Source organism: Manduca sexta, chromosome 14 (assembly GCF_014839805.1).
Source record: "Manduca sexta isolate Smith_Timp_Sample1 chromosome 14, JHU_Msex_v1.0, whole genome shotgun sequence".
NCBI classification, from domain to species: Eukaryota; Metazoa; Arthropoda; class Insecta; order Lepidoptera; family Sphingidae; genus Manduca; species Manduca sexta.
In genome coordinates this window covers 13,103,999-13,176,087 of record NC_051128.1, presented here as the reverse complement: position 1 = coordinate 13,176,087, position 72,089 = coordinate 13,103,999, and the positions used below count along the sequence as shown (strand labels likewise).

The 72,089-nt window shown below is 36.7% G+C and overlaps 1 protein-coding gene across 3 annotated transcripts; it reads left to right on the top strand.

The window, feature by feature from the left end:
• Positions 1–13,618: 13,618 nt before the first annotated feature.
• On the top strand, positions 13,619–59,857 carry LOC115449952 (membrane-bound alkaline phosphatase). 3 transcript variants are annotated; one of them, XM_030177849.2, is made up of 9 exons: positions 13,619–13,725; positions 39,620–39,918; positions 45,253–45,445; positions 46,719–46,888; positions 48,028–48,195; positions 51,347–51,512; positions 57,759–58,082; positions 58,780–59,031; positions 59,600–59,857. In XM_030177849.2, the coding sequence occupies exons 1-9, from the start codon at positions 13,668–13,670 to the stop codon at positions 59,647–59,649; spliced, it is 1,680 nt and encodes a 559-aa protein (XP_030033709.2). In that variant the 5' UTR covers positions 13,619–13,667; the 3' UTR covers positions 59,650–59,857. The 3 variants fall into 3 exon arrangements, with proteins under 3 accessions (XP_030033709.2, XP_030033710.2, XP_037294444.1); XM_030177850.2 differs by lacking the exon at positions 13,619–13,725 and adding an exon at positions 31,776–31,872; XM_037438547.1 differs by lacking the exon at positions 13,619–13,725 and adding an exon at positions 31,864–31,882.
• Positions 59,858–72,089: the final 12,232 nt, after the last annotated feature.

The window sequence follows — 72,089 nt, the reverse complement described above, 5'->3', positions numbered from 1 at the left end:
AGACGTAAACTAGGTTTTAATTTTTTAGGTCGGTCTAAAAACCGCTTCTTCATTCAGAGACGAAACGCAAGGCAGAACAGAGATCCAGAGAGAACGCCATAGCAGCTAAGTAGTTCAACTTTTATTTCTCTAAGTTTAAGGTTTATTTTTGCAAACGAAGTTGTATTTCGACAACTCAGTGTCAACTTTCAAAAAGCGACTAGCGAGGGCATGTCTCATACTCGCGATTAGGTTCTCTTTCATATCGTGGTGAAGTGAAATAGGCATGATCCCCGAATCATAATTATTTGGCGAATAATATAATATCAAACTAAACTCTTTCCACTTAAACTAAGTCAACCTTGTTAAGTTTTTTTTATATATGTTGACAAAAGAGCGAATGAGCCTGATTTTTATTAATTGATATAAATTCTGCATCAACTTTTTTTTTTTATTGCAACTGAATGACGGAACGTGCATGCCACTCGCCTGATGGGCAGCGATACGACCGCACATAACCAATAGCAACACTATTTTCTTCACAACAGTGAGTTCAACTGCTGCTTAGCGGTAGAAATAGATATTGCAATTGTACCTACCGTAGCCTCGCCGACATACTAAATACCACCAGTAAAACAGCCATAATTCTTGAAAAAACAGGGATGTGTTGTAACCTTTAAAGTGTGGGTTTATTGGAAATCCAAAAACAAGCTAGAAAGGTGTCCTTTTACGATTTTCCGTGAAATAGTTACCATGATGCGATCTTAGTCGTATTAATAAACTTATAAAGTATAATTAGAGTGAATATATTTTTATTTCGGTTATCTGTGTTGATAGCAGTCTCGTGGTTAAAAAACACTCGACGTTTCCGATAACAGATTTTCATTCAGAGATGAATTAGTCATAAAAATTATGAGTATGTTTGCTAAAAATTACCACATTTTTTTTTATTTTGATGAATTTTGGAACTAGAATGATATTTAGACGACATTATTACTAAACATATTATAATATTGTAAACTAATTATAATACCCATGTATTCTACGGCTAGGCACAGGCTTTCTTTACTATATAGAGATTAGACTTTACTCACTAAGATAGTGCGAGTAGAAACACTTTTGATTGCGACCATTTCGCAATTTAATCTAGAACATAATAAAAATTAAGATTTATATTATACAAATATATAAATACAGGGCTGTGCCCCCCATTCCAGCCTACGTCCGCGCCTGTACGCTGACGTCAGCAGATAGCACGTGCGTCGCCAGCGTCGACCAATCACAACACTCGTAGCAGCCACACCACACGTTGTTGTCACGCGTCATGCGCCTGAGGTGTGGCACTGGAATTTATTTAAATAATAAATTGAGTGGAATCGGACTTTTAAAAATGCATTTACATCGCTTTGTTCTGTGTGGTATGTTTATAGAGTTTAAGAGATTACTTCATAACACTTGGCATATTGAAGATGAAATCGCGTCGGTTTAGTGGGATCAGTTGTTGGACATTTTTAAAATCAAGGGCCTCTTTCACGACTGAGTAAATGCTACTCGTCACATAAATATATACAGAGACCAAATATAAAACTCAGACTCTAATGCTTTCAAATTAATAGTTATAAAATAAGTACTACACACTACTTTAATATGACAATAAATAAATAATATTTCCTTGAAAGTTGTGAAATAGGCCCTGACGATTGTAGATCGATTGCTAGATTACCACTAACTATCAAAGCGTTAATATCAAGCATCGGTCATCGATTCATAATTGATTTAAATCTTCCAAGAAATACCAAAGCAGAATCACGTTGTTGACATATATGTAGTACTATTGATTCACAGAAAAGAATTTCTAAGTGCTAGCTTGCTATTAATTTCGCATATTAGCTACTATTTTCGGAGCCCCAAATACCTCCTCATTCTTCAGTTTTCTGATACATATTCTTGGTGTTTAGATCGAAGAATAAAGAAGTTAAATCATAGATAGAAGCTGAAGAGCCCATTTAGTATCAAGGTAGACTACCATAATGCACGAAATAGATCTTGGCTTCTCCACTTACACATCTTATGAAGTTTTCGTCTAGCAGAAGTCTTCGACATTTATAATTAAATAGAAAGAAAAAAGATAGAAGTTTATTGTTGAAACAAAGATACACAATTAAAAACACAAAATCCTACATAATATAAACAATTATTGCATCAACAATGGGCCTCCCATTCAGCTATATACTGTAATACCACCTATGTAATACTGTAGCGCTGGTTTTCAATAAAATGCCCATGTGACGTACAGACATCAAATTGGTATTCAGTAACTTAATAATAAAAAAATAAAAAACGTGAAAACATGTCCAAGCATTCAGTATGGATGCCATACATGAATATAATAAAACTTAAATAAATGATACACTTACACATTAAAACAATAAGTGTATTCCATAGTTTTATATCTTCCTATCTGCCGTATAAAGGCGCGTCTCCGGCCCAAAAACATAATTTGCTTGATAAATCCTTGTCAAATTAGTAATAACTGAGTAAATGTTATCTTTAAAATAACAACAGATAAATCTACTAAAACTAAAGAAAATATTGTAGTTAATGTTATGTTCATAATTAAAAGATTATTAAAGGCTTGAACTGAGAGGTAGGTCGTCTGAAAAGTCAAAGTTACAAATCTACCTACATTTTACAATTATACATAATATAATTCAATACGCCTCGTGATCATGAGGCTGCAGTCTTCGAGACTTCGGGAAAGAAAATTACTATAAAGTATCGCGATACTAACGAAAATTAACTTCATTTCGATAGATAGCTAAAATATAATAAGCTAGGTTATAAAATTGGTATAAAAATTGAGGAAACATTTGATGAAACATGAAATAATGTTGATCCTTAATTTACCTGCTACTGGTGGTAGGATATATCTTATATCCGCCCAGATAGCGACCTCCGTACACAATTAAAACCCATCATAGAAGCCTAAGTAAGTGTCGCGGTCCGAAATCGGCCTGTGTATATCCGGTTCCAACAGGCCGGCATAGTTGTCTCAACTGCTGAGGGATCACCTCTAGTCAGTCGACATTCTATTGGAGCCCACTCCACTTACCATTAGATGCAGTAGGGGTCTCTGTTGTACACGTGTAAAAAAATCCTTGATAATATATTCACTCCTCGCATCTAACTTCCATTTAGCACATGGATTTAAGTACATTATTACCCATTGTGTACCAGATTGTCTAACCACTATAAACGGATAAACTTAGCATGTTATAGAGCTAAGATAATATTTGTTATATTAAACCTTAGAGACAGTCGCAGTGTGAATGAAGAATTGTAAAAGATTAATTAGTTACTTTATTATTGATGTTTGATTTATATTTACTGATGGCCGATGGGGCGAGAAGGTTCTGGAGTGGAGGCCACTAACTGGCAAGTGCAACATCAGACATCCACCCACGAGGTGGACAGATGATCTCATAAAGTTCGCAGGAGATCGCTGGATACGGGCCACTACCAACAGGTCGATTTGGAAGTATTTTAGGGAGGCCCATGTTCAGCAGTCGATATCCTGCGGCTGATGACGATGAATACATTAGTTAATATATTTAATGTTAATAATATGATGTTTACAATTTGATTACCTCGGAAGCGCAGTTGTATTACGGTACGACTGCTGGGCGAAGTCTCGGATTCGATCCCTGGGTCGAACAGTGAAATTGGTTGCCTTTTTTTCGCGAGAAAAGAACGCGTTACGGGCACTTAGCAGTTGAGTGGAACGGTTATGTTGGTTTCACCGGTCTTGCGGCCCAATGTCGACACTCGGGAGTATAACATCATCCAAGCGAACATTGGACTGAGTCCTTAACCCCTGTATACCACCGGCATACCAGCCAAAACCCGGTAGCCTTCTTCGGCACATACGGGACGGCCTTGGGATATCTTGTTACACTGAGATAGCTACGCGAAACTGTTGCTGACACCCTAAATTATCTACCAAAAACCATTTATCCATAATACAGACCTAAGGGTTTCAACTTCAATTTAATTTGAAGAGAAACATAGGTCCAGTTTTGTACACTAGACCAAATGTAAATAAGTGATTTTTTTTTTAAATGGCGTAAAATTAACATGATCGCAGCATATCAGGCTTAGTCTCATCATAAAATATGCAGACAAACGGTAATTAATGCAAGTGTCAATATTTATTGCAATACAACCACGTTTGTTATTTTTATTAGTACAATGTTAAACACGCGGCATCCTCATGCCATACTGACAGTATTGCTGCAATAAAAAAATATTGTTTAACTTCATTGATGTGTTTGTTTTATCTGACTCCGCAATCAACACCGGAGGAAACCTGCGAATGTGATGCTGCAATCCTTTGACTTAGCGACTCCAGGGATCTAGAAGAAAGTTGGAAGGGATATCTGTGGAAGGAAGTGTGGAGGAAAAAGAAGGAACCCTCTTAGGACGGGAGGAGGGAAGAAGTTTGCAATCTATTGTGTCGTTTCTTTGTACCCAACAACTACATCCGTAATAGAAGACACCCTTTATTTTCAATACCACCTTGCCGAACTGTTGCACGTACTAACTTTCCCATACCACGATCCGTAGCCGCACTAAATTCCTTGCTCAATGCGAGTCCCGACTGTGACTTATTTGTCGATGAATGGAAAGTGATACTGGCTGAATGCCTGAGATATTGTGAGATAAATGCTTGATTGTATTTTTATTGAGCTAATTGATTTTTTTTATTATTTTTCATATCATGGTTTTGAATCGAATTTTATTCAGTTTATAATAATATTTTGTAATTGGTGTAATTGTCTTTATGAGCCAATTAAATAAAAATAAATAAATAAATAGGTCGCATTGTGAATTGTAAACCACGAGGTATATACATTTAAGTGTATGCCTAGAGCCTCGACAAATTTCCCCCTTGGATGGGCGTGCATGCTTATAAATATGGTTGGAGCGTGCAAATTGGAGTCCGATTAAACAGTCTCCAGCATACTTACACGTCTTAGTAACTCCTCGGATACCCGGTGCACAATAGTACATCAAGTAACATGGATTGATGGACTGGCAGCATTTCTGAAATAAAAAAAATATACATAAATTTTCGTTGACTGATTGTTTGTTTTTTTTATCCGTCTAACTTTACCACCGCTTATTATTATTAAAACCAACCATAGCGGACAGGCGGTAACACAAACCCAGCAGTAGCAAACCCATATACCCAAATTCCTGTCGGCTTCTCTTTATTTAGAATCTAATTATCATCAGAACGATTTTCAGACTGCATTCTTACATAGTATTACTTGTAAGTTGTGTTGGGTTCCTTTTCGGAAAATTTCACCTTTCGCCACTAAACCCAGTAAGACAAGCCGGCATAATTCAGACTATTATAATCGAAGGACGCCAAGTCTCTTGACATGACTATATTTAACTACAACTAATATTAGATACATGTTACCCCCAGAGGCAATTCTTGTACTCTTGGTCTCCACACCAAATGCACGCCCATGCATGGGGGCACATTTGCCGCGACCCTAGGCGCACAGCTCGTGTGTATGCCTCTTGGTTGCTAAATTCACATTGAGGTCTGTCTAAGGGTTCGTGAACATTTCCATTCCCTTCCTTCCAACCATCCTAAGAACTCCTATTCCTTCCTCTTCTCTTCCTTCCCTCTATCCCCTCCCTTCTTCCTCCCGGGCCCTAAGACCGTCTAGCTGCAGGCTACCGAGGCTGCAGTGATAGCGGTAGGGCCCACCAACTCAACATGGGGCTGCCGTGGTTGCTAAGCCGGGGGATCGCTTGTACACCGTTAGCAGGGTACCCCCGGTGATAATAACGGCATTTCCACAACAAAAAAAAAATAGATCCAATATCTTCTATCTATACTTATAATAAATCTATACTTATAATAAATCTGTAGAGAGGTCAATTCTGTACATGAAATATATTTCCAAAATAACTATCAGGGGGTGATTAGGGATCGACACTGATGCCAAAAATGCAATTAGTAAAATTTTTGTCTGTCTGTCTGTCTGTCTGTATAACCGTTATAGAAACAAAAACTACTCGACGGATTTTAACGAAACTTGGTACAATTATTTGTCATACTCCTGTGCTGGTTATAGTATACTTTTCATCACGCTACAATTAATAGGAGCAGAGTAGTGAAGGGAAATGTTAGGAAAACGGGAGAAGTTATTCCATTTTTTAAGCTTCCGTCGCGTGTGCAACCTTAATGGTTAAAGCTACACAGAAATCACGTATGACGGAAATGTTCTCCTTAAAATTATGTAAAAAATATCCCACCACAGCATATGTCTATCTTTTATGGTTGACTCACAATAACACGTGTAACTCCCGATAGCTTAGCAGTTCGAAGCATTCTCATTATATTTGTCTACTCTTACGTTTATAACACTCTCAGTCATCCCTAATTATAAAAGTTAACATTATTAAATATTCCATAAAAAGAATCATAGAAATCGGTATAGAAACACCAAAGTTATACATGAAATACGCTAATAATAAGCCATCATGCGTGAATACTGAATCATGCTATAAGGATTATTTTTGTATATATATAAGGTCGCGAACGCACAGGCAGGCGGCTTGCTTGGCACCTAGAGGCTAGCGAATCACCTAGCGAGTAGCTTCGTAAAACGAACATTCTCGAACGTTCGCGACCGGCTCCATTTTTGAAGTCCGAAATCCACGCGGGCGAAGCTGCGAGCGGAAGCTAGTTCTACTAATATAATACTGAAAGAGATCAAGTCCCGAATAACTTATTATAGGCTATTTTTATCCTGGGAAGTACACAAAGGGACATTTGTCCCAGGTCTTAAGCGCAGGCAGACACATAAGCATCAGCTATTTTATAATAACTAAAATATATCAATCAAAATTAATAATTAAATTCTCACATGTCGCGGTCATTGAAATGATGTCAAGAATAAGGGCCAATTAATCAATCTAGGACTGCACTTGCGATGAATTCAATCACGCGTACGGTCAATGTCAAGTTTTTGTGACTACGGTACGTTTTGTAGGTCGCTCTATGGTACAATATGGAGCCAATGTTAGCACAAATATTGGAATTTTGACTAAATGTCATTGGTGAATTGGCTATTGTAGCCAATAATATTATCCCTATATTATATACTGTCCCACTGCTGGGCACTACTGAGAGAAATTAGGCCTTAGTCCACCATGCTGGCTTGGTGGCTTTATGACTGGTAGACTTAACACATCTCAAAATTCCAATAAACAACTTCTCAGGTATGCAAGTTTCCTCGCGATGTTTTTCCTTCACCGATAAAGCAAACAATAATTCACAAAGAATACACACATTATATAATGATTTCTTATGTTTACGCGAAAGTTTGACATTAAAATTAAACTACTTTCCGAATTCTATCGCGGTTTTTTGTTTTTTATTTTTCTCCCGACGTTTCGAAGACTGCAGCCTTCATGGTTACTTGGGGGGTGACCCTAGTATAATTTTAATACACACATTATTTTAGAAAAATCCAAGATGTGTGTGTGCCCTTGGGTTTTAAACCTGCAGACATTCATCTCGGCAGTCCATTCCACACTCGACTAGGCTATCGCCGCTTTACTGTTTTTTACTGTTGTTAGCTGGTTTGACGCCCGTAGATACGTCATTTAAGGTGACTATTGAAAATCAGCATTGTATTATGGTGTGCATTAAATAACTTTATGCTGAGGGGTCATCCACCGGTCACGGCCGCGATCAGCCATTTTTTATTATCTAGACACATTATAAAACAAAGTTACGCTTTCTGTCTGTATGTTATCGATTTTCTCAAAATTTACTGAACGCATTTTTATGAAATTTGGTATGGAGATAGTTTAAGATCCTAGAAAGGTTATAGAATACGTTTTATCCCGGAAAAATATATAGGGGAATTTTATACCGGAAAATTCCTTCACACGGATGAAGCTGCGAGCAAAAGCTAGTTTGTTTATATTATGTTTGTTTACGTTGTGACTGGAACTAATACATCATTTTTCCTCCTTTCTTACAAAAATTGGAGGAGGTATGGCATGTTGACAAATGATAAATGTTAGTTGCTAGACAAAACAGTTGAGATAAATGGACGCGTCTTTTCTAGAGTTGTAACATTTGTAGTAACATTGAACATTCTTCTTCTAGTGCCTCTTCATTGTTGAAGGTTGTCATTCAGCTTCCTGTATTCTTCTTTGTCATTGTCTAAGCGGAACAAATGATCAAACGGAGGTATTACCAGTCCATTCTGTGATGTTAATGGGTTAATTTTAAACAACTATTTACAATATTTAATCTTTTTCTTCCAATATACAAAGGGCAACAGCTGACGGAATGAACATCAGGTACCTTTATTAACTTACAATACAAAGTGTGAAATTGCTCGCATCCTCCTTAAACATTCAATGGCTGTTATTCATGCATCGAATTGTACCTTCGAGGTGAATGGACTGGCATTCTCTGCAATTCATCAGTGATATTGCAAGATATCGATAGAATGGGTCCTGACTCCTGGAGGTCCAGAATTCTAAGGTTTCGATCTCCGCGATACAGACTTGTCTAGTGACGTAATGGAGGGAAATAGTTCGCAGATACATTGTGATCAACAAACACATTGTTCTACTGCTTTAAGGTTTCATTTTGTTTGTATGTCATCTTTATTATGTTTAGCTGTAATAAAAAAAAATCAATTTCAATTTTAATTTCTAGCAATACTTTTGTGGGTTTTTCTAATTTTTGTATTGAAACTCCACAGGGTTTCATTCTGCTTTTACGAACTGCTAGATTTATTAGTCTTTAAATACTTGTTCTCCAGAAAATTCTAGTGTTTGTTATGTTAAAAACAGATTTAACATCAGGCTAACGATGTTCTTACCTTGTGACATAAATGATGGTCCTGAAAAGATAATAAGAGAAAATTAACTTCTATTACTCCACTGAAATAAGGGTACTTCTGTTATGAGTTCGCGTTGCTTTGAATTTGATATTAGTTTGCGGAACGTGTCTCAGAAAACACATAAAACTATGCTATAAGTTCTTAAGGTCCTTCTGCGCATGCTCAAAGTCGGATCTTGTAGTCCGCGTTTCCATCTAACCAGACATATTACGTTTGGGAAAACTGCAAATTCACTAGAAATAACTGGAGTCGTTTCATCTTTTACATTTTGGATCCAACACTATTTTATTGGTATGGCATAGTTATATCAACTATTACAATTATCTTTTAAGGTACGTCCCTACAAATGGGCTAATATCGAGAAGCTTAATACTTCTCTCACATTTTGACACGCATCCATAATCATTGATATCTCTCCCAGTGACCGTCCTGAGCCGAGGTTCGTAACCCGTTAGTGGGTTGCCCTCAGCATGGTCGCTTAATTTTCAAGGGTTGCGTGCGCCTAAAGCGCTTACCTAAACGTCCGATGTGTTTACGATGTCCTTGTCAGGCTAACAATCATAGTGTCATGTTATCAAAAAAAACAAAAAAGTCATCACACGGGCAATTTAGCTTCAGTCTTCAGTCCAATCAGTGACTTGCTCGAAATTTAAGAAAAAATTATTGATCCCTCACCTCTTCTAATTAAATATAAGCTTAGTCAATAAAAAAGCGCCACAAAAGATCGAATTCCACTTATAATTTATGAATAATAAGTGAAAAACGTAATTAAACGTGAACGGGTATGTATTTAGATACATTTAAGTATCTTTTGCCTCCTATACTTTTGGTTTAAACTAAACTATATCGCGATATAAAACGCGTGTAGCGCCATCTCTTGGAGGGAGATTTAATATCAACATTTATAAGCGTACTTTCAGTAATATTAAACTGTTGACTTTTATATTATTGTTTATGGTTTATGGTAATTATTTTCGTTACTATCCGGACCAAAGCAGCGGGTATTTTACAAATTAAAACTTTATATTATATTAAAATTCAAAATCTTGACATCATGATAAGCATAACTTTATTTTCCTTTTTCTTATTTTTATCGTTAAGGTTATATAGTGCGCTATTCATTCATTCAATCTATAGGTATATATTATATAACGCTGAAGAGTTTTTTGATTTGACTGCGCTAACCTCAAAAACTGCTTGTTCGAGTTGAAAAAATATTTTACTGTTCAGAAGTTCATTTATCAAGGAAAGCTATGGGGTATATAATATAACATTTTGACTAATGGGTGCGGTACATAAATAAAAATGTTGCAAAATCGGGGAAAATGTATGCTTTTTGAGAGCATTCGTTGCGTGCACTGAGTATTTTTTTTTGAACCTGGACATATGTTTGTTAGCCTCGCAGGGCCGGCTTATACAAACACTCCGCTCTTGCGGGTGAGTGCTTTAGGCACTGGGAGCTCTTAAATACCCATGCTGTGGGCGACTCTCTAAAGGGTCACGGCCTCGGCTCAGGACGGCCGCTGAGAGAGGATAAGACATCAGCGATTATGGGAAACGCGAGAGGTGCTGAGTAAACGTTTATAGTTACGCAACAAGTATGTATGACGGAATTGTTCCTCTTAAAAAGTTCTAAAAACATATATAATATTATATATACACATATATAATATAAAACAAAGTCCCTCGTCGCATCTGTCTGTCTGTTTGAACGCGATAAACTTAAAAACTACCCAGATTTAAATGAAATTTGGTATAGAAAATATTTAAGACCCTGAGAAGAAAATATACTACTTTCTATCCCAGGTACACGTATAGCGTGACTTTATCATCCCGGAAAATATTTTTCACGCGTGCAGAGCCGCGGGCAATAAGCTAGTCAAATATAAGCCTCGCCGTAACGAGCGCCACAAAAAATCGGATTCCACTTATTATCTATTAATAATAAGTGAAAAACACACTTGTATGCAAGATGCATGTCAGAATACATCAATCAGTATTTAAATACATATATCTTTCGCTTCCTATGCTTTTGATTAACACCGAACCATATCGCGATGTAAAACTCATGTGGCGCCATCTATTGGGGGAGCTTTAATATCAACATTTATGAGCATGCTTTCAGTAATAATATTATAAACTTAAACACAGTATAACTTACCTACTTCCTATTTTACTTTTATTGCCTATAGCGTTTACTTCTAGAAAGTCGTACACACAGTTCCGTTTCTAATGTTTACTTAATATAAAGTTTGTATCTTGGTTATTGCCTAGTTTCGTGGACCTAAAAAAAAACCTATGGCTTTTATATTTATGGTAATTATTTTCGCCATGGTACTTTTCGGGGGTAAAGCAGTTATTTTATATATAGATGGTATTAAAATTAAAAAGTCTTAACGTCACAATATGCATAATTTTCAATTACCTTTATTTTGATTACGTATTTTTAAATATTTATTTACCCGTAAAGAAGCAAATATATTTAGCCACGTATATGGTAAAAATATGGAAATTTGGAAACTTCTTTGGAAATTTCTATTTTAGCCTAGTTAACCCGCCAGACGTTGTCCCGTCTTAACTATGAATTTGCAGTGCGCATTCTGTCACTCGCTGACAGTTATTTCAAACAATTGACAGCTGTATAAAATGAATATTTTCGTTAAGTTTTCTTAAATTTTGTAATTTAACGCGTAATTTTTTAAATTTTTTCTTTCATAAGTACCTTCTCCTGACAATAACAAACACAACAAAAAAGTAATGAAATTGGTCCAGCCGTTCACGCGTGATGGCGTGACCAAGGGAAATAGGGATTTATTTTTATATATATAGAAGAATAGCTATATAACATAGTATTGCGAACTACCTAGACAACTTCAATCCAATATCCTTGCAAAATTGACTAGTTAGTGAGATGGTGATGATTTGCAACTATTTTTAGCATAGCCACCTGATGATTGCTTTTTTATACATGCACGCCAAAGTGACCTCACAGCACCTGATGATAAGTGGAGTGGGCTTCAATAGAATGTCGACTGACGAGAGATGATTACCCCTCGGCAGTCGACACAATTATGCCGGCCTGTTGTATAGGATATACACAAGCTGATCCTGAAACGCGACACGTACGTGGACTACGGGCCGATATAAAATATACCCTACCACCAGGAACCACTCTTAAATATAATGCTAGAAGTTAAAGGAAAAAAAATATTCAAGGCGTAACGAGGGTATTCTCACTTACCATTAATGCGAAAAAAAAGCCATTCATATTGCATTGGTTTCCTGAGAAACAGCAGCTCCACATATAATTACCATTTACTTTACCTTTACAACTATGATCCTAATTAAACAATACAATGACACAATTCACATTTCAGCACGAGACTTGAAAACATTATGTATAATAAGATAATTGGTTAAAAATGAAATAATCTGGAGAAGTGATAACGGTGTGCGTCAGCCACATCCATAGTTTAGGCCCACGGTGGTCGAGCGTGGGGTTATAGAGGGTGTTTCAACATATGATTACTTTAAAGTTATAAAGACTAGCATGAAAAGCGTGATGGACTTACGTAGCGTAACTTGCCATAGTGGGGCCCTATACCTTAATTTGTGGGGGTCCCTTCAGGGGAGTCCGAACTTTTGGGCGTCTGCTTAGTTTAATGTAGGTATGAGCCAAGAGGGGCCTCATAGCCCCGTATCAATGATGCGACTAATTCGGCAGTAGCTACGCCCTTGGCTGGACTATTGTATTAATAGTAAAGAAGACCAGTGTCCAGTAGTGGGAGAGTATCTAGTGCAGGGCTGGATACGGCCCTCCTTATTATCATTGTATATTATTTATGTTTTTTCACTGATGCAGTGCCCTTAGCAACATGGCGCGCAAACCCTATTTTTAGAAGCTATCGTATAGATTTTTATTAATAATAATTGATATGGAGGATGAGAAAAGTATGAATTGTAGGTAAAGTCGAGAGCACAATATCTTCCTAACCCACTCTCCCTCTCCCGCTATAACAATAACATAGGGCAGAGCGTAATTGAGCGTAAGAGTACGATTCATTCGAATTTCGACGTACGGGAATAATCGATCAAGCAAGTCAAGTCAAAGACTTAGGACTTTGGTTGCTTTACATTAGGCAACTTTATTAGAATCTCTAGGGGGGTGCAGCTGAACCTCCCTACCCCCTCTTGGCGACGCCCTTGATCTCTATAACGCCTAAACAGCCACAATAAAGTAACCCTGCTGCATCTCACGGTAAGCGAAGTATAGTCCAGGTAGAGTGTCGACTAACAAGATATGTTTGAATCGGATATACAAAAACTAATCTCGGAACGCAACATTTACTTGAGCCACTATGGCAGGTTTTAGCACCTTGGTTGCGATAGTTGCTAAAATGGTACAAAATGAAGCTTGCTATCAAAATGTATAGAAGTTAAGGTTATATGCTGCAGTATAAATATTTTATACAAACTGACTCATGAAGGGCAACAATACCACTCCAAAACAATTTTGCGTACTGCACGCGGCACCTAGAGAAAGATAAACCTCTGAATCCCTAGCTAACTAGTAATAAAATCCTTTCACACTACTCCAGGCGATAGAAATAGACAAGCTTGGGGATTTGCAAACCGTTTACTATATAGGAGCACCATGTATATACCCAACCAGTTCGCTATAAAGCTGGTTCATATGATAATCTGAACAGTCTGGCAGTACGGCTCGGCGCCGTCGGCACCATGTGGGCTGCTGTCCTTATCTTCTTCGCGCTAGTCTGCCAGTCCCTCTGTCTCACGGGTAAGTACTTTAAAGGCTTAAATAAGAAGCAATAGTTCATAAAAAATTCTAGTTCCATGATATCGCTCTGTGTTCAGTTTTACTTTCCCTCCATTTTCATGACTTCGTATAATGTAAGGAAGCTAGGAGAATTCATCTCAAGGGATGATTGAAAATCCAAATTAGTCCGTTGTGTTTTACTTTAAAGCGTGTGTAAATAAATTAAAGGAAAGTGATGGTACATGTATAAAGTGTAATGAAAGAGTTGAAAACTATAATTATAAATATAATTTAGCAGTCGATTTTGAAAAAGGTATTAGAGATAGACAGACTCCTATCAGCCAATGGATTCGGGGTAGATATACTTATTTCTCACAAAAACTCGCGTTTGGTAATTGCTTCCTATTACTGCAGAGGGCATAATATAAAATGTTTAAAGTGTAAATATAAAATAACTTGAAACCTGTGTATTTTATTAGTCAAGACAAAACAAATAAGACATTTGATAAATAAATTTTAGATTTTGGCTAAAATTCCAAAAGTTGGCAATTACTAGAAATTCTTCTGCAGTCACTTAAGAATATAAAAATAAATTAAATAATAAAACAGTTGTACGCGATAAACATAAAATATAAACAAAAATAGATTAAACAGCCATTCTACTCACGCACATGACATGGCAATTTTTGTTTACTATCTCAGCAAATTAAGTGTACTACATCGTTTTAAACATTTTCGATCTTTATTTACTAGCATTACTAGCGACTTCGTTTGCGTCAAATTTGATTTGCGTTATTTCAACGTTTTTTTTATATTTTTTCCAATAAAACCTACAATGTTGATGGTTTTTTTGGGTTGTAAAACTGGAACCAGCATTGAAATCTGTTAATTTGCTTTTAAGTGAAAGGCTAAGAACTGATTTAAATGTTGTAATTTCTTTATTTGTATCATATTTTGTAAAACGGATGAGAATTAGGATTCTATGTAAAAAATCCTTAATAACTTGTTTGTTCTAATAAATTATTTTCTCATATGATTTGTGCTTTACTAAACGAAAACCTTTCTAGAAAATTATTCTTTTAAACTAAATATGAATGCATTAATTGCATGACAGGCTTTATATTTTCTTTGGGTTACTTTTTCCTTCGTGGATGTAGACTTCGTTTCTTAGATATAGTGCATAAAATACGATTGCATTATCTGTTTTGTTTTTAGCAATTAAAACAAAAGTAAATACTTCATTTTTTATCGAACTTCCATTGAATTTGTATTTAAATTTCCAAGCGTATAATTTAAGTACTAACTCACTACGCATTTACATTGAGGATAATGTTTTTTATACTTTATCTACAACAGGTTATTTTGAAATTTATCCTGAGTGGAGCTGGTTTTGAAATTTTGTCATTCACGCGTTACGTTCATGTCGAATCAATTTCCATATGACAAAAACGAGATGATAACGAGTTATCATGGCTGATCTTACATGATCATTCATCACTTACAATGACAGAATTGAGTGCTTGTTGTTTTTCTGATCAGTGAACGGTGATTAGTTTATTTGGTTATCATCGAAAGTTGTTATCTTTCTGATCTGTGATTACTTTATTTGCTTATCATCAAAAGAGAAAAGCACGGGAAAAATATGTGAGTCAGCTGCCTTGCCTTCAGGATGACATTTGTAGTGTTTTGATATCTTGACAGTCATCTTTAATGCTTCTTATGAGCTGTTTTGTATCATTTTCTAGTTCTAATAGTTACAATTGCCTGTGAAAAGGTGAAGTAACTAGAGATCAATGAGTTTTCTTTTCTCAAAAATGCTATCAAATGAAATCAATGCTTTAAGAGGTTAAATCACGATTTCTCCTCAACATAATCGCAATGACCCCGAAGGTTGAATGTAAATATCCGCGTTGCTAATCTTTTGCTGAAATCGAAAACAACAACGATGTCACTGAAAAACAAACCAAATGTCAGCTTACTACAGTCTAAAATGTAAATGTTTAACATGGAAAAAATCTGAATGCGACAATTTTTAATGAAATGTGTGTTATTTGGATAAATACAACTCGTCAGTTATCTTTACTCAAATGTCGTGCATGGTGTGCATTTTATTACTTCCTGATGCATTGTACCTACATATATTATTTCAGTTATGTACGAAACATTCTCACTGTGGGGTAAAAGTTTACTTTGATTGAGAGTAATTTGTGCTTTCACAACCCTACCCTATCTAAGAAATGTATATGGAATATCTCTAGGTATTCTAGTTTCCTTGTATTTTATTTTGCAAATAAAATTGATTGAACAAAGACATTTTATACTTTATTTATTTCTAAAAATTAGGCGCCGCGCACATGTTAATTTGTTGCATCAGATACAGGACACAAAATGACAACAAGGATCTGCTAATATTTTGTTTTTAATACTATAAAGCTGACTATCTAAGCTGCCAAATTAATCAACAGTTTAATTGTAGATTAGTATTCCATACTGCATACTCAGCATCGCAAATTATAATAATAACATATTTTATTGAGTACTAGTTATTACAATAATATATTGTTATGGAACCATCTCCTGAACCAGCACTTAAAGCCGTTGGCCCTGCGCTTGATCTGTCTTTAGTCATGTCGGATTGCCGTCTCAGCGGACTATGAGAGTGAAGGAACAAAGTGTGCACCTATGTATTGCGCAAACACATTCTAGCTCTATAATATCTCCTGCGTACCTGGCTAATCTCCGTTGATATTGGCCGCCGTGGCTGAAACTGGCGAGGAGGGATTCATAATCTCCTGAACTATGTTTCTATATCTATATGTCAGGAGAGAGTTCGTTCCTAATATCTAGATATACACAATAATAATTAATAACCGATGAGCAGTTAACTAAATATATTAAACAATATTTCAAATCTGTTTCAAAAAAAAATCTGTTTCAAATGTGTTTTCAAAGCTGTGTTTGTCTCTCTCTCTCTCTCTCTGTGTGTGTGTGTAGTGTGCATATAACTACATAATACTAATAATAACCTACTAGCCTCATACATCTCAGTCAATCAACGAAATTGTCTACAGACAATCCAAAAGTTACTAGTACCTTGTTTACTATAGGTAATGAATGAGCTGCAAACTACAAAGTATTGAAAGCATAACACGACAAGGGTCATTTATTTTAATAGTTAAATCAAACAGATATTCAACTTGTTTTTATTAACATTTTATCTAAACGATGACAAATATAATTTACTTGCTCGATAATTTTTTACTTCTGTAAGATAAGTGTTGTAAGAACAAGATTTGAGCTAATATTTATATTTCTTTGCGATTAATTTCAAACATGACGTAATTTTAAATGTATATACCATAGTTCAAGGTTATTGGACGCAAAACATTTATAATATGACCCTTAATGGCACTGGTATCATACTGGCATTAAGCCGGATAGCGACTACGGTACTCAAGGTGTTAAAACCCGCCATAGTGGCCCACGTAATGGGATCAGCCTATATATCCAGTTTCAAATAAGCCGGCGTAATTATGTCGACTGGCGAGGGATAGACAGCTGTCATCAGTCAACACTATCTGAATTCCACTTATCGGGTGCAGTGAAGTCACTTTGGCGTGTCCTTATAAAAACGGTTAAGATTTGATCTAAAACGTAGACATTATTTCTGTCATCACTGTGTGTGCCATCTACATCACCGAATATTTTGAATCGAAATAATAATAAAGAACAATATATAACTTATTGAATTGTTAAGTCAGATAGACAAAAGAATAATTTTTTTAAACGTAAAATGTAAAATAAACCTATGCGTAAAAGACAATGTAACATAATTTACATAAAACGTAAAATGTAACGTAAAGTGTAACGTACAAATGAACAAGAATCATAAATAAGAAGTAATCTAATAGAAGAACAAAACTCGAATAATCAAATATACACCTCTAATCAAGGCTATTATAATATAATCTGCAATCAAGTTGATACAACTCACGATAATTAGACAGATACAGCGCACGTGTCAACATTATTGTTCATTTATCTACACCGTGTTTTATTTATATTTACATAGATAATCGCTGATGTGTCGTCAGACTGGTTTAATATCTTTTTCTGACGGCCAAAGTTCAATATGCGAACGCGATGTTTTTCTGACGGTTTAAACGTGATATTGAATTACGGTTATCGTTATTTTAGAATTAGAACTATTTTGGTATTTGATGGCAAAGGCATTGTGTTAACAATTAACTCTTGTAAAATGTATGTGAAGTCTACCAATCCATCGACCAAAACCCGCGGTGGCCTTCAGCGCTTACGAGACGGCCCGGAATATCCTGTTGAAAAAAGACAGCTGAACGAAGTCTGCCCATCTCACTTAGTAAGGGGCTAATGGAGCCCCCGAATTTCGAAAGACCCTCTTGACGTCTAGGATAGCGGGAAGCCAATCATCCGCATTGTCCCCCGAACCGGGGTCGCCTCATTGGAGTAGATGAGCAGCAGAATCCCCCCTCTGCTACCCTGCTCGTCCCGCAACCCCAAGTTTATCAACCAATATTGCGGATTAAACCTTATTCCTCCATTAGGACGAGGTCTGTTTTATTATTAAATTGACTAAGACTGATTCTGTATTGACTGAGACTTTGACATAGTCGCATTTGATACTGGAATATTGATTAAATTCTCAATTACTTGCACTATGCAGTAACTAGCAATGAATAGGTGTATGTATTCGCATACTGTACTAACAATGAATGCAATCCTAGTGGTCGTATTGGAGGTCAGTTGTCTAGTCATTCAGATCGAAACGATATAGTTTTGTTGCTTGACGAATACAAATGTCTGGTATGGTAACAAATTAGTTTCTGTCCTTTTTTATGTTAGTATCTTAAATTGTAAATATGATAAACAGCACGTCTAGTCTATTTTATCTGGGTAGGTACCGCAATGTCTATTTCTACCACCAAGCTACAGTGTGTAGTCATAGTTTCCGGATTGAAAAACATTATAGCCAGTGTAACTACTGGACATAATAAGACTTAACATGTCATGTCTCAAGATGGTGAGCGCAGTGGAATACCAAACAATACTTTGTAATTCAAAGGTGATGGATGGTGTATCTACTGTTTATCGGTCGTATCGCTTACCATTAGGCGAACGACAAGCTTGTCTCGTCATTCAAAGCAATAAAAAAATATCTGAACGACAAGTCGCTAGGTTATGTCATACTTGACGTACATGATACGTGATGGCATTAACGTTTGTAGATAAGTATTTTAACTACGGCCCGTGGCAACAATAGCAAGATTTATCCAGTACTAGAATGCACCTAGTGTGGTGACGTCATGCACCTGGTCGTGAAATTTACCCGAATGGTTCCTGCAACATGCATAAAAAATTAAGTTACCCTGATTAAAGTGAGATACCATTTGATAAAATAAGATACAAAAAAAATTTACTGTGTCATAAGAAACGCATTAAATAACAGCAACATTTATTTTATCAAATTAACAAATTATTTAACAAAACATTTTATCTAAGCCAAAATCAGAGATTGCTAGAAAATTTTGTAATTTATTAACAGTTATTCAGCAGTGAGTCGATCTATTTATTAATACCTATCTAAAATTAAGACTATGCTATTTAAATAAATTTTGTATTTACATTGTAACAAGTTACGCTGGGGTTGTCATTTCTGCTAAAAATAAAAACTCAGAAATTAAAACCAAGATTAAAAAACAGCAACATTATTGCGTTTGGCGTATGATTATTCAGAACCCTAAAAATGCCCTTTTTTGACCTTACTTTCCTTCCTTACAATCAGTTATATGTTACTTGTTTGGCTGTCCTTGTCCAATTGCATTGTCGTCTATATTTTGATTTGAATCAAATAACTTGACTCTATATCTTTCAACACAGTTTTATGATGGCTAATTACTTGTAATCAATTTAATTGCACAATAGATCCAATAGATCTTTAGATATACATTATTTGCTTAAGAAATCTAGTGATCGATTGATTATTATAGTGATAATAATGAGGCAATCGTAGATAGCGTAGTTCAATGTCTTGGATGCCTTTCAAGTTTTACGTAAGCAGAGTTTTATTATTTTCTACCCCCCCCCCCCCTTCCACTCCTCCTTCTGTGAATAGTAAAAGTAAGCTAAGTTCGCACTATCATCTCTAATGCTAACGTGATACGTACTAAATTTTATTATCAAAAAATAAGTAAATATTGCTGACGTAATTACTGTTCAAAACCACCTCTCCCATGTCATCGAAAAAAGTAAGCCATAGACCCCCCCTCTCCCAGTGCTTACGTAATACTTGTAGTCCTTGTTAGTGATAATTCGTTATCACTAAAACAAGATAAAACTGTTGCAACAGAAAACCTTCAAACTACTTATTTCATAGTTTCCTGTTATACAAGGTTGAAGTTTCCTCAACTACCTTTTGTAGTTACGTCAAAGTATCCTTACTTTATTATGATCTTTTAATAATGCTTCGATGGCGTAGTTTCATTACGCATTATTAATTTTTAAATAATTATTGCGGTACGACACTATTCTGAGGCCCCCAGTTCGAATCTCGGTCAGGCAAAGTGATATAAGGATTTATTGCTTAGTAAGCCATCACTATCATCGTCTCTAGTTCAAATCCCGGATCTGGCAAAGTGATATTAGAATTTTCTTCTTAGTAAGTTTTGTTCGATATGGCGATAAGATTGCCTCCTATCACATCATGGGACACATGAAAATTAAGTGTCCTTATTGCACTACTGTCTACCCCTTCGGAGATAAGAAAAGGTGTTTGTTACTAATATGTGTTTGTTTAAGATGAGTTTAACAGTCATTTTCAATAAACGATCCCGATCTCAACCTTTAATCCGATTTTTAGAATAATCGCTGATGCTGATGATGCTAAATATAAATGATATATGTATAATACATAATATTGTAGATCCAGTAGTTACGTATAAAAAGGCCCCAAACTGCAAATGATATTTGTTATTTGCGCATATTTAAATTAACTTTAAACTAGATAACTGCCTCGAAACGTGTTTAAAATAATATCTGCGTAATACAAAAGACATATTATTTTAATGCGTAATTCTGGGCAATAGTCGTGACGTTTTAACGTGTGCTCTCTGCGTCTTTTGTTACAAGTACTTTGGCCCGTAAAGAAAACAAATAGGTTGACAGTTTGTAGTAGCGAAAGGTGAAATTTTCTTTAAGACGACCCGACATAACATATAGGCACTAATATGCATAAATGCCGTCTGCAAGACGTTGCAATGATAATTAGATTCTACATAAACGGAAGCCGACAGGAATCGGGCTAGACACATCGCAATATGAAATTCCTTAGGTCTTTACAAAAGGCACATTTGCGTACGTTGGGAGAAACCAAAGGTTCGCTTAAGAAATTCATAGTTTTGTCCTTTTGTCGGCTATGTTCCTCACAAGAGACTACTCACTTTCCCTTCGTGAGAACATTTACATGTTACTTAATGGGTGAGAATGGATCACGGATCCTATGCAACAACGCGAAAGTACTTAAAACAATATATGAAATATTAATTTCAATTAGGCTTGTATTCGTCGTTAAATGGTATTTAATTTTAATAATTAATAATTTACCCATATTTCGTTTACGTGTAAAAAATGTGCAATTATCACAATTAATTAAAATACAAAAGGATTAAAACTTTATGAAATAATAAACAAATTACTTGTAAAATATTTATCTATATTCTTATAAGCTCTATTAAAATATAATAAATAGTTATAACTAAATATTCATAGCTGTATTAAAATATTTCAATGTCTACCTCTATGCCAAGTGTTGTATCATGATATGAACGCATAGCTGAGGTCTCAGATACGATACCCGGGTCGGGCAAAGTGATATTGAATTTTTCTTTCAGTATCGTCCCGGAGTCAGAAATTTGTGCCCGATTTAGCGATAGGCTTTGTATAAGACGGAATGCTCACACCGGAATGTGAGTCCAGTTGCGCCTCTGCCTACCCCTTTGACGATAAAAGGCGTGATTGTGTGTTTAATGTTTCTTGCCATTATATCTAAATGATACAACGTACATACCACACTAAACAATAAAAAAAATTATTCCAATGTATACAGGAAAATAAACTGAGAAATCTTTTCAAAGGGGAATCCTTGAAGATTTTCCTCTATGAAATAGTAATGTATTATTTTCCCGTATTTGATTTGAAAGAATTATAATGCTCTCTATGTATTCTGATCGTGTTAACCAGAAGTCTGACCACACATAATGATGGCATTAGAATGATGCATGAAACTTATTGTAAATCGAGGATAATTAGGACTAAGACGGTATAGGAAGTGAGTAAACCTGCACACCTGAGAAGTTTTCTATAGTAATTTTGAGGGTGTGTGAAGTCTACCAATCCGCACTAGTCTACTGGTGGACTAAAGCCTAATCCCTCTCAGTAGTAGAGAAGGCCTGTGCCTAGCAGTGAGACAGTATGTAATACAGGACTAATATTATTTCATTATTAAACTTAAATATCTTTTGTTAGGATTTCTAGGTTTTCTCGCGGCTTCGCTCTAAATGTCGCTTTTTATTGACTGATAAGACGAGCGTGCCGTTCGCCTGATTGTAAGCGATACGACCATAAACAGTAACACCATGTAAAACATTGAATTATTAAGAACTGCATCGAACTTCAAGGCGCCGCGCCGTCACTTTGTAACATAGATGTTAAGTCCCACAATGTCCAGTAATTATGCTAATTCCTTCCCAATATGAAAGTTCCACTGTGGCACCGAACTTGGTCAACATTTAAGCCAAATTTTATCTAAATCCATTCAGCATATTGCGTTTACTTGTAATGGAAACATCTTTACTATTGCATTTATAATCTTAGCAGGAAAGAAATTAAAACATATTTATTATTATTCGTGCTAAACAATTATAATTCTTCCATAGTATTATTAAAAGCGACGATAGCGTACTTGGTTGTGGAACGGACTGCCGAGACAAATGTCTGCAGGTTCAAATCCCAAGGGCACACAACTCTGACTTTACTCGAAAATTTTGTGTGTATTCTTTGTGAATGATTGCTTGCTTTAACTGTGATGGAAAACATCGTGAAGAAACCTGCATACCTGAGAAATTCGAACAGGACGGCATAATTGTGTCGATTGGCATATGAATATGACTAGCTTTTGCCTGCGGCTTTGCCCGCGTGGCAAGTGATTTTGGGATAAACAGTAGCCTATAGCACTCAGGATTAATACAACTGAAAAAAAAAACTGATTATAATTTCCTGAGATTAGATCGTTCAAACAAACAAACTCTTCAGTTTAATATTAGTAGACATATTACAATATCCTTAACTTCTGACGATTCTAGAAATTTCTATAACGTGAAGAATCATTTAAAATATGCATAAAATTATCGGGTACAAGCATATTTTAATGCATTATACGATAATATATGTACTAGTTATTGTATATACTGTTTCTACACGTGCAAACTTATATAAGACGATGTTCAGTTGTCTATATTTTATTTTAATACTAGCTTTTGCTCGCGGCTTCGGGATAAAAGTCCCACTATATATTTTGCCCAGGATAGTAGCCTATAACCTTCCCAGGGTCTTATACTATCTCCATACCAAATTTTGCTTTCTTATACCACGTCTTATGTCACGTCCCGTTCCCGTGGGAACGGGTTAAAAAGTATCCTATGTCCGTCTCCTGGTTCTAAGCTATCTCTCCACCAATTTTCAGCCAAATCGGTTCATCCGTTCTTGAGTTATAAATAGTGTAACTAACACCACTTTCTTTTATATATATAGATATTACTGTCTTGGTATATAGATACTTGGTATATATAATATAGTTAACAATTGAATTTTAAGTGATAATGGCGGGTCATAAAAGAGACTTTACTTATGTGGTATGAGTTTGTCTTTAACATAGGCATAGCAAAGTAAAATCTACTCCTAAACGGAACAGGTTCCAGATAAATAAGAGATGGTTATTCCTCGTCAGTCGACATAATTATGCTTGTTGACTAGGCTTGTTGGAACCAAATATATACAGGCTGATCCTAGAACACGACACGCTTTTTAGGAAACTATGGACATAATTATTCCGGGCTGTTATAACCGGATATACACAGGGTGATCCCGAACGCGACACACTAACGTGGGCGAGTATAGCGGATTAAACACCTTGTGTACGGTGGTCGCTATACGGATGGATATAAAATCCTAGCACTAGCAACTACCACAGAAACTAAAGAAGAAACGTCACTGATCAGATGATCTTGTTCATTTGCCGACCTATTCTAAAAAGTACATTTGTACAACTTTGTACATTTAAAAAAAGTAGTGTTCAATAACTGGTGTTAGTAGGGGAATTCCCGTGGTGAATAACATGTTACTTTTACCTCCAAGCAAGATTTTCTCAAGTATGCATTCAATATGAAGTTTATATATTTACATACATTATAATTCAATTGGTCAATTTATGTTCCATTGATATAAATACTTTTCCTTGTGATAAAATCGAGAGGGGTTGTCATTTTAAGGCTTCGCGCAGACGTTGTGAAATTGTTACCAAGAACACACAAACACACATCACGTATTTCTCCCCGAAGGGGTATGCAGAGGCGCAACCAGGGCCCCCTACTTTTCCACCAAGTGTGTTCCGTACCATGATGTGATAGGGGGCGAGCCTATCGCCATATCGGGCACAAATTCCAGACTATGGGCTGATACTGTGTAGAAAAACCCAAATTTGCCTTTGCCCGACCCGGGATTCGAACCCAGTACCTTAGCGCGCTACCCTACCATGCAAATGCCACCAAAGCAGTGTTACCAAGAAACACTTCTCTAATATGAAATTGGCTGTAAGTAGAATATTTGTATCCATCCAGATAGCGACCACAGTTCACAAGACAATATAAAACTCGCTATAGTGGCTCACGTAAGTGTGTCGCGTTCGGGAACAGCCTGTATATACCTATATTATGCGGTTTTGAACAAGCCGGCATAATTGTGACGGCTGGCGAGGGATGACCATCTCTCGTCAGTCAACACTTTATCTGAATACCACTTATCAGATGCCTTACCATTGGTTGCAATGCGGTTACTTTGTTGTAGTGTAGTTGTAAAAGTGTTGCCAATAAATTGATAGCGTGTGCGTGGTGCCTAAATATTAAGTGAATTTATTTTCATATTTTATATAGGTTATGCCTACGAATATGTGTATATAAAAATTTCCTGGCCTAAAAACAGGGTTGACGTATATTAATCTAGCTTCTTATAAACGAAGGAAATATTAGAATAAGACAGTTGATTTATTCATACCAGTGGCGAAGTATGAAGTTCTGAAAGGTAACCCGACACAACACGTAGATACTTATATGCATAAATGCGGTCTACAAATCATTCTAATAATTAGATTTTACATAATTACGAAGAGGAAGCCGAAAAAGGGGACCCTTAGCCAACATTTGATATTAGCAAAAACTTGACCATTTTATGAGGATATACATTGTACGAAATCATTTATATCAGCTCATTTTGCGAAGTAATAAGGTTTTAATTAGCATGGTGTGTTGCTAATTTCAAGGCTATGCTTCAACAATTCTATTCGGCAAAACCCCTGAATAAGTTATTCCCTTTTGTACAAAAAATTATGATCATTATTATTTTAAAGAAAATTCTATGAAACTTATTTGGAGGCAATTAATGTTTATTTTAGGCGTATTAAGTTTCAAAGTAATTGCAACATTTAGATGATATCTAGTTAAAATAAGAAAAGCTCCTTAAACTAATCTGATTTGGATCCCGTCTAAACAAAAAATTGGTAACCATATTATATAAAACTTCAAAATAATATTTCCAAAATTGATATACCATAAAAACACGCCATTAATCACAGCAAAAATAATGAATAAATTAAAAAATATTAATCATTGTTGCCAGTTACCAACGAGGTTGAATAATGAAAAATAAATTAGTTCTTAGCGGCCAGTATCCTCGAATGACGTAATTATTTTTACAGAAATACGCAAAGGAAACGTAACGTACAGCCTCAGCTGTCGTCCTATATTTCTTCACGCATTACGTAAGACAATAGCGTGAATCAATACAATGCATTGGATGTAGTCAATACCTTCCGACAAGCCTTCGAACACGGCCTTCCTTCATTGATTCATACAAGGAAACGCTAATACTTTTAATATAGTCTTAAAACATCTGACGGAGAGGTAAAAGATTATGGATTTGGTTCCCGTCGAAAGAATACAAATTATATTATTTTGTATTACTAGTATTTCTTATGAGTAGTTTTGGTAACAAAACCTGTTGTAACAATGGGAATTTCAAATATCCGTATGTTTCTTATTTTTTTAATGTAACAAGACATCCGTCGCACACAATAAGTGGAAGTGCAATTAGTCCAACCACTTTTCGCAATGTGTAAAAATCCGATTTTATTTCCGATTGGAATTTAAAATAATTATTCTACATAAAAAATTACTACCTCGGCGGAGTACTTGTATTATACTGTGTGTATATAGAAAAATAATGGACATGTTTATGTCAAGATTTGACTGTTTGTCAAAGGTAGAAAGAGCTATTATTTGTGCGGAACGCTCTACACGTGTGCGCAGACAAATATTTGGCCGTGAAAAGCACACAAATCAATTTGGACATGTTAATACAAGATATGGTATTACTGATAATAATAATAAATTTTGTAAACCCAACTAGAGTAATGTATCTTAAAGGGACCTCTACGTGTTGGATCCAGGTCCCTACGCAAGCCAAAGGAACCAGCATTTATGCCGTGTTTCCCGCAGGAAAATACAACATAAATATTATATTTTTTATTTTCATTATAATTTATCGTAATTAACGCTCATTTTAGCAACGAAGGAATGTTGGATTTCTTGATGTTATCTGTAAGAATTTTAAAGACATAATTATGCATTTTAGCGTGATACGGCAACAAATATTTGGGCAAGCAAGTAAATAGATAAAAGATTCCGAAGTTATTGTTTCACATTCTATTATTCTTACCGTTGAAGTTTCTATATATTATGGGTACCATTTTTTGTTTATACGGGTCCAAATCGTTTTAATATGCGGAGTTTATTTAACTAGATATCTATAAGGATAAAATTGTAACTACAAAATAAATCGCGCCTTCCAGATTTTTATATTTATATATATATATATATATATATATATATATATATAATTATATTTTATTGTATTCATATTAATTAATAATATATGTATATTATTTCGGCGTCATGGCCTTAATTTCTTCAAACCTTAAGTTAATTTCCCCGTGGTGGGACATTTACATAATAAATATATTACAAACTCAACGAGAAAGTCATAATTCGTTTCGTTAATTTGCGAACGGTAGGAATCCATGGCATTGAGAAGGCACTCCATTGCCAAAAAGTGCCGCGTGGGCTCAGAGTTCGACGACCTTGATTGCAAAAACGAACGTTATGGAGTGAATATTTCCAGAGGGGACTTACCGTTTATACTAAACAAGAGAGACCGCTAGAAAGTGAATAATACCGCAAATTAGGATAAAAATATAAGTTGGCAGGGGATCTAAGCATATTTTTTAGGTAAACTTATTATTAGATCTGATGATATACTGTTTAAAAATGGAAAACAAGCCGAATATATGATATGGCTGGATATCGCATCCTATTTTTTAACAGTAAAGTTATTACTAAATCAACTACAGAATATTGCGTCTTGACTGATAAGCCAGCTTGTCTGATTGGATGCCAACAGATCCTGGAGCGTGACTCATCGGAACGAATTTAAGACAGATTTTTGAAACACATGTGATATAAATTACAGCAAATATGATTTAAAAATTATAACAAAAGTTGATAACAGTCCGTATGAAGACTGTATCGCTATTACTAAATTACAAAAAGAAACACACACACATCATCCCTTAATCCTCGAAATGGCGGGAAGTTGTGCAACCAAGGCATCCACTTTTCATAGCATGTGTTCCATCCCATGGTGTGAATAAGGACGAGTCTATCGCCATTTTACAGAACAGAAAACCCAAAGATCACTTTGTCCTAACGTTGGAATCCAGGACCACCGAGCGGTGTCGTATCACGCATACATTATAACAACGCCTCCGAAGCCCTAAAGTAGTTTTAAAAACTAACCTCTCATAACATCAATGATTTGTCGCATCTGTTCAATGTGAATTCTTTGTAACCAGTTTATAAAGACTTGTTCGGAAGAAAGATGATTAGCAATCAAGTAATATAAGTCAAGGTGCTTAGAATCTAATTTAAAAGCAAATTAGCACGATCCGCGGTAGCGAAGTTCAAGAAAAACTGGTCAAGTAAGAGAAATCTTCAAGGGCTTTAAGGTTAAATATATTATTGCACTATTTCATCATACTTCGAACAATTTAATATTACTTAATTGTCTAGGTGGCGTAGTAGTATTGCGTACACGGTAAAGTAAGACTGCCGCGCTTGTGTTTCGAGTTCGAATCTCGGGTCGGGCCAAAAATAGTTGTGATTGGATTTTCAATCTTAAAAATCACTCAGTTGCGCCTTAGAGTCAGGAAGTTGGCAGTCTGATACATCCGTGTCTCGGAAAGCACGTAAAGCACTTGGTCCTGCACCTGATCTCGCTCCGGTCATGTCGGATCGCCATCACCGAACTATGAGAGTGAAGGAACAGAGAGTGCACTTGTGTATTGCGCACACACTTGTACTCTATAATATCTCCTGCGTACCTGGCTGATCTTTGTTGAAATTGGCCGCCGTGGCCGTAATTTGCCTAAGAGGGATTTTTTTTTTTATTAGGTACTTTGAAATCAAATACGGTATATGATGTTCATGGGTAGTCAAAGCTTGCAGGCCTGTGTATTACTTTAAACGTCAACCAGCTGTAAAGGGACCAGATTCTTAATCACCGTTCAACGTTAACCACTCTGGGTCTTCATAGACTTAAACTTACAAATGCAATAGCCATTTGACTTGACTGCCTCGGTGGCGTAGTTGTATTGCATGTCCGGTACAATAGCGCTCTGAGGTCCTGGGTTCGAATCCCGGGTCGGACAAAGTGATATTTGGGTTTTTCTGCTCAGTATCAGCCCGGAGTCTGGAATTTGTGCCCGATATGGCGATAGGCTCGCCCCCTATCACATCATGGGACGGAACATACTTGGCGAAAAGTGGGTGCCCTAGTTGCGCCTCTGCATACCTCTTCGGGGATAAAATGCGTGATGTTATGTATGTATGTATGCAATAGCCATTGGTCGATAATTCTTACACTGACTTCCAAAGGAAAGTGGAAGCAAATAATTGATTTTTTCATCAATTGTCTAGAATAAATGACTAAATTTACTGATTTGTTAACCATTTCAAAAATCGACATTATATTATTCACGACCGAAAACCCAACGTTTTCAAGGGAAAATTGTTAAAATAGGTACCGATTCATTAACGTCCATGCATGGCATAAGCGATATCCTAGTTGGGTGTGAAACGGACTGTCGAGACGAATGTACGCAGGTTCAAATCCCAAGGCACACATCTCTGCCTTTTCTAAAATGATGTGTGTATTCTTTGTGATTTATCGCTTGCGTTTATGGTGAAGGAAAATATCATGACGGAACCTGTATACCTGAGAAGTTCTCTATATGAATTTCGAGGATGTGTGAAGTCTACCAATCCGCACTAGGCCAGCGTGGTCGACTAAGGCCTAATCCCTTTCACTAGTAGAGAAGGCCTGTAACCAACAGTGGGTCAGTATATAATACAGGATTGATATTAGGACATAAATAGGTATTAGTTTACGTTTTGTTATACTTTAAAAGGTCACTTTAACATCTGTGACTGAATCAAGGTATTACCAGAACCTACGATGCGTAAAACAAAAACCCTAAAAACCCTAAGTGACTAGTCTTTTTTCCTGTCAATACAAAATTACTTCAATATACCCAATGTTCATAGCATCGTCAAAATTATACCTCCAAAGAAAGACATCTCTCTTGAGGTTCTCCAGTACTATTAAACACAATGTTCATAGGAACGTCCAAATAAAATACCTCCAAAGAAAGTCATGTCTCTTGAGGTTCTCCAGTACTATTAAAAGTATTCATCGGCTGAGTCCGAAATACTCTTCGTGACGAGACTTTCGCGGGTACTTCTCCACGTGATTGTTATCGAATACAATATTAAACTCCACTGTTTATTGTGAATTATTTTTCACAGAATTCATATTGGAGAACAATTTCCGTCATCCCATTTCTTATCAAGGACAATCGGTCACCTTCATTGCATCTATCTTTTTGCAGATAAAGACGCACGATTTTAATATTACGTAGCTGCGTAATATTAAAAATATGCATTCAATTTATACGGTGCAATATTTCGAGCATTATAATGCCGTAAGATCATTGTAATCGATTATGTAATATCGCACGTAAGTTACCAGTTATCGAGATTACCCATGTCTCACACGTCTCCGAGAATCGAACACGCTCTGTTGGCATGTGAGTCTTTCAAACCCGTTTTACGATACTCGCATTCAAAGTGTGTGGTGTAGATATGATTTTTGAAAACGGTGGATTTTCTAATTTATTATTTATATTAAGTATTTAATAGTTTAACAATATGACTGTTTCGATGGCGTAGTTGTATTACGTTACGACTACTGTGGTGAAGTCTTGGATTAGATTCCCGGATTGGGCAAATTGATACTGGGTTTTTCTACTCAGTATCTGTCTGGAAGTATGGAATATGTGCCCTATATGGTGATAGTCTCTTCCCCCGTCATGGGACAGAATATATAGGCGAAAGGGTGCCCTAGTTGCAGCTCTACGTACCCCTTCGGGGAGAAAAGCGTGATGTGTGTTTATATTTGTTTGAGGTCCATCTGCATAATTTGGTAGCTAATGAAAATCTATAGATTCCAGACTAACGGTATCTTATATTTTAGGCAAGCGCCAATGTATTCAAATAAAAAGAAAGTTTGGTGAGATTTCTAGTCCTTGTTAGACATAAAAAGCTAGAGGCTGCCTATAGTTGTGTAGTGCCTACCAATGGTTGATTTTTTTGGGTAGACATCCCTGCAGTCTACACCGGGGAAAACCTGCGAAGGGGATGCTGGAATCTCCTACTTAGATATTGGGATCAAGTGGAGAATGAAGAAGAAAATAGGAGAAAGATAGGAACTTACTAAGATGAGCGGAGAGGAGACGGAGGAACCAATAGTCTGTTGTTCGCCTAACTATTTAATGACATGGAAAACCTTACATGAGTGATTAACAGGCCTTTTTCAACAATAGAATATTTATGGACTGATAAAAATATGTCCCCGTCCTTTACGTTTGTACAAACTAATTAGAAGTACTCTATAAAATATATTATGTTGGTAACCTACTTTAAAACACCTTTACGATCTTGAACATGGCATTTTTATAGCATAAATTATAATTGTTTAAATTAATCAACAATAGGCTCAGTTTTGTGTAACATATTCTAATACTTTATATTTGTATGTGCTCAATTTATTGAAAGGAAGCAAGAAACATATTTTACTGAGGTAGTAGAAGAATATATTAAATTATCAAACAATAATAAAAATAACTGTATAAAGAGATACATAATATAGAGGTATAAAGAGAAGATAAAAATATATAGCTATACATATATAATTGTAAATTTATGTGTATATATTACTTATAACAATTAGCTTTAATTAACTAAAACAGGTTAAATGTTTATTGCCTAATTTATATGACAAAGTAATAAATTCAATATGTAGATAGAAAATAATTCAAGCATAAAAATTTAACCTAAAAACAAATGAAAAACATACTTTTAATTTCTTTACGATAAAAGTTATTTAACTTTAACAGTATAATAAATTTCGCCAAAGAATGTTAAGCTATTTTTTTATTTCTTCATACTAAATACGAAAGTCGTAATATAACTGAGAAAATCCGAACAAAGTCTGAATGATATCCATCACAGCAGTATTCGGGCGCAAAAATCAAGCGAAATGCAGTTGATATAAGCAGGTGGGCGGCAAGTCTCAGGCCAGTAATGGCGCGTTTGTTGTTCACGCTACTGGCCTGCGCGATCGCGACGGCAGGTACTGTCACGTGAGTTTAGACTCCACGCGGAATACGCAACGAGTCTTAGTGATTATAAAAAATACTCCATGCGAAATTCGTATTTGTGAAATTTGTGTTTAGACGTGGCAGTCTCGTTGCGTATTCCGCGATGAGTTGAGTGGATGTGAATTTGTGGTATTTTTATTGTATGTAATTAGTGTATTTTTCGCGTACAGCGAAAAAACAGGTTTTTCACGTTAAAATTTAAATATGTGCAAAATTATTTGTTTCAACAAAAATACATTCACGATTTAGATTAAAATTAATAAATGGGCCTAATATGCACAATTAAAATATTATGTTAATATGTTATAGTCGGATAATATTAATTTCGAAATATAAACAAAACAAAAAAATTTTTTTACACCACATTAAAATTTTATTAAAATGTCACGTCCTTGTGTGCTATTGAACCTCATGCATTTCATTTGTCTTGTTTATTTTTATATTTATTTCAAAACTTTTTTGTTCTAACGGATTTTTTTTTAAATAGTATCATTTATATTACACAGTACAATAGATAATCTCCTAATTGAAATTATTCTCTCACGGGATCATTGCTATTTTAGCAACATAAACGCGTAGAATACAAAAATATTAAAAATAATAAAAATAATATTCATACGTCCAAACTTCGTAACTAAAATAAATATATTTACTAAGACGTATAATAGCTATTAAAATAGTGTTTGCTTAGCTGTTAACATCCAACTACAAAGTGATGAAAAGTAGTATCAAAATATGTAAATGCAGGAAGTGTAGGAGTTTTCCGGGATAAAATTCCCGCTCAGGGTTTTAAACTATCTCCATACCAAATTTCATAAATATCCATTCAGTAGATTTTGAGAAAATCGATAACATACAGACAGAAAAGGGGACTTTGTTTTATAATATGTATAGATTTTAGAAGTCTTGTACATAATACTAAAATAGATTTTATGGAATTGAGAAAGGTCCCAAGTTTTAATTAAACAAAAATGTACCTTAAGCACCCTGCCTAAAGTTTACTTTAAAATGTATAATACAATAAAAAGACATTGACTTTTAACAATACTAGTAAAATATTTAATATGTATATCTACATATTTTTTCAGTAGAGGCCATCTTGACGCTAATGATGATAATGTTCTAATATTATGTTAGCTAGCGTTTAAGTCATTGGAAACCTCCCAAATAAAGCCTTATTTTCCACAAACAACATAACTTATAAATATTAAAAATATATAAAATAATTTATTACTCACGTAGGCCAATATAGTTGCACTTATGATGGGTCTATATACATGATAATACAAATTAAGAGTTACGCTTATAACTATGTATACACAAACATTTAATGCTATAAATAAAATTATAAAAGCAATTATTGTAACTAAAAACCAGCTCGCACTAAGAGGTAAGAGGAAAATATATATAACTTCTTTTTTGTCCAATTTGTACTTCTCTGGAATGCGCTCCCTAGGAATTGGAATGTCTACGAATCGTTACGCATGTAAAGTTAAAGTTCGAAGAACTACTTGCGAGTGAATTGATGGCATCATCGTAGATTTCTAGTTTGTGAAAGATATTGTGGCGATCCTTTACCAGTGAGGATATATAATATATAAACAATACTAGCTCTATATTATATACTGACCCACTGCTGGGCACGGGCGTCTACTACTGACAGGGACCTTAGTCCACCGCGCGGGCCTAGTGAGGATTGGTAGACTTCACACCCCTCAAAATTCCTATAGAGAATTTCTCAGGTATGCAGGATTCTTCACGATATTTTTATTTAATTTTTAATAATTAAGCAAGAGATAATTCACAAAGATACACACATAAATTTTGAAAAGTCAGAGATGTATGGCCTTGGGATTGAACCTACGGACATTCGTCTCGGCAGTCCGTTCCACACCCAACTAGGCTATCGTCGCTTTTACCATCTACCAGTGAGGATAAATAAGCCATAACTTAGCTGATTTACCAGTCTGTCATTAGCTACCTAAGTAATGACTATCAAAAGAAGAAAAGCAGAAACTCCGGCCTTATTTCCTTCTTTTACCTTCCTTTTAATATCACAATAGTTATATAATTTATTGCACGTATATCACCTGAGACAAGCATATAAATTATATATAAAATATGACTCACCTTGAATCCATCGATATTTAAATCTTATCTCTATAAGTTAGTCGAAGATATAAACGTTAAATTCTGATTTGCATCACGCCTACGATCATGTTGATATAATATTAACATGGCGTGACTCCGAACGGGTATGTAAAAAGGTAATTTGCGTTTAGTGAAAAATATTTATGTTAAACCTTGAATATTTATAAAATTTTGTTATGCCTATATTTTTAGTAGCATTTGCTCGCGGCGTCGTCTTAGTTAAAGAGTTTTCCCGGAATAAAAGTCCAGTTATATAAATTTACAGGATAAAATTAGCCTTTCCTTCCTAGGATCTTAAACTATCTCCATACCAAATGTCATCAAAATCCTTTGGGTATTTGAGTTTATAGGATTTAGACAAGCAAACAAATGCAAGTGATTTTATTTTGTAATATATTTTTTGGACTTTTTAAGATGAATAATTCCGTCATACATGATCGTAGCGTTAACTTAACCGTTTACGCAGTGCACGCAACAGAAGCTCTCACAAGGAATAAATTTTCCCCGTTTCCGTAAAATTTTACATTCATGCCCCGCTCTTATTAGTCATAGCGTGATGTTATAGCCTATAGTCTTCATTGATATAGGGCTATACAATACTAATGTCATTTTACATTTCGAACCAGTTGTTGCTGAGATTAGCGCGTTCAAACAAACAAACTCTTCAGCTTTATATATTAGTATAGATAACCAAGTGACTGGTATAATCGCTTGCTTGAGTTTCAAGATAAGATGTTAATGCAGTCAAGTGGTGAAGTGACTTCGCTACACCTGGTGGTAAGTGGAGTGATCTTTTACCGTCTGGGGTGTTAGTGTCTAGATTATTGATCCCCAAAGTAGTCCAGAGGGACCACCAGGGGTCCACGGGAGACTTGACGGGGGTCTACGTTGGCGTGACCGAAAAATGAGGTTCACAGTTCGTAAGCGGGGGTCCACGAAAATTCTAGAATTCATAGTAAAGAACTGAAACGTTGGCTTAACTTCACCTTTTAATGTAGGCAGATATTTTAAGTAGCTCAGCGACTAAACTAAGCTTACATATGCTGGGGAAGATGAAATTATGCTTCAGGGGATCGGATCAGCGGTCTATGAGAAAAAATGCTTGGGAATCTCTGGTCTAGATAGAGCATTGCCTGAGAGATGGTAATCTACAGGAACCAACAAATTTTTGAAAGCGGTCTATGAGAAAAGTGTGTGAATGTCTGGTCTAGATAGAGTATTCATGTTAACCTTCGCCAATCTCAAGACTTATATAAAGCTAAGCATACACAGAATGCTCCAGGAACACGACACGTTTAAATAGGCCAGGATAGCGGGTTGTACACCTTGTGCGATGGTCTATAGGTGGACATAAATATCACGTCACCAGCAAACATTTTGCATGTAATCAACTGTCAGTTTCAAAAAAGTGTCGTGTCTTTAACATCACCTTAACGGCGCCTGCGCAATGACCTAATCGAATACAACAAATACATTACAAAAAACGTTAAAAATACCAGTATTTTGCAATTATATACGAATGTTATCATGATTTTTAATAATAATAATAATAATAATATCAGCCCTGTATTATATACTTGCCCACTGCTGAGCACGGGCCTCCTCTACTACTGAGAGGGATTAGGCCTTAGTCCACCACGCTGGCCTAGTGCGGATTGGTAGACTTCACACACCTTCGAAATTCCTATAGGGAACTTCTCGGATGTGCAGGTTTCCTCACGATGTTTTCCTTCACCGTTAAAGCGAACGATAAATTCACAAAGAATACACACGTGATTTTTTTTAGAAAAGTCAGAGGTGTTGTTTCCTTGGGATTTGAACCTGCGGACATTCGTCTTGGCAGACCGTTCCACACCCAACTAGGCTATCGCCGCTTCCGTTCCGTTCGTATGATTTTTAAATATATTTTAATTGCTTTGCAACAACCATAGTTTAATAATGACATATTTTATTTTACACTTCATAGTAAATTTCGCGCAAAAAATACTATTATCATTCCCTGTAGTCAGACTGTGGGACTGCCTGGCGCATCCAATATAAGTTTGCCAGTCGTATTCCTATCAATAAGTCTGTTAGTAGGATATGTCATTTTCATACATAACGTTAGCGTTAACGATTGTAGAAAGCCATCTTAGTTACGGCTCCTGGGCTAGTTTAGTTTAGCTCGCATAGCTTAGAAAATTATACGTAGTAGACAGATGCGATCTGCGCATATAATATATAATAATATTTGCTCTGTATTATATACTATTCCACTGCTGGGCACGGGCCTCTCTACTACTGAGAGGGATTAGGGTTTAGTCCACGCTGACTTAATGCGGATGGATAGATTTCACACACTCACAAAATTCCTACACAGAACTTATCAGGTATGCAGGTTACCTTACGATGGTTTTCCTTCACCGTTAGAGCAAGCGATAATTCACAAAGAATACACACATAATTTTAGAAAAGTCAGAAGTGTATATAATGCCCAATACCGTAGTGGAGATATTTTTGCTTACTTATACGTAGACCGATACACAGGAGATAGCCTAGTTGTGCGTGGAAAGGACTGCCGAAACGAATGTCCGCAGGTTCAAATACCAAAGGCACACATCTGACTTTTCTAAAAAATTATGTGTGTATTCTTTGTGAATTATCGCTTGCTCTCACGGTGAAGGAAAACATCGTGATGAAACCTGCATACCTGAGAAGTTCTCTATAAGAATTTAGAGGGTGTGTGAAGTCTACCAATCCGTACTAGGCCAGCGTGGTGGACTAAGGCCTAGTCCTCTTCTCAGTGATAGAGGAGCCCCATGCCCAATAGTGGGACAGTATATAATACAGGGCTGATATTTTAATATTATTATATTACGTTTTAATCAATTATTTATGATTCTGGTTAAATAATATGTTATTTATATTGCTTTTTATTTAACAAGATGATGAGAGCAAATTTCAGACCTTCCCCTGAGCAACTTATATCCCGGAAAAACTCTTTCACTAGGCTAATAAAAACTAGTAGAAAAAAAATTAATAGTCGATTATAATTTTTTATTTTATGTATGAATTCCAATATAATTGTTTATGTCACTTACACAATTTTGTAATATTACCGACGTAATGTTTGGGATGATATCAATCGCAGTCATGCCGTTTGCCATCAGACGAACAATATGCTCGTCACGTACAATTCATAAAATACAATGCAGTAAACGGTATTGCAGCGCTCTGAGGTCCTGGGTTCAAATTCTGGGTCGGGCAAAGTGATATTTGAGTTTTTCTGCTCAGTATCAGCCTGGAATTTGTACCCGATATGGCGATAGGCTCGCCCCCTATCACATCATGGGACGGAACACACTTGGCGAAAAGTGGGTGCTCTGGTTACGCCTCTGCATACCCCTTTGGGGATAAATGCGTGATTATGTGTACAATGTAGTAAAATGTTAATATTATTTTTCTATTATGAAACGTTATCAATGTCTTATCTTTTATTTCCAAAGGTTTTCTTCCTTCGTGACTAATCTAGTTTTAAAACAACGTGACTGAATACTGATTGAATTTATTCTTATATTGTATTACGTAATTTATGTTTGTCGATTTTGTAATAATCTTTATACTATTTATTTTCGTAATGAATCCGCAGTATTTTGTTTTCCACTATAAATAATGACTTCAGACTTAGTGCAGGTTTAATGTCACGTAAGCAGAATTCTTGTTTTATTAGGTATGAAAATCAATAAATATTACATACAAATGCATATTACGCCTTTTTACACGAAAGAGTAGGCAGATAGACAATCCCGGCACTTTTCACTTCCACTCTTCCACTTTTCGAAGCACAAATTACGCCTTATACTCTAAGTGGAGGGCAGATATGCAACCAAGGGACCCACTTTTCATTTTGACTATTCCACTTTTCACTGTATATGTTTCGTCCCACGATGTGATAGGAGGCAGGCCTATCACCATATTGAGCACAACTTCCAGATTGATACGAGTAAAAAATTCAGTATCAATTTGCCCGACCTGGGTTTCGAACTCAGAACCGTGTCGTACAGCGCATGCTAAAGAATTTCTCCACTGAGCAATGACTAGGTATAGGGAGGAAGTATATCTATATAATGCAAATAAAACTAATGAAGGACGAAGACCTTGGCACAGACTAATAGATAAAACCTTTGGCTCTCATCTTTGTCCGTATGTAAATAATTTCCGCAAGTATAGTATATAAGTCTCATTACTTACGCAAATTTTCGGGAAAAAGATAACTTAAGTCATACCTTACTACGGACACAATCCTTACTGTCTACCTTTAAAATAAAGAAATAATAATATCAGCCCTATATAATATACTGTCGGCACAGGCTTCCTCTAATACAGAGAGGGTTCAGGCTTTAGTCCATCACGCTGGCCTAGTGCGGATTGGCAGACTTCAAACACCCTCAAACTCTTATGGAGAACTTCACAGGTATACAGGTTTCCTCACGATGTTTTCCTTTACCGTTAAGGCAAGCGATAGTTCGCAAAGAATTAATCTATTAAAGTCCTGGGTTAGGATCCCGAATCGGGCCAAAATAATTGTGACTGAGTTTTTCATATTAAAATTACTCAGTCGCAGCTCGGAGTCAGAAAATTGGCGATATAATGCTCTCGTGCCTCGGAAAGCACGTAAAGCCGCTGGTCCTACGCTTGGTCTCTCTCCGATCATGTTGGATTGCTGTCTCACCGGACTGTGAGAGTGTAGGAACACAGTGCACCTATGTATTGTGCACACACTTGTGCTCTATAATATCTCCTGTGCACCTAGTTGATCTTTGTTCAATTTGGCCACCGTGGCCTAAGCACGGCTAGAAAAGATTAAAGTATAAAAGCACTTGTTCATAAGTATTAAGATTCCCTATTTATTAAGATTGATGAACCTATTCTAGCCAGCCTTCAAAAATCTATAAAATACGAGTATGCAAATGTAACCTTTATTAGATACGCAATACAGCTTTAAAATGCAAATTTAAATTTTAGCGAATGGACTTTTACGTAACCAGACACTAAGTTGGCTTTGTGATTGACTTGAGCCGTGATTGTAATAGCCTAAGTAGGAATCCGAGTTAGATAACTTTAAGAGATAATTTGCATTCAAAAACAAATACGACAAACAGTAAATTTTGAGCAATTTTTCGTTAAAATATTATTAACATGGAATCATTGAGCACGCGGTTCGACTTTCGCGCTAAGGCCTTGATTAATCTCGAATGTTTTAATTATAACCTTCTATTTGTGAGAATGATTTTTTTATTTAAGTAAATAAAATAAATTTTTTATTTTATTTCATTAGGGAAAGAAGGTGTTAATATAAAGTTAAAGTAACGTCTAACACATAATTAAAATATACATAATTAACACAAAACTTATGTTTTCACAAGTATGAAGTATGCATTCACTAGTTAAGTCCCTAGGCTACCCTTAATTACTACATTCATTTTTTTATGTAAATCGTCATCATCATCATCATCAGCCACCTAAAGTTCACTGCTGAACATATAAATCCTAAAATAAACAAAATAATAAGAACCAATCCTTTCACAGAGGATGTCTCCACGCCGAAGCCCAAAAAAATCCTGGACACCATCATGAACCCAGCATACATACCTGCTGAGGAGAAGCATGGCTCTCACTGGCGGAAGTCAGCCGCTGCAGCGCTGAACGCTAAGCTCCAGGAGAAAATTAACACGAACAAAGCAAAGAATGGAATCATGTTTATTGGTGATGGCATGTCGCTGGCAACTGTCATGGCTGCCAGGACGTTTGGAGGGCAGCTGGAGCGAGGGTTAGGGGAAGAGAACGTGCTGGATTTCGAGAAGTTTCCAGTCTGTGGATTGGCTCGGGTGAGTGTTTTGTATAAAGTGACTCTACACCAGTTTATCATCATAAGATTAAAAACTAAAAAACACACATCACGTATACTGAAAGGGTATTTTTTTTATTTTTGAGAGCCACCGTGGTTATTACCAGGGGTATCTAGCGAACGGTCTACAGGCGATCCCCTGGCTTAGCAACCACGGCAGTCCCTAGGGGAATAGGCAGGGGTAGCTGGGAAGGAAGGCGGGAGGAGAAGGAACTGTATTAGGATGAGCGGAGGAGAGAAGAAGGTAGATGTTCGCAAGCCCTTATAGACCTTAATATGAATTTGTCAACCAAGAGGCATACACACTGAACTATGTGCCTAGGGCCGCTACAAATGTCTCCCTTCGCATGGGAGTGCATTCGGTGTGGAGACAAGAATCACTTGGAGGGAGTTTCTGAAGGGGTAGACAAAGGTGTATCCAGAGCCGATGTGACAATAAATATTTTAAAGGGCAAATTAAATTCCTTTTTTTTAGAAACGGGCTAATAGATTACCGCGGTAAATGAAAACAATGCAATCGTTGTAATATAGCGAGCACGTTAGGATAAAAAAAGTTCGGAAGTTGTGCAAAAAATCTCATTCCAACTCTAAAGGAAGTTAGATTATGTAAGCATTGTCCCAAATTTCTACAAAAAACTGGTTTACAACAATTTTAATGGGACAGTCGTGAATAAAATTGTAACAAAATTTAAAATCTATTTAAATAAATTCTAAAATAAAGACGAGGCTTCAAAATGTTAATTTACCATTAGAGATAGAAATAAAATGTACGTGTGTGTGATACAACTTTGATAACCCTTTAAAAGAATAAAAAAAAATAAAAATACTTTATTTATCACGTAGGCGAACAAAGTTGCACTTATGATACGTCAAAACAAAACAAACAATAGCCGAAAACAACGGAAAAACATAGCTAAAAACGTCTCAAGAAAGCATAATTCGCAAATCAATCTGATGTTGATGAAAACGAACAAAATAATAAAGCATTTAAAGTACGCCTTTTAAACTCAACTGTACCCACCAACCATTTTACGTAAACACCGTTTTATTCATTGCGTTTTTTCTTTATCAAAGTATTTTTTATGCGATTGTACAACGGTATATCTGTCAAAGATCATTGCTCTAATATTTATTGTCGAACCAAATTAAACTTTATTGCACACATTTACGGTTGAAATTAGGTTACAAGTTGTTACGTATTGTTGAAATTATTGGCTATTATGTGATTTCCTGTAATCTATGCCGTTAGCAATAGTACTATGTACTAAAAACCTAAATTTAGTTCTTCCTTTTGCTATTTTTGATGTAAGAATGCGGATGTAGACTATTCTTTTTGTAATAAAATTGCAGCAAACAGTATCTTAAGAACAGAGTAGGTACACATATGAATTAGACACTTTCCTGTGTATTCTTTTCCCGAAGTCCGGGATGTTAGTATTATTAATCAACTCCTGCGCAGCTTTAAGTTCACGAGATATCGATTATCAATATACTAGCGACTCGCCCCGGCGGCGACCTACCAATCCGCATTAGGCCAGCATGGTGGACTAAGGCATAATCGCTCTCACTGGTAGAGGAGGCCCGTGCCAAACAGTGGGCCAATATATAATACAGGGCTGATATTATTATTATTATATCCGCTAAATGATCTTTCGCCATAAAAAAAAACTAATCCGGTCTAAACCACACAAAACAAACGTCAATCGCTAGTCACAATACTATTTTACAGATAAAAACTGTCTTCAACAAATAAGTATTATGCGGTTAACCAAATAACTGCGCGTTCACATCACGTTCAAGGAAAACGTTAACGCAAGGCCGCACGTTTCGATGACGTTACACTCTCTTCCTACAATATAATATCAGCCCTGTAGTATGTGACTGACTGTGTCCCACTGCTTAGCACATAACTACTGAGAGGGATTAGACCTCAGTCAACGCTGGTCCAGTGCCGGATTTATATTTTTTTATGAATGTAGGCCATTTTATTTCCGCCATGTAGGTAGGTTTATATATGTATGTAGATTTCTAAAATACTTAATAATTTTCTTTGTATTTGTATTGTGGAAGGCACTAAAGTTAATTAAACGTATGATTAATTTAATCGAGTGAGCGTCCTCTGAAATCTGCCGTCCATAGCCCGCGGCCTATACGACCTATTTACAAATCCAGGACTACGCTGGTCTAGTGGGGAACGGCATTTTTTTTAATTTATTATAATATTTTAAAGCTTGTAATAAAGGTTTAAATAAGTATAACATCATCGATATCTAATGTATAACATCCGACAATAATTAAAGTTTAAGGACTCGGTCTAATGCTCGCTTGGATGATGTTATATTCGCGAGTGTCCACATTAGGTCGTAAGACCGGTGAAACCAATAACCGTTCCACTCACCCTCATGCGATGGTAGCGACAACACATCTTTGCACGCGAAAAAAAGTCCTTGAAAAGATAATCAAACTAACAATTTTAAACAATTTCAAACTATTCAACAGACATGTATTACCTACTCTCTAATTCTATTATAATACATAGTAATTTATTTCGACTCTGTAATATATTATTTTAAATATCAACGGAAGGAAGTGATCTATGACAATTAGCTGTTATCTGTGACCGCGAGGCTAGCAATGTTATTGTAAAGACGTTGTGTCAGGGACGTACTCGGTGTAACATAATGGGGGCCATATTCCTAGGGCTATGGCCCCCATTATGTTACATTGAGGACTAGTCCCCCAGGACTAGTCCTGCCGGGTCTGACAATGTAAAGTGGCATCTACTTTTCAAGGTGAAATGATCTGGTCCTTCAGTGTGCCAAAAACAGGCCACCTACCGTTTCATTGTGATTGGTCGAGAGATTAACACGTGACTCACGAGTTGGTCACTCGACCAATCACGATCATTATAATTGAACAAGGCCCTTCGTGTTGTTTGTTATACTAGATTTTGGGGCCATTGATAGTACTCAATGTTATTGAGGACATAATAAGTCTGAGTTGAGCGGGAGGCAGAGAGGGGTGGTTGATATTTATAGGTTATAAGCTTACCATATCTCCTAGTTAAGCCTCTGCCTCTTTTTCGTACGGGGACAGCGAAGTGACCGCACTGAATCTGATGGTGGAATGGGGTCCAATAGAATGTCGACTGACAAGAGATGATTGCCCTTCGGAAGTCGACTCATGCCGGCCTGTTGGAACCCGATATACACAGGCTGATTCCAGAACGCATCACGAAGGTCACTATGGCGGTTTTTAACACGGTGTACGGTGGTCGGTATCCAGGCGGATATAAAATATGTCATACCACAAACAAAATCACTTTAAAAATAAATGATATACACAGGCTGATCCCGGAACGCGATACACTTACATCGGGTACTATGGCGGTTTTTAACACGGTATTTAATGGTCGGTATCTAGGCGGATATAAAATACATCCTAGCACAAACAATACCTTTAAAAAGTAATACTCATGATGTGTAAAATGGTTCACAATAAACGGTGTGTAAATTACTATTTGTAATTCAGTTAACATCATTAGGAATGTAGGAAATTGCCTCGTGTTTGTCAAACTGAGGAAGTGCCCTACATAACAAATATGATAAGGCCATTGCTATTGTAAAGATGTTACAGACAGGGGCGTATTCTAGTGCATAGAAAAACAATTGGGGTCTATTTCTTACTTCTAATTTTTCTCTTAATTACGTATAAATGCGAAAATGTCTTTCATGGGTGGGGACCTGCCTGGGTAGGTAGCAATCTATTTCTGTCGCCAAGCTGTAGTATGTAATCACTGTTGTGTTCTGGTTTGAAGGACATTGTAGCCAGTGTAACGACTGGATATAATAAGACTTAACATCTCACGTCTCAGGATGACGAGCGCAGTGGAATACCAAACAATACTTTGAAATTCAAGGTTTTGGATGGTGTTTATACTGTTTCTGGGCGGTCGTATCGCTCACCATCAGGCGAACGACAAGCTTGTCTCATCAAAGCAATTAAAGAGGATAATAAAATGTACCTATTTGACTAATATTAAGCTACACACCTCCGGCTATTTTTTTTTTCGCTAAAATAAACCACGTTATCGCTACCATCATTTGGCGAGTAAGTGGAACGGTTATATTGGTTTCACCGGTCTAACGGCCCAATGTCGACACTTGGGAGTATAGCATCATCCGAGCGAGCATTGGACCGAGTCCCTTTAAGTATTGTCGGATATTATATTTATTTACATCTTTATTACACGCCTTCAAATACTAAAGTATTAAAAACAATAAACGCAGTGGTACGGTCGGTCTTATCGTTCGTAGCAATCTCTTCCAACCATTATAGTCAAGAAAATAAAGTTGATATTAATATATTCATATTCCGTGAATACGTAGACTTTCCTGCTAAACTATCTTATAAATATGTTCAGTTCTTAGTACTTTATAAATACTAGAAACCGAGATCAAATCGAGGTTTATGTTTAGCATAATAATTTTTAATTGTATTATATTCAAGATAGAAAACAAACGAAACGTCGGGAGAAAATAATAATATAAAAAAAAACCGCGATAAAATCCGTTTAAATAGTTTTTAGTTTTATTTCAATGTCTAACATTCGCGTAAACATAAGAAATCATTAGATAACAAATGTTTGTCTGATCTGTAGGTATTTTTATGATATAGAAGGCAAACCAGCATACTGTTCACCTGATGTTAAGTGATCGACGCCCATGAATAACTGCTACCAGGCATAGAGATTCGTTGCCGGCCTTTTTAGTGGAAATACGCTCTTTTTTGAAGGTCTCAATATATTTCTCCGAAAATACTACTGGTGGCAATGGGTTCCATAGTTTTGTAGTACGTGGTCAAAAATGTCGGCTCAAACTGTAGTGGATTGCCAATATAACTAACCGATATTTTAGGTCCGGATTTGTCGAATTAGTTTCTAGCAGCTCTTTAAATAACAATGATACGAATTTGTATCACAGCCAGTAAATAAACGATTCCAATCACTTATTTTGATCTATCGCAAAAATGATCCAATAAAAACAGCTTTATCGACATGCTTACGAAGAGAGTCATGTTCATTGGTCTATTCTTGGAAAGGGAGCAAAGATTAAGATTAGGATAGTCTTTAAAAACGGCTGTTAGTATTTATTTAGTGGCAGACCATTTACTAGGTTATAGTAAAATATTTAAGATACGTTGTTGTGCGGGGAGTGTAATCAAACTCTAAAAAATCTTTCACGAGCAAAACCACAGTCAAATTAAGATTCTCATTTGTCATAAATAAAATTCAATTTAACATGTCCCTTTCCAGACTTACTGCATCGATGCGCAAGTCGCGGACTCCGCTTGCACCGCGACCTCATACTTGACTGGAGTGAAGACTAAGTACGGAGTCATCGGGCTGGACGGCAACGTCACCAGGTCCTCATGCTACTCCCAGCTTCACAAAGGCAACTGGGCGCCCTCCATCGGCCAGTGGGCGTTAGAACATGGCTTGGATGTTGGTAAGTTGGTTGTTCTCTTACATGTGAGACCGCGGCTGAGTAGTACCAATGTCTAATTTATCGCCAAGCAACAGCGTGACATTGTAGCCAGTGTAATTACTGGACATTGTGAGACATATATCGATGAATACCATAAAAATTTTAAACACCAAAATATTTGGATTTTATTCTTCTCTTGTACGAGTGTTTAGGTTGGTGGAAACTGGAGACCAGCTCCATCATCTTCATCCACATTTTAGACTTCTAACCAGTGTCATAGCATTCTTCGTATAATATAATTAGCTGTTGGAACACTACCTAGGCCCTAGATAGATATGTATTTAGAACCAAAAATTGTCTACTGTCCTACTAATTTTGCTGCCAAATTCACCTTTCTACCCAATCTTCTCGCACCGACCGATCGAAACCAAGACCTAATAATCAAAACCACAACTTATGATGCACTTTGACGTTTCATTGACGTACTTTTCACCATAAAAAGCAACAGCCATTCAGAAGACGAACGTTAGCTAATCAGCCTTTCATCCATATCCTTTAAGTTTTAACGATGCTCATCCACTTAAGATTCAAATGATCTATTGTTGTTTAAGTGCGGTGATATTCTATTGACGTAGGCTATTACAAGTGGACACGTAGAAGCTATTATGATGGCTGAAGACTTCACTCTGGCTTTACCTGACTATACAATGTCATTATATTTCATTGCGATAGAATGTTGAACCAATAAAATATATTGATGGTATTTACTATGTAATGTAGATATTCATGAGACTGGTTCGGTTGCGTTGTATTAGTACGGCTACAGTGCTGAGGGCTCGGGTTTGATCCCTGGGTTGGGCAGTGATTTTAAGGTTTTCGACTGAGTATCAGCCTGGAGTTTGGAATTTGTGCCTAATGTGACAATAGGCTAGCCCCCTATCACATTATGGAACGGAATACACACAGCGGAAAGTGTGTGCACAAGTTGCGTCATTGCCTATCCCTTCGGAGAAAAAAGGTGTGAGTGTAATGAGTGGCAAAAAATACCAATTATAGCTCTATCAAATATTTCATTCTTACTCCAACCCGCATCGTGTTCGTGTGGGGGCGAATTATGTATCAAATAGCGAAACCTTCCCCCCCCCCCCCCTCACCCTATGTGAGACACAACTTTCTTATGTGAAATATTATAAAGCCTATTTTAGAATCATTAAAAAACACCCACATCGTGATTTATAGAAGGACCTTGGGGAAGACTAACGAAAATTAAGACATCACGTTCCAATCTTTGCAGGTCTAGTGACAACAACCAGAGTAACACACGCGTCTCCCGCGGGAATGTACGCGCATACATCTGAACGAAATTGGGAGTCCGATGTCGATGTTCCTGAAGAGTGCCTGGCGTTGGGCTGCAGGGATATCGCGTATCAACTTGTAATGAACAACCCTGGAAGACAGTTTAAGGTAAGCACTCCTGGTATATATTGAAAACTGATGGAGAAAATGGGTACTCTGGTAGCGCCTCTGCCTACCCCTTCGGAGATAAAGGCGTGATCGACGGTAATGAGTCCATCGAGTTAGATTATGGTATGGGATATTAGGTGAATTCTAAAGAAGGTGGAAAGAGTAACAATGGGTCACCTAATGATAAGTGGCCACATTTAGATTACTATAAGCATTAGGCCACACATAAACATCAACGATACCAGAGGCATCATCAATGAATTACCAGACTTTGATAATAATAGTATAGTACTTATACTAAGAATATTTTGGATTTTATTTGTTTTTTAAAACTTTGGTGACAACATTTTTTAGCTTTTAAAACTATGAACATTTTCTTTTAGTTAGTAGTTAGTGGTTGTACAAAAAGAAAAGAATATTCTTGGCAGGCTGGTTGACTTTACTAACTTTGCATTCAAAATTAATTTATCAAAACGTAGGTATAGTCTTATAAAATCTAAAATGAAAAGCGATATAATCAAGTACTCTATAAAGGAAATTTCTATAAATTATCTAAGCCTATTGTCTTGATATCGAATATCTTGAGCAATCTATAAGTACCCTTTTACCAACCATTTACAAATAAATCACGTTCAACGTGTAGGGAAACGTATAAATTATATGTTAGCCAGATGATTAGGCAATTAAGGGGAGGAAATTGTCTTTTTAAATTTATAAAAGGATCGTACTACGTAAGCGTATCTAAAGACAATAAACCAGGAGATGAGAATGAATGGTAGAATAAAATATACTATTTCCATGCCTACAATGGAGTCCGGCCCACAGGCGTATTAAGAGACGGCCCGTTCTAAGGTAAAATGTGGGACGATAATTTGTTGATGCAAATTCATCATGATAGATGATCAATGTAAGAAGAAATAATAATGTAGAAACCATTAAATTAATCATAGGTCTGATCAATAAACGAGGAGTTCCAAAGCGCCATCTATCAACAAAACGTTCAACTATATTGTTACAGTATTAAAGTAAACTAGTTTCGTAACATATATATAGATGTCGCTTTTCCACAAACCAATCATTAATATTACGTTGCCGAAAGTGAAACAACGACATATTGATAAATATTAAAATTTTATCAGGTCATCATGGGAGGCGGTAGGAGGGAGTTCCTGCCTAATGTTACGGGAGTGGCGGGCGGGGCCGGCAAGCGTATCGATGGGGTCGACCTCACGGAGATGTGGCATGTGGACAAACAGGAGAAAAACGCTACGCACCAGTACGTCACAGATCGAGTGGAACTTATGAAGGTAATTATCATTCACTGGATTAATCTAATACGGTGGAACAGTACTTTACATGTAAATCCTTCCGGGATAATACGATTAAAGTGCCATCTATCGAAAAATACTGAACAATGCTAAACAATATCAAATCGTATCAGGAATAAATATGAAAGCACAATCACACTCCTCGCGTATGAGTGTACTTTTTATTACTTTTTAATCATGTGACTCATAGTTCAAGATAAATTATAAATCCTTAGAAAAATGATAGTCATTTTAATTTCCTGAAATATCGATCATTAAACAGAATATGTTATCATCGTCGCTTTAAGCTATCGAAACAATAATAAAAATATTATTACAATGATATTCTTGAAATTCTTTATACAGTTCTGGGAAAAAGTAAGTACTTACCTACAAATTTAAAATTAAGAAAGACAATAATAACATTAATAAAAAAAATCGCACAACTATAATTAACAATAATAACTGCTAAATATCACGCGTATACAAAAAAAAACATCACTTTTTATAAATAAAAGCTCTTGTAAATGAAAACTTATTTACTAATTTACCTATGTTTAAAAAAAAGTGAAAACGAAAAAAAAAGCAGAAAAAACATAAAACAGCAAAACAACAATGATTGACAAGGCCGTAACAAAAAAAGGAACCATCAAAGATTCTATGGGAGGAGCTTGTTCCTAAACCGCATGAGGTTACCTATTTATCAGTCTTACATCGTGGAACGCCCCGTCATTTTATGGTATACGGACGGCATATAACGGAGTTTCATAATGATGCCGCTAGATGTCACTAAATCAGCAGTCGATATAATTAGAAACTAGCGTTTGCTCACGGCTTCTCTCGCGTGGGTTTCCTCACCGGAATCTCGTAGTTATTTATTGTGAGTACTTTCCCAAATCTAGGCTATTTATAGGTATTAACTGCTTTTTCGGCCGAAATGCCTTAAATGCCGCCAAGCAGCAGTGTGTAGTCACTGCTGTGTTCCGGTTTGAAGAATAATGAGCCAGTGTAACTACTGGACATAATAAGACTTAACATCTCATGTCTCAGGAAGACGAGCGCAGTGGAATTCTAAACAAAACTTTGTAATTCAAGGTGTTGGATGGTGTTTCTACTGGTTATGGGCGGTCGTATCGCTTACTATCAGGCGAACGGCAAGCTCGTCTCTTCATTCAAAGTAATAAAAATGACTGTGATTACTGATTATCAATGAAAATAAAGCGGAGTATGTCTAAATTTATAATTGTTATTATTGGCGCGGCTCCATCGCGTCTGTTCCCTAAGTCTCAAGATGTAAACATTCATGTCTCAGTAATATCTGCCTCGTTGAGTTATACTTTAATAATATTGGTAGACACAATGGCTTTGATGATTAATATTAATTGCATTGTAGCATTTCAATGCTTTAGCGATGAAGGTAAACATCATGAGGAAATCTATATACCTCAGAAGTTCTCTATAGGAATTTTGACGGTGTATGATGTCTATCCATCCGCACTAGGCTAGCGTGGTGGAGTAAGGCCTAATCCCTCTCAGTAGTAGAGGAGGCCCGTTCCCACTGGGACAGTATATAATACAGGGCTGATATTATATTATATTACAGCGACTCGGTTTGTTTTTCTAATAACCTATTTTCAGGTTATTACATAAAACTGATTTATTTTGATGTCTAACATTCTCGTAAACATAAGAAACCATTTGATTATTCCTTGTGAATTTTTTGCTTCGAAAAAAAAGACGACCCAACCCAGGGTACGAATTAGTATCCCACTGGATTTGTCATCACATTTAATTCCCATTAGGTACCCTTATTTTTAAAATTTTTGGTGTTACGACAGAATACTTAGTAAACAGTAAATCAGCAATGAGTTGCTAAAAACTAAAAAAAGGATGTTAAAGACCTTGACCGACACTGATGACTTACGATCAGGTGCAATGAGGTCACTTTGCCATGCCCTCGATAAAAAGTCAGTGGAGGGCTTAGGGGGTAAACCGGACATCTGCAGGGGATCTTTCGCTTACATTAGGAGTCTCGCGGTTAGCTGAGGACTTCTTTACCACACTCTTAACAAAGCATGTTCCATCAAACGAAATTGTTGGAACCAAGGATCCTTTGTTGCTCCCTCCACGGGCCTCGCGCCAGCTAAGGTCTTTAAACAGATATATTGTTTAGGTACATATGAAGCATACGACCCTTACATCGTTTCACGCAAACTCGTAAAGCTAAATAGATACTGCAATTTCTTGATAAGTAAGAAGCCGCTCATCATATTCTGAGAATATCTTTAATGTCATTGTATAGTAGTATTTTCCTTGTTCCGACTGAGCGCGTGCCAATAGTCCCAAGTAAATTCCCATACCTAGTTTGTTTAGTACAAATGGACCGAACAGTACAAAAAGACATGTAAACAGCAAAGAAAGAGACTATGTGCGAAAACTGTTTTTTTTTTATTTATTTAAATGACGAGACGAACTTGCTGTTCACTTATGGTAAGCGATACGATCGCCCATAAATAGTAGAAACACCATCCAACACATTGAGTTACTAAGCATTGTTTGGTATTCCACTGCTCTCGCCATCCTGAGACGTGAGATGTTAAGTCTCATTATGTCCAGTTACACTGGCTACACTGTCCTTCAAACCGGACCACAACAGTGACTACACACTGTTGCTTGGCGGCAGAAATAGACATTACGGTTGTACCTACCCAGGCGGACTCTCACATATGAGAGTCTGTCTCTCTTTTGTAATCAGTAGGAAAAAAAGATATTGACGTGGTTTATGTCCCTGACATCCGTTTCTCAGTACTCATTTAATAGCATAGCACGGCACAGTTCATTCTTTACGTCAATGATCAAATATTAATAATTTCTGCGAACAGCATAGATGGAGTTTGAGATCGGCTTGCCCATTTCGTCGTTTAATCGAAAAAAAAACCTAGTAAATATCCCAGACTATGATTACTAATAACGTAATGGTTACTAATAATAATTTCACCATTAATGCGGTTTAGGTTATGATACAATTTTAGCATTTGGTTAAACTTATTGTAGACTATATTTTATTTCAATAAACTATACAATATTTATTTCGAAAAACCCAATAAAACCAATCAAAACCCACACACAATTTATTTTGTAATTTACCCAGGTGTTCAACTCCGATGAGCTGCCGGAATACCTTCTCGGGCTGTTCCAAAACGACCACATGGACTACCACCTGAAGGCGCAAAACCAGCCCACCCTCGAGGAGATGGTGGAGGTGGCCATCAAGATGCTCAGCAGAAGCCCCAATGGATACTTCCTATTTGTCGAAGGTAGGTTAACTGCCTCGCACTGTCAAAGGCTGATATTTTTCTAAAGGGAACCCGGAGCAACTTATAGCTACTACTGCCTCTGTAGTATAGTATTGTGTATGCGGCTGTGGCAAAAGGTCCTTATAATCCGATTGCTACCGGCTTCCCTTTCAAAATAATGTAAAATCTAATTATCATTGGAACAATTTGTAGACCGCATTTGTGCATATTATTAGTACCTATATGTTTTGACGAGTTTTCTTTCGGAAAATGTCACCTGGTCGACAACGTCTTGAATAATATTCTAAGTCGCAGCAAATTACAGATTTTAACAGGTGAGTTCTATTTATTACACCGCCGGCTCAGCTGCCAATAGGTGCTCAAGTAAATATTTCGATACTGCATATGTTTACCTAAAATTATACTCAAAGTTGACATGAATAGGTGATTTTTTAACTCTCTTAAAATACCGATTCTTCGTAAAGATGGAATAGGAACCCTTACCTTAAATAAGGTATAATGATTTCTTATCTTTACGCGAATGTTAGACATTGAAATTAAACTAATTTTCGGATTCTATCGCGGTATCAGTATTTTATTTTTTCCCGACGTTTCGAAGACTTTGCAGCCTTCATGGTCACGGGGGGGACTGAGGTGTTGTTCATCCGTAAAGTCAGTCCGTAAAGTCCGTAAAGTAAAGTCAGCTAAAATTTTAAAATTTTAAAAAAGTTGTATAATTGTAAAATGTAGGTAGATATTGTAACTTTGACTTTACGGATGAACAACACCTCAGTCCCCGTGACCATGAAGGCTGCAAAGTCTTCGAAACGTCGGGAGAAAATAAAATACTGACACCGCGATAGAATCCGAAAATTAGTTTAATTTAAATAAGGTAGGTGTAATAAATTAATCTGTTGCGATAAACAAATGCAAATATAACTCATACACATCACGCATTTATCCCCGGAAGGGTATGCAGAGGCGCAACCACGGCACCTACTTTTCGCCAAGCGTGTTCCGTCCCATGATGTGATAGGGGCGAGCCTATCACCATATCAGGCACAAATTTCAGACTCCGCGCTGATACTGAGCAGAAAATCCCTAATACAACGCATGCAGTACAACTACGCCACCGAGGCAGTCAACAATATATATAAATATTACTATAATAATTATTTCTAGTGTGGGAACAATATTTCCAGTCGAATATCCTGTTTTTACATAACGATTTCCATTAAATAATGAAACAATATTTATTTCCTTACGAATTCATCGAAACGATTAAAATTAATTATAAATAATTAAACAAACCTTAATGGGAAAACTTATTTCTGAAATTATTAACTGTAATCCATTCATAATTAATTCATATTTCATTCATAAGTAACATTATTGTTCTATAACCAACTGATAAGGAAATAAATATGTCAAACATAGGGATACCGGTTCTTTACATGAATGAATGCGTTAATGAATGAATGAATTCATTATTAAATATCATTTTAAATTTCTTGTATTTATGAATGAAAGCTTCTGTTCAAATCGTATGTGGATCGGTAAAGCTGCATCGACATGTCGTTATATCTCGGCGAACACGACCCCGAGCAAAAGCAACAATAAAATTCTTGCTCAAGCTTTGCTCATGCGAAAAAGACCTTTATGTATGTAAAAGACACAGATGACATGATTTAAAAAAAAATATGTAGTGCTTAATACAGCTGGTGAATTTTGTGTTGCACCTCTGTAGTCTGCCTACCACTGAAAGGGGAAAACGTCATGCTGTTAATACTGTAACTAAACTAACTGGTCTAAAAAAATATTTTACAGTGGCGAAGGGTGAAATTTTTAAAAAGGTAACCTTAGGAAATATAATTGTCTTAGTTAACATATCGCAGCATATTTAACAAAAAGTTAAAACTAAGACCAACGTCCATAAACTTAAAAGAGAAGACGGTAGGAATCAGGTTATATAGACAGACGCTTCGCCACTGATTTTTTTATATCCACTATATTTTACACCTTTGAACTGATTTCGAAAAGCGCAACACTAAAGAATCTTGTAAGTTCTTTTGGAGTTAAAACTGGAATCAAAACTGGTGGTAGAGTAATAATTTACGAAATCTAAATAAAGTTCAACATTTTACAGATTCAAGTAGATTATTTCATTTTACATCTGATTCAGGGAATTGACTGAATGGAGTTTAGTGTTCACTATCCACTTAGGTATAAATGGTTCATTTGTACTGCAAGCACATTCCTTACACGCATTGTCAGCACACAATTATAATACAATATTTTTTCCTGCGGATCCGCTGGCGTGATAAAGTTGTGCCAAGATACAAGGTAGCCATAACTCTTAGGGCAAAGAAGCTTCTCATTAGTAAAAATATATCGATTTATAATTCCTGCGATTAGCGTTGTCAAACAAACTTCAACTTTATATATTAGTATATAAGGTACCTAGAGTGGTTTCACACGCATTGTCATCATTCAGGGAAAGATATTCGAAAATACCTGAAAACCGTAAGATTCGTTTACCTTAACCTACTTGTACAAGGGGAAAAAATTACATAAATGAAATGTTCTCAACTGCCCCGACAATATTAAATAATCTAAATATATATAACTCAAAGGTAACTGACTGACATAGTGATCTATCAACGCACAGCCCAAACCACTGGACTGATCGGGCTGAAATTTGGCATGCAGGTAGACGTTATGACGTAAGCATCAGCTAAGAAAGGATTTTGATTAATTCTACCCCCAAGGGGATAAAATAGGGGATGAAAGTTTGTATGATGAATACGTTGGCTGAAATAGGATTTTGATAAATTCAATCCCCACGGGGATAAAATTAGTTTGAACCTATCAGTACCGGGAAAATATGTAGCAAGACTTTTATCATACAGTGGACTTTTATCCCGGAAAACTCCTTCACACGGGCGAAGCCGCGAGCAAAAGCTAGTGTCTATAAGACTGTTAAATAATAGTATGCTGACATTAAAATAAAACTATTTTGCGGAGTTTATGGCGGTTTTTATATTACAACATCTCTGATCGTGACAACGAAGGCTGCAGTCTTCGAAATGTCGGGAGCAAATTATAAATAAAAAATCGCGATAAAATACGCTAAATAGTTTTATTTTGTTTACATTTGCGTAAACATAAGAAATCATGAATATGCTGACGTTATATAATCCTTTGTCAGTCAAATTGTCTTCATAATTGGTTTATACTTAAACTGAACGTCACCCTACACACCAGGTGCAGTCACCTTATTGAAACCTACAGGGAAAATAATAATATTACTCTACAATATATTAAATAATTTCTAAATAAAACATTATGCAGTCATTTTGGAATTGCGTTATTAAATGTAACCATACTCATCTCTACATCTGGTGACATAATAAAATAAAAAACAAAAATAAAATTTATCACGTAGGCGAACAAAGTTGCACTTATGATACGTCAAAACAAAGCATAAGAATAATTATTATTTCTAAACAACTATTAAAATTACTTATATAACTATCCACATTCTAAATTAGGGATAAACATTTATAATAAAAACAAGATACAAGCCGAAGTAACCAGCTCGGGCTGGCAAGTAGGGGGAAATAGAAGGATAACGCGTCGCGATCCTCACCGGCGAGGACATGAGCCCTAACCTAGCTAACCTACCAGCCTTTCACTAGCTACCTAAGTGTGACTACCCGAAGAAGAAAGGCAGAAAGAAACTCCGGGAAGAACCTCACGAATAAAGAATATTTTCAATAAAAATCTCGGTAGTTTTCTGATCATTTTGTAATTTTGTGCGGATATGGCGTGCGCATGAGTTCATTTGACTTTAAGTGTAATTTTGCCGCTGCAACGAATCCTCTTAATATAGAAATAGTAGCCATGTAAAATTATAATAATATAATAAAAATATCTCCCGTGTGTCGTATACTGTCCCACTACTGGGCACGAGCCTCGACTACTGAGAGGGCTTAGACTTTAGTCCACCACGCTCGCCTAGTGCGGATTGGTATACTCTACATAATCTTAAACTTCCTATGAAGAAATTCTCTGGTATACAGGTTTTCTCACAATGTTTTCCTTCACCGTTAAAGCAAGCGATAATTAACAAAGAATGCACGCATAACTTTAAAAGAGTCAGAGGTGCGTGCCCTAGGATTTAGAACCTACGGACATTCGTCTCGGCAGTCCTTTCCATCCGTGTACAATTATAATTCTCTCTCTCTTTATCGATATCTATTTTATTCGAAATTTACTTTTTTATTTTACCTCTACGGTTCGGGTAGCTTTTTGCAAAATGTTCTTCTTCTTCTATATTATGGCAGCCACCGTTTATTTATCGGTGACTTTGCCAATGTTAAGTAATAGCAGATACAAAACAAAAAGAGACTATAAAATCAGATCGCAATTTTCATGCCCTTGAAAAATGTTAAGTATTTAAAATAAATTTAATATATATAGTTTAATTTAGTAACGCTATGTCAAAATGACACGTATGACGTGCGGGATGATTCAATTAAGTAATAAACAGAAAATATTTTTTCCCAAAGGCGCCCGCAAATTCATCGACACATATTATTACTCACTGTTCCTTATACTGCATTTACGTAATAAATCTTCAATGAGCACGCGCTAAAACGAGGTAAATTAAACATAAGTATTTTCCTCGACCACGCAGAATTATCAATATATTTATTATCTATTGTTTATATTTACAATTCCAGAAATGTGCCACATTCCGGGTTTACGATAAATCTGTTTCAAATCACGGTGTCTGTTTCGAACAAGCCGGCATATTTATACCGATTGGCGACTGATATCTCGTTTGGCATCAAGTGCGTAAGGGCTGCTTTGCCCAATCTGTTTAAAAATGCGCTGCCTTAAAGGAAAGATTACCTATAAACAAGGGGGAAAAGTTTGCTGGTGGTAGGGTATCTTTTATACTATTGATCCGGATAGCGAGCGTACACAAGCTGTTAAAACCCGCTATAGTCGCTCACGTAAGTGTGTCGCAATCCGTGATTATTAGTGTATATCCGGCTCCAACAGGCCGGCATAATTGTGTTGACTGTTGAGGGGTAATCATCTGTCGTCAGTCGACATTCTATTGGACCCCACTCCACTTACTTTTAGGTGCAGTAGGGTTATATTGCCGTGCGCGTATTAAAATAAAATATTCGTTCCTCTAAATCGAGTTTAGAACAGATGCGAGCAAAATATTTTCTGTAAAACATTAGAATTTCCTTCGAGCCAGTCCATTATATATAAGTCTCAAAATAATCATTATTAAAGCTGAAGCGGCGATAGCCTAGTTGGGTGTGGAACGGACTGCCGAGACGAATGTCCGCAGGTTCAAATCCTAAGGGCACACCTCTGACTTTTCTAAAAATCATGTGTGTATTCTTTGTGAATTTATCGTTCGCTTTAACGGTGAAGGAAAACATCGTGAGGAAACCTGCACATCTGAGAAGTTCTCTATAGGAATTTCAAAGGTGTGTGAAGTCTACCAATCCGCACTAGGCCAGCGTGGTGGACTAAGGCCTAATCCCTCTTAGTAGTAGAGGAGGCCCGTGCTCAGCAGTAGGCGAGTATATAATACAGGGCTGATTATTATTATTATTATAAGCTGAAGGTTTAGTATAGAAGTACTTCAGTCTCCAATAAAAAAAAATCAAGCTACATCATACAGTTACGGGAATTACATTTGGGTTCTATTTCTTAGTCAACGCCCGTCACAGGCTATCTTAGTATTTCCCCATAAACAATATGAAAACATTACGCCATAGCTCAAAATAATAGCACAATAATAGTGAGCCTTAATAACCGCACGCTGTAACTCTATTTCAGGAATTACAACTACTGTTGCAATAAATACATTACGGAAAGATTTTAATTATAGCTTTTTACCTAACATATTGTTTAGTTAAATTAGTTTACTAGAATATTATTATTACCTATAAAATATTTAGAATTCGAACGTATTATTTTTGTTTTTAATTTCCCAGCTTTTTATTATTTAATATTTATTTAAACATATTTTATACAGGGTCATTTTTAAAACCGAATACTAGTCCTTTCCGCTGCTAACATGGTTTCAAATATCGTCCATGAATAATGGATATTTGCTGTTTCTAGTTTTCTAATTTTTGTACAATTTCTAATGCAAATATAGTGGCCACGTAACTAAAAATGTATCAATATTTAACGTCAGTAGTTTTTCAATATTAAAAACTCTGTTTTGTTCAGGTGGCAGAATAGACCATGCACACCACGACAGCCTTGCCCATTTGGCCCTGGACGAAACCGTGGAATACGCGAAAGCTGTCAAAAAAGCAAAATCAATAACTGACGAAGAAGACACGCTCATTGTCGTCAGTTCTGACCACGCGCATACAATGACAGTCGCTGGCTACCCGTCAAGGGGAAATGACATCTTGGGCACGGTGGATACAGCGAAAGGGGGAGATGGGAAACCATACACAACTATCAGTTACGCGAATGGCAAAGCAGCGTCAATCTCCCCTGATGGCACTCGAGTAGATGTTACTTTACACGATCAATTTGTGTCTCGTAAGTATTTTAGTTTTGTAAACGTATTTTTAAAGCCGACAGCGGGTAAGCTCATCTGAGTAAGTGGTGACGTAATGAGTTAGGAATTTAGTGTTGAGATCTCTGAATAGTAAGTAGTTAGAAGATAGGGGAATTATAAGAACTTGTTACTAGGTGTATCTGAGATCCAATTGATGATAGAAACATCTAGATAACTCTATTATCTATCCATGTTTAGAGATAAGTTTCTCGTCACTAGGTGTCCTTAAAAATTTGCGAAATACGAAGGATTAGTTACTTTATACTCTTGAATGTCTGACGAAAAGAAACGAGAATTAGTCATTTACATTGCTTACGTAATGGGAAACTTCTCACAGCAATATACACATAACTTTATACCTTCAGTGTTTTCGCAGAAGGTGTAACGAAATCAAACAATCCCGAACTTCGACTCGGTCTTGGAATTTAAAAAATCTAAATACATATGTAGACGTGTCAAAATATAGCGATTTGTCAAGATTTGAGGACAATCCGAGTATAATGATTTCGAGGTCGATTTGAGTTTAAAAATATTTAATGAAATTGACTCGTACCTGATGGTAACGATGAATTGCACTCATCAATCTTTAAAGGTCAAATATAATACGAAAATCTTCAAGCTTGATTTTCGTACATACAATCTAACCAGTTCACAAATAATTAAAAATACTAATTCCAGGTGACCTGAACTACGCGTACCCGAGTCTTGTGCCACTTGACTCAGAGACTCACGGTGGTGAAGACGTGGCGGTGTACGCTGTAGGACCCTGGCAGCATCTCTTCACGGCGAGCTACGAGCAAAGCCTCGTGCCGCACATGATGGCGTACGCCATGTGCCTGACTGATGACCAACACGCCAACTGCAGGCCAAAAACGCGATACGTCAGGACTTCTAGTGCTCCTAGTGTAAAACCTAAAACCTTATGGTTAGGTATGTGTGCTGTGATATTAAGTTTAAGTTTGTATTAATTTATTTGTTAAATAGAGTTATTGTTACGATGTTTTGGTTTTATTTTTGTTTCGTCTACACGTCTTGGAGTTTCTGTTTGTTATATTTCGGGACCGTTAATCCAAAAATATTCAAACATGTTTCATAAATGATTTAGTTTCACTAAGTGGCCGTCTACTGACATCAACTTCCATCCATCCATTCTCAAGGAAACACCCACCCAAAATGTTTTCAGACCTGAGATTGAAACCCAAAGCTGCCTATCCTCACACGAAGACCAAGAAAGCGACATTTGAGATTTTTATTCCAATTTGAGTCGTTATAACTAGTGAATTGCTGGGCAATAGGTCTAATCTCAATTAAGACGAAGAGTGCAGGAATCAAAAAAATGGGTTAGGTTGATAATGTGGCATCGATCGGTAATCAAGCCACTTTTGAGTATTTATTGAGTATGGTGGATTTCATGCTCTTATTAATATATAATTCTAATATTGTGAAATTCTCTTTAAATATAACAATGTTTAATATAATATATAATTTTTAAATCCAGATCATGCAAGAGCGATCAAGCCTAGAAAATGCAGGGAACACCCACATTAAAGCAGGAGCGTCACACATATATTCAATAGTCATATGGTTGTATTTATTGTAATGTAATGTTTTCCTGGATCATTAGTAGGTTCAGTAATTAGGTTACTAGTTGTATAATGTCATGTCTACCTCAGTACAAAATAGCTTATAAGTTCATTTTATGAAGTAAATATTCAACGGGTGTATTATAAGAATTAATTAAAATAATTTATGCATTTTTGCATGTTTTATTATCACAATTATTGACACTTAATTATCATTAATTACAGGAAACATTGATAATACAAAATAACGTTATTTTACGTATATACGTAAATAGACTTACAAATGGCATGATTTGAATGAATGAATCCCTCCTAGCCGAATTTCGGCCGCGGCGGCCAATCTCAACGGAGATACGTACGCAACGTACTTGACTGACGCAGGAGGTATAGTGCACCAATACATATGCGCACTGTGCAAGTGTGTGAGCAATACATATGCGCATTTTCTGTTCCTTCACTCACACTCATAGTCCGGTGAGACGGTAATCCGACATAGCCGGCAAAAGATCAGGACCAACGGCTTTACGTTCTTTCCGAGGGCTATCACAACGCCAACTTTCTGACTCTTTCTGACTGAGTAATTTTTAAGATGGAGAAACTGTCACAAATATTTTTTGCCCGGGATTCTAACCCAGAACCTCAGCGCCATAGTCGTACAGGTACCGCGTACGCATTACAACTACGCCACTGAGGCAGTAGTGCACGCTGTGCTGAGTGACAGCAAGATTTACTCAGGTTTTCTCTAAATTTTCAAGATCGATGCGATTAGGATAAAAGGAATTATTATATAAATGGATGCCTCTAAAGGATCGAATAAAAAAACATATTTTTTTATAAATTTTATAAATATATTAAATAAATAATTACGCTCAGATGCCGGTACGCATCGCATTGTTTCCCTCATAAAATCTATACAGTGGACGACGCGTGCGCACGTGCCACAAATAAATTAAGATCCATGTTCACAAAGGTTATGTAAATAACCGGGTAACGCTATGATAATAAATCCATTTCCCTATGCTTTCGGCATGAACGCCTGCGCAGTGCGTAGTCATAGGCCACTGTGATTGGCTAATATTAAGCTACAACTTTGCTTCAATTGGCTGTCAGATAAATAAAGCTAAACAAGGCCAATGAAAACTATGAAATCGACAATGATCCGGTTGCACTGTGCTTGAAGGATCCTCATTGTATTATTTGTGGATACGCGTGTGTTGATCTTCAACTGTTTCTTCTTTATTATTCTCTTCAGCCAGTAGTTTTATTCTGAAAAGGAAATAGTTATTTTGATATGAATATGATGGTTTTATGAATACAACTTGTAATGTGACTTGTGAGATATTTACTTTACAAAAGCAATTATATAAAGAATTAGCTTTTGCTCGCAGCTCTCTTGCGGGAATTTTTTTTTCAGGATAGACAGCAGTCTATAGTACTCAGAAGGAGTATAGCTTCTGATTTGTGAAAAATAATCAATGTCGTTTTTGTAGTTTGGCGCGTTTAAACAAGCAAACCCATCAGCTTTATATTAGTATAGATGAGGACTTTCACATCACACTAAACGTGTCAAGTATAAAACTATTGGTTTCTTACTTGTTAAACTTTGCCTTATTTATATTTAAATTTTACAAATATCCTAGCACATTATAAGTATTAATGCAATTTAGAAATTTCACGTATAAGAAAGACTTTCCTTGTTAAACGTTGCCTTTTTGGTATTTAATTTATATAAAAATCCTAGCACTATATTAATACAAATTAGATAACTAAAAACACTTACTCGACGCACATGCCAGCTACTCTGACCCGATTAATAGGGCAGGGTTTAGCACTTAAATTTTCTCTTTTAACTCGCAGCAATGGGTCTCTGGGACCCATATCTTCGTTGAAGACATCCAAATAGCCAGGAGTAGAATCCAAAGGTTTCGAAAACACACTAATTATACACAGACACAACAGAAATAAATGATTCCGATTCATATTGTATATTCCTTTAGACGGTTCGTAATTAAATGAACGAATGCAGCGCTTTACCGCTTTGGTTTCGTTCATGCGTCAAAATGTTACATTGCATACATTTGAGTCATATCTCTTGCCACGAGGTAGGTTGGTGATGGGTTTTTCGTATTTATTTTATAAATGATATTAAGAATCGGTCTCTCGGTTAATGGAAAAATGATGAAACTGTCTATTAAGAACATTAGGTATCTAAAACTTGCAAACTGGCGTCGTAATTTATGTAAGTACGGAATACGATAACCATAGAAGGCTTTAGATTACATAGCGATCCAGGATAAATAGACAAAGCTGTGGTTTAAATGCCCTCTATCGAAACTAATGTGAATTAACAGGAAACATATAAATTGTTCAAAAAACAATTAACAATAAATAATGATTAGTTTTATTGCATTCATAAAATACCCACATTTCACTCGTTTTCAAGACATTTATCAATTACTTTATTTAACGTAATATTATTTAGAGGACGCAAATTAAAATAACATTATGTGTATATTCTTCTAGATAGATATTCCTGAAAACTTACTGTAATACATTTCAATCCTGAGTCACATTACGTCATGAATAGTATTAGTTGAAATGGGAAAATTAACTATAACATGACGTCTATAGATTGCCATGCGAATTTCCCGCAAAGCAAGCGCAGACGCAACGGCGCCGGCGCACGCGACCGAACGACTTTATAAGCCACGCATAGTGAGTCTAAGAACATTCATCCCACAACTGTTGATCAAAGTGTGTGTCACCGTAGTAAATTAAAATGGATTTCAAATTCCTGTTCGTGTTGTGTGTGACTTGCCTGCTACTGACTAGCGTGCTGTCGAAGCCGCTTAATGACGGATCTGCTGAGATTATTAATGAAGATGTGACTAGAGCACCCTTGAGGTTCAAGCGAACGGTTATTGGAAATGACCTGTGTCCAAACGGAAGTCCAAAAGTGGCTAAGTTGTGCCCCGAGTAAGTTTAAAATTTTATTCTATAGGAAAAATATATACAATAGTGGCAGAGTCCATAAGAGAAGCCGGCAGGAATCGGATTCCTGCCGGCTTCTCTTTTGTATCTTATGTAAAATCTAATTATCAATAGAACGATTTGCAGCCCGCAGCTATGCATAGTATTAGTACCTATATGTTATGTCCGGTTGCCTTTCAAAAAATTTCATCCTTCGCCATTGATATACAAGTAATGTTAATTCATTATGTAAACCTTATCTTGTGACCTTTATTGTGTGAGTTGGTTTGCAATTTTACAAAATTTTTCAATTTATTGATTGCATTAAAATACATAAAAATGAGAGACACCTGTGCTGTTAAGGAAGGAAGATCAACCACGATGCTGAGAAAAAAAAATGTATTTTATGGTTGTCAATAAAAGCATTATTATTATTTTTAATAGATAAAAATAATTTGTAATCTTAATAAACGTATTGTTACAGTAACCCCAGCGACTATTGAAGCAGTTTGATAAAGACAATTGGAGAAATTCTGCATGCCTCAAGCCGCTGGTTACGCCGAGCTGTGAAGGATCATGCTCTGCGCGGTGTTCGCAATCAATGGCCGCGTCATAGAGCACTGCTTCCTTGTCCCACGTCATTTTGACAATTTGTAACAAGTACGTGATGCACCCAAGAAGGAAGCACCTCATCGCGTTTGTGACAAATGAAATTGGCACACAGATTACCATTTCATGCTATTTTCACAAAGATAATACGGGCGAGTTGTTGAAGAGAATAGGGTTACAAGATGTAACAAGTGTACCTTTAGTTTTGTGACGGAAAATAATGACAGGCAATTAAGGGACTGATATAGATCGTAGTATTACCATCGATATAGACGTACTACGTACTAGATTTGGCGTTCCGAACATTCACTGTGTTTAACTGAATTGAACTGCAGTCCATTCAAACTGACTTTAGTATGGTCAATATTGACAGCGTGTGGTTGTGCATGGAGTGGCGCTCATGATATAAGAACTCGAGTCTAAGTGTAAACCTGGATTTGAAAAAAAAAAATTAGTCAAATAAGTAAAATTATTTGTCGTTCAAGTGAATAAAATGGGTTATAACAGTGACGTTTTGGTTGCCATTTTTGAACAGACGTTCGTGTCTGTAGATAATAACTCAATGAGTATTACGCATAGTGATCGTACATTATCGAGTCACCTTACGATTTTATCGTATTTAAAATCGTATGTGTAAGTATTTTGAGAAGTTCCTATGTACAAAATTAGTTGTTATCGCGAGTATTTCGATTTGAACTTTACTAATTTGTAATAAGTTATTATTTTTATGGTTAATTTCCACTGTGATTTCATATTTTGTGATCAATGAACTGATTGTGATATTTTTTTATTTCATTAAACAATTAAATAACTACCAAGGATTGTGTACATTTGTAATTATCCAAACAAAACCTATTGCCAAATATCGACCTTAGAAGATAAAAGTAAAAGTAGTAGCTGGTGGTAGGTCTCTCATATGTAAGAGTCCGCCTGGGTAGGCACTACCGCGATATCTATTTCTGCCGTCAAGCAGCAGACTTTAGTCACTGTTGTGTTCCAGTTCGATGGAAATTGTAGCCAGTGTAACTAATGGACATAATAAGTCTTAACACCTCATGTCTCATGATAACAAGTGCAGTGGAATACCAAAAAATACTTTGTAATTCAAGGCATTGGATGGTATTTCGCGATCGTATCGCTTACCATCAGGCGAACGGCAAGCTCGTCTTGTCATTCAAAGCAATAAAAAAGATAAAAGTAATTATTAGACAAAATCTAATGTCTTCTTTTAGCTTTGGTATTATTAGGTATTGTTTATGAACTCATGATGCTTGCACACAAGCAGTGGCGAACCCAAATAGCCCGATTCCTATTGGCTTCTTTTTATGTAGAGGTTATGTAGAATCTCATTATCATTAAAACGATTTGCAGACCTTATATATCTTGGGCTTCGAGTCGCCCTTGCAGAGTAAGTGTGGATAATAAACAAGGTTTTCCGTAGAATAGGAAATTATATTTTAATAGAGTTAACACGTTAGACAACCGTATTAGACTAGCACATATTGCTTAGTAACAGTACATTGTTATTTTATTCCAAATACAATAATTCAAAAAGATACATACTGTTACGCGGCCAGTTTACATTACATTATAAAGAGGATTTGTATTTGTCTATGCAAACCTCAACAATATAATGTCCAGTTCGCTTTCGGAAAATTTCACCTTTCACCATTGCAGACGAATAAGCTTAATTCTCATCTAATACTATAAAATAAATAAAATAAAATGCTTTATTCATCACGTAGGCGAACATAGTTGCAGTTACGATAAGTCAAGGTACATGAGAATATAATAATAATATCAGCCCTTTATTACACAGCGTGTAAAAAACAGCCTACTGAAGTTTTTAAAGTAAAGTATTATGTAGTAGTAAGTATACCTATATTATAATGAGGATGTCCGTGTGTACCGGATATGTGTGCATAACAATTTATTCATTCTTGAGACAGCAATACACATAAAGTTGTCCGGTCCTGCGCCTTATCTCTCTCCGGTCATGTTAGATTGCCATCTCACTGGACTGCGACAGTGAAAGAACTGAGAGTGCACCTGTGTATTGCGTACACACTTGTCAGTCAGTTGGCTGTTTGTCAGTGCTAAATACCTAATGTAAAATTTATGTTTGTGAAGTGATAAACTCATCACGCCATCTATTTTTCTCGTATTGAAACTAAAGTGTAATGAAATTGATCATCGCGTATAGATGGCGTTATAAATCATAATAATACAACTAGTGTATTACATTATACTTACTGTCGTACTACGCACGGACCTTCTCTACCGGACCTCCTCTCCTCCTCGGACCTTCTCTACCTCTGTATTACACATTACTGTATTATGATGCCGCCCTGTTCTTGAAATAATTACAGCTGCGCGTGCGGCGGTATGTAAACACGCGATAAGGCTGTCGCGTAAAGTATTTAAATTTCATGTCTACTTGAATTTCTAGTACTGTTTTATATTATATTTTTTATAAAAAAAAACGTTGGAAATTAAATAGAAAAGGTTTAAAATAATATAAGTACATTTTGTGTCTGTTGGTAAATTATAATAATAAAAAAAACTACATTTATAAATCTTGAGACTCAAAAATATTTGTGCCTCGATTGAGACGTACATACCTAGTATTACCAGGCGTCCCGTATTTACTGGGACGTCCCGTATTTTACTGACACCGTTTGTTTGTCACTGCGGCGCATGCGCGAATCACCACAGCTGCCTACCAAACCTCAACTATATGTCAAAGTGGCACAGTCACGCTACGCATGTATTAATCCACGGCATGAACATTAAAAAAATTAATTCATAGTAATAATTCAAGTATAAGTAACATTTTTACAAAATAAAAAAGCTTAAAATCTTGTGCATGCAAATCACATAATAGTTAAGAGGAAAAAAAAAGGTTTTACCAACATATTTTTAAGGTTATATTATCGTCGATCGATGAAATTATTATCAAAACCATATTTGGTTAAACCGAATGTGTTTTTCCTAAATTCCACCTTACGTTTGCAACTTCTTCTGATCTGCGACAAAGTGCTGGGTGACGGTCGTCGCCTCTTGCGGCGCCCGTCGTGTCTAGTGCAGGGTGATTGGCCAATCTTGGGCGGCCCCCGGTTCTGTCCCGGGGGTGTCGACGGGCTCGATGTGCGCTCACCCCGCCCCGAACAAGCAGTGGGGGGGACTTTCTCCCCCATTGTCGCCGTCGTAGATCGTAATCCGGTGTGGAGGTCTGTGGATATGTTTCGCGCTTCTGCTGGAACGAGGGTCTTGGCTTAATCGCCCGAACCGCGAGGAAGAAAACCTCTATAAAAAATTACCCCGAATCCCAAGCGGCGGCGCACCGCGAGGGGATGCATGGCCGATGGGTAGTTCGGTCTCGAGTGCGACCCCCGCCAGAGTACCGGCCGACACTCTGTGCGGGTAACGCTAGGCTTACCCAGGTACAGGGGGCTCTGCCTGGGCGGACCAACCTTTCCCCCATACTCGTGGGAACAGTTATGGATGATTCACTTTTTAAACAACCAACAACACCATTGACGAGGTTGCCTACCCCGGTTCTGTCTGGGAAGGCGGAGTTCAACGGGCGCAAGCCCGCCGATGGTGATGCAATGCAGGAGAGGAAGGGCGCTAAGCCCATCGAAGTCGTAGCCCGAACAGCCAGGGCTGCAGAAGAAGATTCCGAATCGAGCGGGAGTGTCTCTTCCCTCCGGAGCAGGAGGCTCTGGAGGAGGCAATCCCATTCGATTGACAGTCTCACGCTCAACACGAGCGATACGGATGAGCCGGCGCCTAAGGCTCTGACAGTCGATGGCAGGGGGAGAGGGCGTCCTCCCTTTGCCGGAAAATATGTTGGCCTGAAAAAGGCACAGAAGGAACGCGACAGAAGGCAGAGGAGACCGAGGAGCGTCTCCGCTTCGTAAAGTCGCCGATCCCTCGAAAGGATAATTCAGATGAAGACCGCCCCGTCCTCAAGGAGGACCTTAAAGAGTGCGGGCAAATTGTGCGCGCTATAGTTAGAAACTCGGGCAATCGTAAGGGCACGTCTCAAAAGGCGCTCAACCGGGTGATAAACATCGTCACCCAGTACGTTGAGCAGCCCGAGTCCGCCGCCATAGCCCGCCTAACGGAAGAGAGACAGAAGGCCCAGGAAGACAGCCCCCGCCTGGAGGCCAGTGTAAAGCGGTTACAGGAGGAGAATGCCTCGATCCGCCGTCGTCTTAAAAACTTGGAGGCGTCCTACAAGAATATCACCACGACGGAAGAGATGCTGGCCATGGTGGAGGCGAGGTTACAGGCCCGGTTAGAGTCCGCCCTGATGGGGCTAGCACAGCGGCCTCCTCTGGCCCATGAAACGAGAGTGACAACCGGAGACACACAACTCCCCGTGTCGGGGGGAATAGTAGGAGGTCCTCCCCCGCCGAAGCCGAAGAGGGAGAAGGAAAAGGGGAAGGGGAAGAAAACAGCCCAACCCGTCCCACCTATTCCCGATGCCGTGGCCGGGCCATCCAGTGTGCCGCCACAAGTTGTTGCGGGTCCTTCCACGCGACGGCACCGCCGGGGAAGAAGAAAGAACATGAAAGGAAGAAGGCAACACCCAAGCCGAATCCCCAAAAAGGAAGGAAGAAGGACACGCCAGCACAACCCGCTCCGAAGCCCCGTCCGCTGCCGCCGGCCCCTGCGGCCATGAACACGGCCTGGACAGAAGTTGTTAGCAGGAAGAAGAAAGCGAAGACCGGTACACCAAAACCTACAGCACCGCGGCAAGCATTGAAGCGCCCCGAGCCGAAACTCCGGCCGCCGAAGTCAGCTGCAGTAGTCATATCGCTGACACCGGCGGCTGTCGAGAAGGGGCTGACATACGCTGGAGTACTGACAGACGCTCAGCGGCGAGTGGACCTGTCCAGCCTACAAATTGATAGGCTCAGGCCGAAGTATGCAGCCACGGGCGCCATGCTCTACGAGGTGCCCGGGGCTGATTCTGAGCAGAAGGCCGATTCCTTCGCCGCAAGGCTCAGGGAGTGCTTTGGAGACTCAGACGTAGTCGTAACCCGGCCCACCAAGTGCTCCGAATTACGAATTTCAGGGCTAGATTTCGCGGCCACCTCCGAGTCAGTAAAGGCGGCCTTATGCAGTGCGGGCAAGTGTGCTGCAGAGGCGGTCAAGGTAAGGGAAGTCCGACCCGATAGATCTGGGATGGGCGCCGTTTGGGCCAATGTGCCCACCAAAGCAGCCCAAGTAATATATATAAATGTCAGCTTTTATACTATAACGTAAATAAAATTATAATTTCATGAACATTAAGGGTGTCTGGCAAGGGATTGCCACTATGGTAAGTGTCTGTCAATGAATAACGTGATTTTTAATAATTTTCTGAAGGTAATACCAAAAATTCTCACTTTATTATTTGACGAAACTAGATCGGTATTTTACACACCTTCAGTACCGTGTACCTGCCAAAGCCACTATAACCCAAACTTCATAATGGGCCATCGTTCTTACCTGTGTTGGGACCATGCGCTGACAAACTTTCAGCTTTTATAAAATAACGAAGGTCTGGGGTTCACGGGCTCTTGCTCTATAACGTTGTACAAATACAGTACTGATATATTTAATATTACAAAATTTTATAAAAAAATCATGATTGGTGATGGTAATGAAATCTCAATACTTGATATTTATTTAACCAATTTTTGAAGTTGTAAATGTAAAAATACTCCTAAAAATTCAATGACGTATGCAAAAACTTGCAAAGTGTGTTTTTTAAAGCGATTAAGTTTAAAATGGTTATTTTTCGAATCAATCATTGCATTACGTCATTGTTATTATAAAGGTGCGTTGTAAGTTCCATTGTTTTATAACATTGCTACCTTTTTAGTTATTAAAGCCATTACTGTGTATAAAGAAGGTTCTGGAATCTGGAGTGAAGATTATGAAATGACAAGCGCAGCATCGGACGTCCATCCACGGTGGACAGATGACCTCATAAATATCGCAGGAGGTCTCTAGATGCGGGCCGCTTCCAATAGGTCGATCTGAAAAACTTTGGAGGAGGCCCATGTTCAGCAGTGGACATCCTGCGGCTGATGATGATGACTGTGTATAAAATATATATTATTCTTGGGTGTGGTTTATCAGTAAACTAATAAATCATCCCAATACGTTAAGAATTTTCAGCGTTTACTTCTAATATAGCATTTTTGATTTCGGACACAAAATGTTTGTTAGAAGGAAATAAATATTATGTTTTACTGAATTGAAATAGCACGACGATACAAGCAAAAATGATGGAATAATCTTTTTTGATTATTTAAATTGATAATTATATAAGTATATCATGTAGGTACACTTACGCCCGAATACTCAAACGCTACTTAAATATTTAAGATGGCCTCACGGATTTAAGCATTCGTTATCTTTGAAATTGGTATACTGAAACGTCACTTATTTCCTAACCTTAAATTTAAGGCGACGAAGGTTTAAGGTCCGCTTATTGATTGAAACGGTATTCACAAACCCTGCTTAAAGTTTGACAGCTATTTAAGGCCGCCTTATATGGCTGTTAATTGAGATTAATTTGAGAGTGCTTGCGACTACTCTCAAATCTTTACGCTAAAATATTTATTGTTGTGTTAGTAGTTATTATATTCTCTTTCGATTTAATAAAATGTCTTTTTCTTCACCATCATCACTGTCTGAAGAAGAATATAGTGTCAATCGAAGAAATCGAGAGAAATTAGACACTTTCGAAGAGTACAGTGATGATGAATTTAAAAGAAGATTCCGACTCAGCAAGGAAACAGTTCTTCATTTATGTTCAATAATTCAGGAATTGTCCTAAATTATGCTTTTTTAATTCAGGAATTGTCATTTCAGGAATGTTCATTCATCATATTGATTTAAACTGGATATTGATCCAGCCTAGCCGGTCATAAAAAGAAATACCAGATATTGATTGCCCTTCGTTTCTTTGCCACAGGCACCTATCAAAGGGTCATCTGGGATATTTTTCATGTGTAGTAACCTATGGTACATCATGTTGTACTCATATCATGGGACTAGTTGTGCCTCTGCCTACCCCTTCTAGGATGATTAGCTTTATTATGTGTCTATGTAACAGTTTTAAGGGAAATAAATTTTAATGAAAATCTGAACATGTCTGAATGAAGAAATAATTATTAGAGAAGCAAGAAGAAACTTTATTGTAATTATTATATTTTGTAATTGTAATTCGTATGTATCAGAGATATAAACATTACATTACAGACATTTTGCTACACATAATACATATATATAGATATGAGTACAATATGGTACATCATATTGTACTCATATCATGGAACTAGTTGTGCCTGCGCTCATATCATGGAACTAGTTGTGCCTCTGCCTACCCCTTCTAGGATGATTAGCTTTATTATGTGTGTATGCAACAATTTTAAGGGAAATTAATTTTATTGAAAGTCTGAACATGTCTGAATGAAGAAATAATTATTAGAGAAGCAAGAAGAAACTTTATTGTAATTATTATATTTTTTAAATGTAATTCTTATATATCAGACATATAAAATTTCATTACAGACATTTTGCTACACGTAGTACATATATATAGATGCCTGCAGAAGTCTATTTATTGAATAAATTATTGATTGATTGATTATATATATCACACAAGAGAACCCACGGCCTCTCACTTCACAGCCGGCTACTCGCCCACAGCTCACTGCCTGTGTTCCTCACGGGAGCTGCCACTAAAACAAATATATTTGTAAAAATTATTTAACAAAAAAAAAAAACATTATCAGCCACATGATATCCATTGCTGAACAAAGGCCTCCCGCAAAAATTTCCAGATGGAATGTCGGAAGCAGTCCGCATCGAGCAATGCCCTTTTTTCTTAATTAAGTCGATGAGCCTCCAAATAAATCCAATACTTACTTTTTCACTATATCCAGCAAAGTTCTTGTTTCTCTATTTAGGTATCATGTCAACCCCTTTTTTGGGTTTTGTTATTTGAAGACTCCATTGATATAATTACAAAATAGAAACTTCTGTGGTAAGACACGAAATAAGAATTATGAATATTGTTAACAAAGAGAATATAGTCACTACGATTTAATTGTTGACGAAAATTTGACAGAAGTTTTTTCTAAAGTGACTAATGTCAATACTGATCATGCTGCCAAATGGCAAGTATAAATAAGTTGGAATGTATTTACTACATCAATGTTGAGAATTTAATAATTAAAATCTTTTTAATTAAACTGCGTATTACGTTAATTGATTTTTTATGTTTCATAAATTATGCTGCGTGAAACGACACATAAATATCATTTTATTAAAATTATGTAAACGAAAACAAACTTTTTATAATCTATAGCAAATTCTCAAAGCAAATTAACTGCTCCTCAACTGAGTTTTCCGTAAAATCTTTTAATGTACGTTTGAGAATGCCATTTAAATTAAGTACGCCCGAATACTGAAACGCTACTCAACCAACCAACTTGTCTGAGGCCTACTTAAATTTAACAGGCTACTTAATTTAAATGGCATTCTCAAACGTACATTAAACGATTTTACGGAAAACTCAGTTGAGGAGCAGTTAATTTGCTATAGATTATAAAAGTTTGTTTTCGTTTACATAATTTTAATAAAATGATATTTATGTGTCGTTTCACGCAGCATAATTTATGAAACATAAAAAAAATCAAATAACGTAATACGCAGTTTAATTAAAAATGATTTTTAATTAAGTATTAAATTCTCAACATTGATGTAGTAAATATATTCCAACTTATTTATACTTGCCATTTGGCAGCATGATCAGTA

Bases quoted from the DNA above. Each gene is read 5' to 3' on its own strand.
- LOC115449952 (XM_030177849.2), top strand. From the start codon at position 13,668: ATGTGGGCTGCTGTCCTTATCTTCTTCGCGCTAGTCTGCCAGTCCCTC. The intron at 46,889-48,027 runs GTAAGCACTCCT...AAATTTTATCAG, and splicing joins ACCCTGGAAGACAGTTTAAG to GTCATCATGGGAGGCGGTAG. The intron at 58,083-58,779 runs GTAAGTATTTTA...TACTAATTCCAG, and splicing joins ACACGATCAATTTGTGTCTC to GTGACCTGAACTACGCGTAC.